The sequence below is a fragment of the Populus alba genome, chromosome 11, assembly GCF_005239225.2.
Source record: "Populus alba chromosome 11, ASM523922v2, whole genome shotgun sequence".
NCBI lineage: Eukaryota > Viridiplantae > Streptophyta > Magnoliopsida > Malpighiales > Salicaceae > Populus > Populus alba.
In genome coordinates this window covers 9261406-9321006 of record NC_133294.1, presented here as the reverse complement: position 1 = coordinate 9321006, position 59601 = coordinate 9261406, and the positions used below count along the sequence as shown (strand labels likewise).

At 31.2% G+C, this 59601-nt stretch overlaps 2 protein-coding genes across 8 annotated transcripts; both read right to left on the bottom strand.

The window, feature by feature from the left end:
• Positions 1–15562: 15562 nt before the first annotated feature.
• Positions 15563–29177, bottom strand: LOC118054842 (ornithine aminotransferase, mitochondrial). Its single transcript, XM_035066612.2, has 10 exons — positions 28925–29177; positions 28382–28490; positions 26738–26968; positions 25588–25747; positions 25359–25414; positions 21026–21178; positions 19886–19983; positions 17328–17408; positions 16596–16829; positions 15563–15912 (listed from the first exon to the last, which is right to left on the bottom strand). Exons 1-10 carry the CDS (start codon positions 29074–29076, stop codon positions 15762–15764), a joined length of 1425 nt encoding a protein of 474 aa, XP_034922503.1. The 5' UTR covers positions 29077–29177; the 3' UTR covers positions 15563–15761.
• A 5504-nt stretch (positions 29178–34681) lies between these two features.
• Positions 34682–50436, bottom strand: LOC118054840 (KH domain-containing protein At4g18375). Of its 7 annotated transcripts, XM_073412211.1 has the most exons (10): positions 50293–50434; positions 50164–50216; positions 49744–49857; positions 49244–49495; positions 47980–48474; positions 40540–40779; positions 40186–40452; positions 38885–38943; positions 38698–38794; positions 34682–37871 (listed from the first exon to the last, which is right to left on the bottom strand). In XM_073412211.1, the coding sequence occupies exons 3-10, from the start codon at positions 49786–49788 to the stop codon at positions 37740–37742; spliced, it is 1587 nt and encodes a 528-aa protein (XP_073268312.1). In that variant the 5' UTR covers positions 49789–49857; positions 50164–50216; positions 50293–50434; the 3' UTR covers positions 34682–37739. The 7 variants fall into 7 exon arrangements, 6 of the variants coding, with proteins under 6 accessions (XP_073268312.1, XP_073268310.1, XP_073268311.1 ...); XM_073412209.1 differs by having other exon boundaries at positions 34682–36247; positions 37711–37871; positions 49244–49857; positions 50164–50435; XM_073412210.1 differs by having other exon boundaries at positions 49244–49857; positions 50293–50435.
• Between the last annotated feature and the right edge of the window lie 9165 nt (positions 50437–59601).

Here is a 59601-nt window from a genome sequence, read left to right as displayed (position 1 = left end):
AATATAAATATGTTGTATTAAGGTTATGTTGTTGCTAACATGATAAGAATTTGGTCTCAATTATAACAATATAATGAGATTCTAATGGCAATGACAAGATGATATAACAATATAATGAGATTCTAATGGCAATGACAAGATGACGTACAACAATGACTACCAATTGTTATGCCTATATATAAGATCATGAAGGGCTTGGTTCAAACATTGAAGACACATGAAAACGTTGTGTTATAATATTTTAAATACAAAGAAAATGAATTACCAAGGTTAAGATTTTGTATACATTAAATACGTGGTTTTCAGCAACAAGTAAGTCAGTTACTATTTAGAGTAATGTGAAAAAGTAAATGGAGAATTTTATAATTAGTCAGCCATATGAGTGATGAATAATGAGATTTTGCCTTAATGATGGTGGCTAGATAACAATAGGTTTTTGAATTAAACAGATTAATTAATTGATATATGTATAGTATTTATACTATTTGAGATGGAACTTATATGAATATTAGGAAAGTGATGGTAAATTATGTGGAAAATGAAGTAGTCGTGTGGCTACTCACATGATCGAGTTGGAATATGAGTTCGGATTATAGGATCGAGTGTATGTGTGTGTGTGTATTGAGTTGCATGTTGTGAAAACTTAGGTAGGTTCCATGTTAAGGGGAGATTTTACTAAAAATCTAAAAGAAATATTGGAATGTGCCATAAATGGGCACAAGAAATATTTAAGTTGAATATATTTATAAGCCAAAATTGGGTCGGAAATATAATGAGTTTGACAATTTATATGGATGAGCCATAATGGGTATAATAGATGTTAGGATTATAATTGATATTGAATCAAAAATAGAGAGAAAGATGATATAACAGATATTATAACAAATTAAATACGTTTGTGAAGTGAAACGAAATGCATAATGAATATGAGGTTTAAAGGAACACAATATAAAAACTTTAAAATAAATCCGTTAAATTAATAAGATAAAAAAAATAAATCATATTGAGCACATCTAAGCTAGATTGTAATTGTTTAAGTCACTACAAGGTGACTAAGATAGTTTGATGCTTATAATGATGAAAAGAGAACATAACAGTAGTTATGGAGAATATATTAAGTTTGAGAACTAATACAACTTCGAGGAGTTCATAGAAAAACTAAAGAAATAAGTCTTGCTTGTATAGTTAGTAAACATTAGCAATTACGATGATGCAAATGTTTATTATGATTTTTGTAGTTGTGTGAGTGTTTCAAATATTTTTCCTATTGAAGGCCTTAATATCTCCTAACTATTATTGAGCTATCTAACATTCCATTGGAAAGAGATTTTTGTATTTCAAATAAATACTTCTAGATATATATATATATATATATATATATATATATATATATATATAGATATAGAAAAGTATGGAAACCTTATTAATGTGTAAAGATATATTATGTATTATTGTATTCATTCACGTAATTATTAGATGGTGAACAGAGATTGCCCTGATGTTATAAAGAAAACAAATTCACATGTTTTCTTAAGTATAAGGCTTAGAGTTCCTTTATGAATGTAGTAAATTACGAGATGTTACTGATTAGTACTTAAAAGTGTATATTTATCAAGGTTTTATATCATCATTTTGCACTTAAAGTATCAATAACTCCTTAACTAAAGCATGTTTTATAATAACAAGTCTAATACTATAAAATGCCTTAATATATGGTAAATTTTCATCTTAAATGCAGGCCTATCACATAAATCAAAAGATTGATTGATGAGTTCAAGTATGGAAATTGAAAGAACAAAGAGAGGGCCAAACTTAGAAAAGAGATGTTGGTGCACTCCAAACTGGAACACTGTTCGGTAATTGGGTCATATCTCGAATTATAGATGTCCATATGACTTCAATTTTTTACACAGATTCAGTAAGACATAGGCCTACAACTTTCATGTTTGGATCAAGATCTAAGAAGGCCGTTTTCAAGTCCAAATTATAGCAACAACGAAAAAGTCCAAATCTGTCCTGCAGCCCGAATACTGTTCAGTGTTTGACCCATATCTGGAGTTCTAGAAGTCCAAATGACCTCCATTTTTTTTCCTGGAAAGCTGAGTCAATTTCCTACAACTTTCATGTTTTCCATAGGACTCAGTTTGGATGGTAGAATTTTTGTTTTATTCAGACAAGAAGATAAAGATTTTCACCAAGTCAAAAGTTGGCCACCCACTCAACAATTAGTCATCAAATCAATAATTCTGAATTTTGGCCTATAAAAGAAGGCATTTGCCATGCATTAGGGGGCTTGGTTGTTCAAATCAAGTTCATGCTCTTTATTTCTCTCTTTATATATTTTTTTTTATTTTTAAGTTTTGCTTTCATTAATATCTTGTTTATGCTTTTCATTTCCTTAGTTAACTTGTATTTTCTTTATGTTCTTGTTTTGTTTATTTATGTTTCTCTTCTTCATTATGTTTAGCTAAGTTTATTATGTCAAGGTGAAAAGGTTACACTAATGATGTAAGAATAAATTTAGTGTAAACTCAACATGGACCTTAATGTTTAATATTAACATGTCTTATCTTTTTATCTTACTAATTCTTAATACCTTGCTTGTTAAATGGTTAATCTAGATTTGTGTTCTATAACACTTAATATAATAAATGCTTAGCACTCTCATAGGCCAACCGTATGGTATTACCTACACCTGGGCTATGAAAGAAACTTGATTTGTTGTTAACATCAGTTAACATCATGAATTCCTGACAATATTTAAAAGTTTGGTGTTATGTAAATAAGATAATTAATATGATCATGTTAATAATTTATAATGAGCTATTAATGACAAATCATCCGATTGGAACCTCCTCCGTGTGTGGTTTCCAAATTGAGTAATAAGAGTTTATACTATACTTGTTTGAAATACCATTGGTGGATCCTCTAACCTTGACATTTATTTTTATCATTGTTTAATCATTACATTAATCTTGCATCTCAAAGTTCTCATTAATTTCTTCATCTTCTTTTTTTTTTTTATTATTATTATTACTACTACTACTACTGCTGCTGCTGCTATTATTATTATTATTATTACTATTACTATTATTACTATTACTATTACTATTATTATTATTATTATTATTATTATTATTTATATTCTTTTTATATTATATAATATATCTCTTTGATCTTTTCATAAACTTAGTATATAGGCTGGAAACCTGTGACCCGATCTTTTAGATCATTCTCAGGTATAACAACGCCATGTACTAAGTATTATTACTATTACTATTACTATTACTATTACTATTGTTGTTATTGTTGTTGTTGTTGTTGTTGTTGTTGTTGTCTTGTTATTTATAATTTATACAATTAACCTCTCTATGGTTCGATCTCAGTCTTGCCGGGTTATTTATTACTTTGACACTCCTGCACTTGGAAGAAGACATCAATCTTTTGGTCGTGTCAAGTTTTTGGCGCCGTTGCCGGGGAGGTAAATTCTTGTACAAATTATAGTATTTATTTTGTTTTCTCTTTTCACTTTTCTTGTATCTAACTTTGTTTCTTTTGTTTTCTTCTTCCTTATATTCTCTTTCTACACGTGCATGAGTGTTTGGTCACGTACATTAAGTGGTAGACTTTGTAGGGTATCCTCATCATTTTCAAAAAATATGGCTGAAGAAAATAACCAGTCACTTCATAATGAGAATAACCATATTAGGACACTTAGAAACCATATTAATCCTACAAGAACAAGTGCACCCTCATGCATAGTTTTCCCTCCTGATGCATCCCATTTTAATTTTAAGCCAAACATCATTCAACTTTTACCTTCTTTTCATGGCTTAGATCTAGAAAATCCATACTTGCATTTGAGAGAATTTAAAGAAGTTTGTAACACCTATAATGACTTAAATTATAGCATGAATACCATTAGATTAAAGCTTTTTCCTTTTTCATTAAAAGATAAAGCTAAAACATGGCTACAAAATCTTAGGTCAGGATCCATTCGTGCTTGGGATGAAATGCAACAACAATTTTTAAAGAAGTTTTTTCCATCTCATAGAACCAACTCTTTCAAAAGACAAATCACCACTTTCACTCAAAAACCAGGTGAAACATTTTACCAATGTTAGGATAGGTATCAAGACTTGCTTAATACTTGCCCTCATCATGGTTTTGAAACATGGAGATTGGTTTCACAATTATATGAAGGGTTAACACCTAAAGATAGGCAAATGGTTGAATTGATGTGCAATGGAACTTTTGAAGATAAAGACCCTAATGAAGCAATGGAGTACCTAGACTTGCTCGCTGAAAATGCATAAAATTGGGACACTACGGGCACTTATGAGGCACCAAGTAAAACCCAACCTCATACATCTAGTGGAGGTATGTATAATCTTAGGGAAGATCATGACCTCCAAGCCAAGTTTGCATCTTTAGCTAGAAAAATCGAGGCACTATAATTGAAAAAGAGTGGTCAATTAAAATCTGTTCAAGACATTATGTGTCAAATCTGTGAAACAAATGAACATGCAACCAATGATTGTCCAACTTTGCCTTCTTTCAAGGAATGCCTCCATGAACAAGCCCATGGTTTAAACAATTTTCAAAGGCCTAATCATAACTCATACTCGCAAACATACAAACCTGGTTGGAGAAATCACCCAAATTTCAATTGGAAGAGTGATAACAATAATGCACAAACTTCACAACCACCGTTTCAAGCACACCATAATTTTCAAAATTTTTATGGATATGCACCTCCTTATGCTTCACCTCCTAGAAGAAATCTTGAGGAAACATTGCATACATTCATTGAAAAGCAAGAGACAATCAACACTCAATTTGCTCAAAGCATGATAAATTTTAAAGATGCTCTTGCAAAATTAACATCTGCTCTCAGTTTTCAAGAGAAAGGTAAGTTTCCATCTCAACCACAACAAAATTCAAAGGGGCAATACAATGCAAATGCAAATAGTTCCGGAAGCCAACACATGGATCAAGTCAAATCAGTCATCACTCTTCGTAGTGGTAAGGTTATTGAAAAACCCACTCTTGAACCATGTAAGAAAATGATGAGTCAATCTCTGAGGGTAAGGAAGGGGTTGAATCTGAACATTGTGAAGAAAAGACTGATTCTCCGCCAGCACTTCCATTTCCTCATGTCATGACCAAACAAAGGAAAGTCAATCACAACTCTGAAATCTTTGAAACTTTCAAACAGGTAAGGATCAATATACCTTTGTTGGATGCTATTAAACAGGTACCTTCCTATGCTAAATTTTTGAAAGACCTATGTACTGTGAAGAGAAAACTGAATGTGAAAAAGAAAGCCTTTTTAGCCGAACAAGTAAGTGTTATTCTTCAGAACAATAATGCTTTGAAATATAAAGACCCTGGTTGTCCTACCATTTCTTGCTTTTATTGGAGAACATAAAATTAAAAGAGCCTTACTTGATCTTGGAGCTCGTGTGAATTTACTTCCATATTCAGTTTTTTAGAGTCTCAATCTAGGTGAGTTAAAACCAACTTCTGTAACTCTTTTACTTGCTGATAGATCTATAAAAGTGCCTAGAGGAATAATTGAATATGTGTTAGTACAAGTCGATAAATTCATTTATCATGTGGATTTTATTGTCTTGGACACGCAACCTGTTGAAGCATGTAATTCATTTCCTGTTATTTTAGGACGTTCGTTTCTTTCAATTTCTAATGCATTGATTAATTGTAGGAATGGACTCATGAAGTTATCTTTTAGAAACATGACATTGGAGATGAATATTTTCAACATTTGCAAGCAGCCTGGAGATGATAATAATTTACAAGAAGTAGATCATATTGAAGAATTAGTTCATGATCAACTTGAATCTACTTTGAGTAAAATTGAGTTGGATGAATCTGAAGATTTACAAATGATTTATTCTCAGGAAGAAATCACGGATGAAAAAGACACCAAAAATGTTGATGTCGATCTTTTATCAAGAGTGACAACAGATTTGACATCTGACATCTCACCAATCAATGATTACTCTCTTGATGAATCCTTACTTTCTCTTAGTTCAATGCCTTGGTTTGCTAAAAACATCAACTTTCTTGCTTTAGGAGATTTGCCAACTCACTGGAGTACTGAAGACAAAGGAAAGTTTTTGAACAAAATGAAGAATTTTTATTGCGATGACCCTAACTTATTCAAATATTATCCCGATCAAAAATTTCAAAGATGCATTCCTGACAATGAGGTAAGTAGTGTCATTAAACTTTATCATTCTGAAGTATGTGAGAGTCATTTCTCGTTGAAAAAGACGACTGCAAAAATCTTATAATGTGGATTTTATTGGCCCACCATGTTCAAAGACGCATATGTGTTTTGCAAAACTTGTGAAAATTGTCAAAAGTCAGGATTCATTTCAAAACATAAGGAATCTTTAGATAATCTTCTATTGACTTTTGAGGCATATCCTGGTGGAGATGTGCATTTCATGACTTATGACTCCATTTTCATAAAAAACATGCTCGACTTAGTCTTGGGAATCTGACTAAAAAAGACCATGTTTTCCAGTTTTTAAAAAAACTGGATGGGAAGCCTATCCCCAGCCCATAAAGGGCGTTTAAGCCATTCTTGGACGTAAAACCAAGGAAAGATATGAGCCACAATCACAACTACCTATACATACATATGCTTTTTCAAAATAAATAAATAAATAAAAAAAGAGAGAGAGAGAGAGGGTGAGAGAGACTACGGTTGGCCTACATATAGGTGGTATGATTGCATTTTCAATTTCTCATCTATAAATTCTTCTCTTCCTTCCCTTCATTTCTACTCAACTCGTACATTCATCAAATATAGAAGTGTGTAGAAATGGCAGGTTCCTTAAGTCATCACATAAACAATATTTGTGTTTTCAGTGGATCTAGTCCTGGGAAAGAAAAAGAGTTTTTAGAATCAGCAAATCATCTTGGTCAGGTACTAGCTGAGCGAAAGATTCATTTAGTAAATGGAGGAAGCAGCCTTGGGTTAATGGGGGGAGTGTCAATATCTGCATCTTTAGGAGGTAGTCAAGTTTTGGGGGTTGTCCCCAAAGCTTTAGCACAAGGGGACATTATTGGAAAAACAATTGGAGAGGAATTACAGGTCCCCACAATGTCTGATAAACTGAATGCAATGTTTAACCATGCTGATGCCTTCATTGCCTTACCAGGAGGTCTGGGCACATTGGAAGAGATCTTTCATATTTCCTCTTGGGCCCCATTGCACATTCACCATAAACCCATAGGTTTGTTAAATGTTAATGGTTTTTATTATAAGTTGTTGTCTTTTCTTGATCATGTTGTGGAACAAGAATTTCTAACATCTTCAGCACGACAAATCATAATCTTTGCTGTTATTGCTGAACAATTGATTGACCAATTACAATCTTTCATCCTTGTAATTAATCCCTCCATGAGTCGTATAAATTGGTCAACTAAGGAAAGCCGTAAAAAGCTTAGATTGGATTTGAGCCTTTGTTTGTAAAAACTTTGTGTCTTTTGGTTTTATTATTGTGTTTTGTTGTTTCTTATATTTGTTTAAGTGTGTTTCAGGTTTGTCAGTGTTCATTATTTCAGGTGATATCTTTTACACTCTATCTTTCTACCTTAAGACATTAAGGACAATGTCTTATTTTGGTTGGGGGGAATGGGTAGTAGTTGATAAATTTAAAAAAATATATATATTTAAAAAAAAAATTGTGTGTTTTCTATTTCATAAACTATTTGCAAAATTGTTGTTATTAGGATGGCAAAGTAAAAAGAGTTCTTTTGTTAAAGTGACTCTTGAGACGCATCTTAGTAAACATTCTTAACAGGGTCTATCAAAATACTTCTTGAAATATTTAGGTTTACAAACTCTCGTATTGGTCGCACTTGATTCTGCTCATATGCTCATTTAACAAGTATTTTTAAATCTTCATTTTCACACACACACACTTTAACATATGATTGTGGGTTGCACATCAGATCATTACATTATTTATGTTCTTTTGTTAAAGGTAACAACTAAGGGAAAGAGATAGTATATAATTTGTAAAAAAAAAAAAAAAAACAATGATAATAAAAAGGTAGATAAGTTTGGTTTTGTAGCCTCCCTAACCTAAGCAATTAAGCCTGAAGGGGTGTTTTAACACTTAATACCCTAAAATCAACTGACTTGGGAGCTATTGGCCCAACGCTTGTTACATGGGTTTAGGAGAAAAGCTTAAGGGAATCAAACATTGCACTATCTACGTATCAGTATCTATAACCCGAGTTGCTAAGCTCGTAAGGGTGTCTCACCACCTAATGCCCTAAGACCAACTAGTCTGGGAGTCATTAGCCTAAAACTCGATACATGGGTTAAAGATGCATTGTGTTTCAAGTTGTATGTGTATATAAATAAATAAATAAAGAAAAAGAAAAAAAATAATAATCCCAACCTAAGGAAGTTAGTCATAAACATTAGAACAAAAAAAAAATTTTCTTCCAAGTAAAGCCCCATAACTATATGTTGATATTTTGAGCACAAAAAAAAGGTTTAGTAATATCTTGTTTAAGAGGTATTAAGCAGATATTTGAATTTAATGAGAGTTTGTTTATCTGGATAAATTAAAGTAAGTTGAATGATGAATGCCTTGCTTTATGGAATTTGCAAATTATTTTTCTATTTTAACGCTTTGATTACTAGGGACTAGTAATAAGCTAGTTGGGGTGTGTGATTAGTACTTAAAGGTGCATATTTATCAAGGTTTTATATCATCATTTTGCACTTAAAGTATCAATAACTCCTTAACTAAAGCATGTTTTATAATAACAAGTCTAATACTATAAAATGCCTTAATATATGGATTGATTGATGAGTTCAAGTATGAAAATTGAAAGGACAAAGAGAGGGCCAAACTTAGAAAAAGATGTTGGTGCAGTCCAAACTAGAACACTGTTCGGTAATTGAGTCATATATCGAGTTCTAGATGTCCAAATGACCTTAAATTTTTACACATATTCAGTAAGATATAGGCCTACAACTTTCATGTTTTCATCAAGATCTAAGAAGGCCGTTTTCAAGTCCAAATTATAGCAACAACGGAGAAGTCCGAATCGGTCCTGCAGCCCGAATACTATTCAGTGTTTGGCCCATATCTGGAGTTCTAGAAGTCCAAATGACCTCCATTTTTTTCCTGGAAAGCTGAGTCAATTTCCTACAACTTTCATGTTTTCTAGAGGACCTAGTTTGGATGGTAGCATTTTTGTTTTATTTAGACAAGAAGATAAGGATTTTCACCAAGTCAAAAGTTGGTCATCCACTCAACAATTAGTCATCAAATCAATAATTCTGAATTTTGGCCTATAAAAGAAGGCATTTGCCATGCATTAGGGGGCTTGGTTGTTCAGATCAAGTTCATGCTCTTTATTTCTCTCTTTATATATATATTTTTTAATTTTTAAGTTTTGCTTTCATTAATATCTTGTTTATGCTTTTCCTTTCCTTAGTTAACTTGTATTTTCTTTATGTTCTTGTTTTGTTTATTTATGTTTCTCTTCTTCATTATGTTTAGCTAAGTTTATTATGTCAAGGTGAAAAGGTTACACTAATGGTGTAAGAATAAATTTAGTGTAAACTCAACATGGACCTTAATGTTTAATATTAACATGTCTTATCTTTTTATCTTACTAATTCTTAATACCTTGCTTGTTAAATGGTTAATCTAGATTTGTGTTCTATAACACTTGGTATAATAAATGATTGGCACTCTCATAGCCCAACCGTATGGTATTACCTACACCTGGGCTATGAAAGAAACTTGATTTGTTGTTAACATCAGTTAACATCATGAATTCCTGACAATATTTAAAAGTTTGGTGTTATGTAAATAAGATAATTAATATGATCATGTTAATAATTTATAATGAGCTATTAATGACAAATCATCCGATTGGAACCTCCTCCGTGTGTGGTTTCCAAATTGAGTAATAAGAGTTTTATACTATACTTGTTGAAATACCATTGGTGGATCCTCTAACCTTGACATTTATTTTTATCATTGTTTAATCATTACATTAATCTTGCATCTCAAAGTTCTCATTAATTTCTTCATCTTCTTCTTTTACTACTACTACTACTACTACTACTACTACTATTACTATTATTATTATTATTATTATTATTATTATTTACATTATGTTTATATTATATAATATATCTCTTTGATCTTTTCATAAACTTAGTATATAGGCTGGAAACCTGTACCCGATCTTTTAGATCATTCTCAATATAACAACGCCACGTACTGAGTACTATTACTATTACTATTACTATTACTATTAGTGTTATTATTATTGTTGTTGTTGTTGTTGTTGTTATTGTCTTGTTATTTATAATTTATACAATTAACCTCTTTGTGGTTTGATCCCGGTCTTGCCGGGTTATTTATTACTTTGACACTCTTGCACTTGGGAGAAGATATCAATCTTTTGGTCGTGTCAGTTACAAAAAAACTAGTAACTAAAAGATTAATTCAAATTACTTATGACTTTTCTAATATTTAAAAATCATAACAAGTTGTTAAATAATGTATTTGATCTTCAAATATAAATCAATCAATTATTGAATTGATAATAAATTAAATTATTTAATTTATTTAATCTTATTATATTTAGAATTATGATTTATATTTATGTCAATTTATTACTTGATCTTTAAATATAAACCAATCAAGAAAGAATGCCTTCTTAAATATCAAAAACTTATATAAAACAATTGAAGTATATAGATAATAAATGAATCTTAAATTTATATTGATCACATAGAGAGCAAGATTAAGATAAGAATCACTCCTTTCATTTCACAAAAAAAAAAAAAAACCCTTCTTCTTATTTAGATATCTCAAAATGCATTTTTCTTATATATATAAAGAATCAAACACCTAATTAAAAATGGAATTCACATATTTAATGTTCAACCATATTTAATTTTAAAGGATAATTTAGTAAAGACAATAAAAAGTGTTTGCGTTGAATTAATATTCCATTTTTTAATTTATGTTAAAAATCCAATTGAACTCTCTTTGGACGAGAGAGTATATGATAACTTTTTATTTATTTTAATAAATTATGTATGATAGAATGAAGATTAAGAAGAATATTAGGATTTGAACTGAAAATAAAGACATAGGGCCATAATGTAAAAAATAAATAAAGATTATAAATGTTGGTGTTTTAAATCACAATGCCTAAGTAAATTCAAATGATTTTTATTTATAGAAATCCATCAAGGATGAAGAGATAGAAAATAACAATCACAGTATGATAAAAATAGAGAATTCTTTATTGATAATATATTCATTTAGAAAATAGACCTTTTTTTTTTATCTATAAATATAAATTTAAATAGAAACCTATTGGTGATGTTTATGACATCCACTATGAAGTAATTTGAACATATTAAACAGAAAGATAATTTTAAGTAAATGATAAAAAAATATTAACTAATGGATAGGTACTTCATCATATCGGAACTCATAGAACTTTATTAATATAATCTGTGGGAGTGAGATTTTATTTCTTTTCAATAATTGATAACATCTATAATATGATATATTTTTTTAATAAAATGAATGTCAAAAAATTGATTCAATTACATTATGAGAAAATGGACAAATAACAACAAAAACACTAACATATAATATTCCATTGCTAGTTTTTAATGAAAATAGCGACGGGGAATTTTTTTCAACAATTTCTAATGAAAATAATAATGGAATACATTTCATTGATAATTTTCAATGAACTAAAAAAAATAAACAATAAAATTTTTGTTGGCAATTCTGTCAAAAAATTGACATTTCAGTATTTACTGATAAAGTATACTCCATCAACAAATATATCTAAGTTTCTTCTTTCTCCTGTAAAAAAAATATTGGTGCTCCTTGTTTTTCTTATAAATTGAGCCACCACCCATCGCCATCTTTCAATATCTAAATGTAGTGTTAGCATCCATCATTGAAATTTTTTGCAAAGCATCGATACACAAAATATGCAAACCCACCCATTGTTTGTTTAATCCATTTATGTTTTAGGTTAATTTATTGAGGGTTTTTTATATATATATATAATACTTGTAGTTTAATTGTATATTTAAGTGTTTAACAACTTTTTCCTAAAGAAATTGTTGTATTAATGTATGATTTATATATTATGGTTTGTTTAAGTAAAATATTTATTAATGTTGATATTGATGAGTTAAATATAATATTGAGTATTGGTGAACATAGAAAAATAGATGAATAAGATGACATTGATCAACTTGAATTCAACAAAATAAGAACATTAAAATGAAGAGAAGGATTCTAATTAAAGGATTTTGAATTGGTTTAGATGTAAAACAATCAATATGTAATAAAACTAACATTGTAAAATAACCAATATTGCATTGATTTACATGTAAAAAAATAAATGTTAAAATAATCAATTTGTTAATTCATGAAATCTAATTAGATGACATTTTTTAGTAGAAATTAACTATAACTAAAAATCATCAGCTTTTCAATGTGCAAATCCATAATAAAATGCTGATTTTATCCTTGGTGGGAAATGTTAGTTTTAGGGGCATATGAGTCTTTTCCATAGGGCTATCAATAATTACGTTAAATAATAGTGTTAATTAACAATTTCATGATTTTTATATAGTATAATTACCAAATAACCCTTAAAAAATAAACTCTCTCTACCATGGATGCAAGGTCATTTTAGTTTTTTTGCTATGGTTTTTTTTTTTTTTTGGTAATTCTCATGTAGGGTTAGAGGTGATTTGGTATTTTAATATATATAAGTTAATTTAAAATTTAAAAAGTTGTTGGTGTTTATTATGCATCACACATGCTACCAAGTAGGCGTCGCCCAAGCGTTTCAGCTAGCACGTGCGACACCCACACAACATCGAATGTCACTGTCTAGGGTGGCATTCAATGCGCCTTACCATAAAGAGATGCATGTTTACCGGCGGCGTGAAGAGAGGTGTCGGCAAGAAGTTTTTCCCTTTATCCCTCTTTTCCCTCTCTCCACCTAGAAAAACATGCTGACCATTGCAAAGAAACAAAAAAGTCTAGTTATTTGGTCTTGAATCAATTATTAAGGTAATTTTTTTTCAATTTCATCCCTTGATGCTTTATTTTTATATCAAGTCTGGTCCTTATTCTTTTAATTGCAATCTATTTGGTTTTGGATCATTTATTAAGTTAATTATTTTTTTTAATTGCATCCATTTACACTTTGTTTTTATATTAGATTTGATTCTTATTCTTTTAATTATAATATTTCAATCCTTTATTGTATTAATTTGTCTTTGAATTTCACACATTGATATTATTTTTATATCAAATATGATCCTTATTTTTTTTAGTTGTTCTTATTATTTTCTTAATTGATTTTTTTTTTTAATTTCATCCCTTATGATTTATTTATTTTTTCTTTTTGAGTCAAATTTGGTTTTTTTTTTCCTTTTCAAATCATTTTATTTAAATTTTTTTTCATGTTTATCCTAATTATTTTGGTTAGTATAGAATTTTACATTGTTATTTTTTTTGTTTTCCTTTTATGTTGTGATCTGGTCTTAAGATATGTTATAAATTGAAAGGTTGGACTTGGTTCATTTTAGTAATTTTAATTATTTTTAAAAATTCCATCTATTATCATTGAGTTCGTTGAAAATTGATTTTCTTTGTTTTTTTTTATGTTTTGATTCTTTTATGAATTTGATTTAACACTTGAATTCAATGTTTTTTAATATTTAAGGTTTGATATAATACTATTTGTGGGTTTTGATATCCTCATTTGGGTTTGTTTGCACTTTTTTTTTTAGTATTTTTTTTATAGATTTTTTTTTTTGATTTCATAATTCTATAATTCTACAGTTTAATTAATGAAATTTGACAAAGATTATTTTTTAGTTCTCTTTTTATTATGTTTATGATTGAGCCATTATTTTTTCTCCGCTTTTTAGAATACAATAATAACGCTTTAACATCGTTTTTATCAACTATAAAGAAATTAACCCAGCCTGTGGTGAATCACGGCTAATCAATTTAGTCTATATACTAAAAAGGAGGTCATCCTTCTCCCTTTACCCTGCTCTTCTCAAATTTTTTCTCTCTCCATCTCCATCATCCACGCCAACTATCAAAACATAACAAAATCTGAACTACTAAGACGGATTATATATATATATATATATATATTCAAATCTTGAAATGCCCGGTAGAACCAAAATAAAATTACCAACACCTGGTTTAGAAACAAAAAGACTTATTGTATCAAATTGATAAAGCTTTAGTTTCATGTCAAGTTTTCTTTGGTTTTATGACTTAATTTATCCTTTGAACAAGTCTATAATTGTATCCTTGTACAATATCTAATCATGCAATATGTTATTCTATAAAAAAATTACATTCTTTTTAATAAAATCATTTTTGTATTTCAAAAATTCTCGTGAACTATACAAGAATACAATTTTATTTTTTCAAGAAAAATGAGATTGTAATGGATGAACAATTTCAAGACTCTTATTTCATAAAATATCTTGAGAAATTAAATATGGAGTAGGTTCATGGGATCCACAGAAATACTATAATGTTAGCTAGCTTGCTCTAAGATACGAGAGAGAGATTCTCACTTGTCAACTATGAATGAGATGCCAAAAATCCTGCAAATGAGACTCTCTGCTAGATTGACCTTCTCTTCCTGAGAAGAGAGCAATAATGATATCCAGCTAGCTAAACTTTTCATGTAAACAATAATGATATCCAGCTTAGGCTCAAACCAACACACCAAAACAAACTCATATATATATATATATATATATATATAGTAAGGTGAGCTCCTGCGAAGAGATTCTCATGACTCGAATCTGTAATTAATACTTGATTAAGAAGCTGTCTCTTGCTAAACAATTACTTGGCCACCAAACTCTTTGCATTATTATTGTACGTCTCCCTAAACAATAATGATATATAATAAGATATGGAAAGCTTGATACACTTGATATATCCTAATTATCGTCATATCCTATTTATTTTCCCAAATAAAATAAAATTGGGAGAGAATAACTGGCACCTAGCTGCTTGATTAGGAACCCCACTGTCTAAACACACTTCACACACGTTCATGCGGACAGGGGAAGCCACCAAATAATGCAATCAGAATCAGCCAGAGCGCGAGCAATGGATTGCAGGAACACTAAAAAACATCCTCCGGTAGAAGGAAAAGAAAGGCTCACTACGCTATTCGTCCATCCTGGCGTGTTTGGCTTTTGAAGTGAAACCACAAACTTTATTTCACGTCATTTTCTCAACATTGTTCAAGGAAAAAAAAAAAACAAAGTGATCTATGCAATCCAAGAATGTGCAGGTTTAGTGCTTGTAGATGTGCATTATGGGTTTCATTCTAAGGAAGTACTATTATTCGCTGTTTTCTGGTAGGTAGAAGTGTACATGAATTTTGTGGAGTATAGAACGAACGGGAAAAATATAGAACTAACTCATAAAAACAAGAGACAAATAAAGTATTCTGTAGAACTTTCAACCATTCTTTCCTCATTGCATTAATTGTCATGTATCTTAACTTTAAACATTAATAACTTCCAGACTGAGATGAGAGATCTCAATCTCATAGTTCCCCATGCTTATTTCAGGGGATCTGTATGCCAGCATTTAAGAGATGAATCAATGAAACAGCCTCGTAAATGTGCACATAATTGAGACATTCTAACCAGAAGAATCATACTGGTTTCGCCCACAACGGTCACAAGTGGTGGAAGCAACTGGCATCTTTTCTGGTTTGGCCGCCTTCATCTTTGGTAGATCAAGTTCCAGAACTTCATGCAGAGTCTTTGATCCTTCTTGGAGCTCATCCGAACTGAAAAAGAAAAAATTATTCCAGGTTATACAATTTTCCCATAAGGAAATAAATTTTGTGACAACATTGTTTCCTGATTAAACGTGGATTCCAACTTTTACTGCCAGGTAAATAGCATCTCAGTATCTTGTTCACGAGTCAACAATAATGCAATAGCAGGATGATGATTTACAGCATACCACATAAATCTTGTTCAACAATGTAAGGTGGGTCTTTGAATACATAATTGCATGTGGTGCAGATTTTATTTGTTTCATTTTTGCCAAAAAAAAATGCCATCCTTAATTGGCATGACTAGTCTTGTGACAGAATCTTTTCAGATACATTTCTAAAAATGTTCCAGTATAACTAAAAGATTTTTGAGGCATCATTCACTACATTGAATCCGAAGAAAGAAACCAAGTGTCCACTACAAATTAAAGGGCCAAGCAAATATGAAAGGTTAATATCAGGTTTCAATAAGGTCCTAGTTCTTTGTGAAAAGCATAAAGGCTTAGTACAGGATAATAATCTTGGATAGTGACTGTTCATCCAGGCACCTTTCTCTCTTAACCCATATCAGATCAATCTTGTTTATTACTTGGATTGTATGGAAAGAGATACCATCAAACCAGATCATTCTCGAGATACTTATACTTTCGGTGACATTATAACATTTAGCACTCGTCAAACATCTTCCTTACCTAATGGAAAGTGGAGGAGTTAACCGGACAATAGTGTCATGTGTAGGCTTAGCAAGAACTCCTCTTTCCTTCAACTTCAGACAAATATCATATGCAGAAACAGGGGACAAAGTCTTGCTATTGAACTCCACAGCATTGAACAAACCTCTACCTCGAACTTCCTTAATGATGTCTGGAAACTGTTGCTGAACCTTAAGTAGCTGATGCCTGAGTTCTTTCCCCAAATGGTAGGATCTATTGAATAGGAAAACATCCGGTAATTCACAAATTAATCGGCTTTTTTAAAGGGAAAAAACAAAAGCAAAGAAGGAAGGTAAATGGGTTAGAGAGATTTCACAATATAAAATGTGGCAAAACAAGTTTAGCTGTAAATAAAACATGAATTTTTCATAGAATTTTGTTTCTAAATGAGGTTCTAAGAGATGTTTTTCAAAACACTGACAAATTGTTTGCATATATTTCCAAAATAACTCATGTTCAAAAAGTTCCAAAATAAGCTTCCTCATGTTTAAGCACACAATTTTGTCATAGAATGCTGTTTCGAGAACATGTTCTAATGGAATTCAGTTAAAAATAACCATCTATTGTTTGGAAATGTTTTCAAAGTAGTTCACTCAGATACCCCACACCTAAAAACTCTCCAACTTCTCAGACAATTGAGAATGCAAAAGCTAAGCATTTAATCAAAATTTAGTCACAGAAGTTTAATTTAATGTGGATAACACATGATACCTCTCAGCAAGCCTTTCTTCTTTGATCACATCTAATGAAACAATGGCAACTGCACTGGCTAAAGGATTTCCCCCAAATGTGCTGGGAATAATCACAAATAAAACAATGAAGAGTTCTCTTAAGATAAATGCCAAAGCAACATAACACTTGTAACAGAAAGAAATGAAGACTACTTAAAAAGAAATGATGATGCGGTAAGAGTATATAATTTAATATAATAAATTCAAAATGCAAAAACAAATGCTTAACCTATCTTAAAAGACAAGATAACAAGGAGAAAAGCTGTATTCTGGCATCAAATTCACAAAGAAATAATCTACAGTCATAACTCTCACTGGTTCATTATATTTGACACTTTTTAACACTTCAAGGTCACCAACTACATGCATTCTCAATGTTATTACGCTGATTCAAATTATTAGGCTCTCAACTAGAAGATTCAATTTGATTATTTTGTTAGGCCTCAAACCAGTTGCACAACCGATGTGAACTATCTATCCCCATCCGTGGAAGCAGAAAACTAGGACTAGGACTAACCAGTCAACATTCAACATAAAGAAGGCTTTTGGTTAGGTGAGGACATCATATCCGAAACATTGTTTACGTACACATATGATCATAGATAATAGAACGTAGCCCAAACCATTGAGAGACTGAGTTTTAACTTATGTTTTGGTTTAATCTATTTGAACTTTTAGTTGAGGTTTATTGATTAGACTTTATTTGTTGGCCTTGATTTAATTATTATTGGGTATTCCCCAATAATAGTTGAACTCTTAAACTATTTGATTCCTCACCCATCATGCTTGACGTCCAGAACGTTAAAGGTTTAGAGCAACATGCTCCTCACCCCTTCATGTTTGACATCTAGCACATCATAGGTTTAGAGCAATATGTTGAGCTTCCTGATCCTTTCCCCCTGACACGTGATGAGAAAGATGAAGATAATCCTAATTTACTAGGTTATGTCCAAACTATATCTACTAAAGTTTCAAATAGTATTTGTTCTACTCAAAACCCTTAGTCATATAGTGTTGTTCATGGCTATGAACCTAGAAAGGTTGTAAATCTTCTTTCTATGTCTTGCCACTCTAGAATATCTAAAATATTTGATTCATTCGAGTCTTTTGCATGTATAATTCATAATTTACATGTCGAGATTATAAAACATATTCAAGTAAGTAATGAACAATACAATTTTCGAACTGATTTACATTAATCTCACGATGCACTTAATCTTAAGATTATTTCATGATACATATTAGACCTTAACGGTATCCTTTGAAAACCAATCATAAATTGCAAGTGAGTAGTGTTAAACCATTCAAAGTGTTGCAAATGATTAAATCAAATAATTATATCATTAAATTGCTACTAAACTTTGATATTAGCTCTACTTTTGACATAAAAGATCTCATTATATATAAAAACACAACAACATATCCCTGATGATCCTTTTGAAATCTCTGCCCTATTATCCTTATCTTTGGCATTAAAAGGAACATATTAATGCTACTTTGAATATACAGGTTTTTACCAGGGAAGGTGAACTTCAGTGAATTCCAGTATATGAGCTAAACAATCAGATTCAGACTATACTTGAATTATTAGAGAGACATCACAACTTAATCACATTCTTTGAAAGTATTATTGGAGCTGCCTTGAACTACACTTGACAGGGTTTAGTTTCTCCAACCCCAAGAGAGTTGGTGGGGACACTGAACCCAAGACATTGTTTACATACTCGTATGATTATATATGATGGAGAGTTGTCCAAATCATTGCAAGATTGAGTTTTAACTTATGTTTTAGTTTAATTTATTTGAACTTTTAGTTAAGGTTTATTAATTATGTTTTATTTTTGGACTTGATTTAATTATTGTTGGGTATTTTATTTAGTGGGCTATAAGCCCAATTATTTATTCTAGTTAGGATTTTAGTATTTATATCCTATTTTTCTTTAGATAGTTTTTGAAAAATTAAATAAAAATTGCAGAGTTGCAGACTTTTCCAACGCTCATTCTTCTCTTCTTCAGTTTTTTCATTTCTTTTTTGGCTTCTTCTTCTTAGCTTATTCTTTTCTTTCTTATTGGATTTTAAATCTCTTTTAGTCCCGCATCAGATTTGGATCGACTTTGTGTAAGGTACTTTAGATCAGCTAATAATTGCTGGTTCATATCCATTCATATCAGGACTCAGCTCCAACTTGTTTGGCTATGTTATAGTTCGTGCATTATACAATATCAAATTGAACTAAGCTGACTTGCAAACACCATGCCAATCCTTTGCAAAAAGAAAAGTTCTGATTTTTCATCTTGTTCATTCTTTTATTCTTAAAATAATTTTCTTCAAAAAAATTAAAGTTACACATCTTTGCAACAGTATTTTGACCAAAATAAACTCAAGTTGAAACTAAATGTCTCAGTGAAATTTTCCCAATCAAGATGTATAATTGATGAATAATGCTGGCCCAGATATAGTATGCAGTATTTTCTATTGGCAAATTAGCACTGTCAGAAGACAAACAACCAAAAAAGTAAACAATTAAAGTAGCAAACCTTCCATGTTCTCCTGGTCGAATGCAAAGCATTACATCTTTATCTGCAAGTACGGCACTGACAGGTATCACTCCACCACCCAATGCCTTTCCTAGAATCTGAGCAGAACAACCACAGAAGCATGTATGGAGGTACATTAGAGAAGCAAATAATTTGGTTGAGTCACTACAACCAATAAGCATTCATTATCAGTCAACTATAGTCTGGAGAAATTTTTAGTCAAGATGCATGAAGAAAGGTTAGACAAGTAGGTCACCGATCAAGCAAGGTCTGATAGCTATATTGCTCCACTTATAAAATGTTATTATCAACATTCTAACTTTGGATATTAATTATCTCTTGCAGGTTGAAATTGGGAAGGTTTTGACCAACTTGCTTATTTGCAGCATTTAAATCTCTATTCATATCGGACATCAAAGAAATCATTTAAAACATGGGAAAGAAAATATGGAGACCCAACATGAATGGTATAAAGCTGACGTTAGTTCTAGTTCTAAGAAGTTAGTTCAACAGTATAGCTATAATTTGGGTGTCATGTTTCATTTTATAATCAGGTGAAAAAAATGAAAACATGGCCAGGTATTTAAAGGACAAGCAAGAATTTGAATGCCTTGTTTGAAGTATCAGCCACTTCTTTTAAACTGCACAATAAGAATTCATAGCACCTTTCTTGATCCTAAGCAGATAACATTTATTGATTCGAAAACCAAATTATCACAGTATTGCAACAATTGTCTTGCATGCAACTCCTATAGTTTTTTTTTTGATAAATGTAGATGATTTCATTACAGAGAAATTACTGAATTATAATGAGAAGATTTAGACATTCTCCCCAAACAAAGAACAGTATAGAAAACAAATATTAAAACAGGAACTCCTTACGGTTTACAAATTTTCATTGGAAGCAGAAAGATGAAATAAGCTCACACAATGAAGCGTGGCTATTTTAAGGCCAAACTACACCATCAAGAATTGTTAAAAGAACATACGGAGGGATTGTTCAAAAATCAGAAGTAATTTGGAAATTCATTACTCCTATTAACAAAGACAATTCATGCTTTTCAACACAGAAATGTGCCACTGACATATTCACATCAAATAGTTGGAAGATCCCGTCAAAAATAAGAAAAGGGGCCTTACTACGACATCAGGACGAACTTGTTCCCAATCACAAGCCAGCATTTTTCCTGTTCGTGCTAAGCCAGTTTGAATTTCATCAGCAATCATCAGAACATTGTATTTTGTGCAAAGATCTCTGACAGATTTTAAGTAACCATCTGGAGGAATTATAACCTGCCAACCATAGAGAATAGTAACCAAATATAACAGTCTCAATAAATGAGGAGACAGAAATAACAAAAGGAATTTAATTTAAGAGGTGAAGGACGAATCACTCACCCCAAATTGGGGAAGAATAACTTTCAGCCTTTGTCAAAAAACAAGTGGGCTTGAATACAAATAGGCATTTGTCAAAGACATTTTATGTAAAATGACCAGGTAAATTGGAGACATGATAGAAAATTAGCTATTTAAGGAAGACAATTTTCAAGAAAACAGATCGGGCATAGGTTAGCTACTTCTTCAAATTCAAAAAATCTAGTTCAGCAATAAGCTGAGTAGCTATCATTTTCTGTGTTAAATGACAAATCCAAATGTCTAAAATACCTGCATTAGACTCGACAGAACAGGAAGGTATTCAATATAAGTAGAGAAGGAGTAGATAAATTCAATCCTACTAAACATGATTTCACCAGCATCCTTTCTCGCTTAGTTCTAAGTTCATATATGAAATAAAAGGGACTATAATTGATACGAACCCCATAAATATATAGATCTAGAAACCCATAGTCAAATCACCCCTTCCCAGAAAGTTAAATTCAGGCTTCTGATTGAACTTGACACAACAATAACCTATACCAAGACACTAAGATTATAAGTAATCAACCCCTACCCAAAACCTATAATCAAGAAGCGAACGAAAAGTATAAAAGATGATGCGAACAAAGACGCCACAAAGCTTGGCTAATTCTTCGATAAGTTAGAGTTGTTCAATATGAAACCAAGAGTAAGAACAAACTGGCACACACAAGTTTTATTTCTAAATAATCAATCCATCTCTTATTAATTTTTTTAAAACCTAAATACAAGCTAACCCTATTTATATTAGGTAAAATGTCATTAACAATTATGGGAAAAAAAAATTCTAAAAAAAATAGAAAAAAAAAATCATAAATCAACAAGGAAGCTAATACAATTCTCACACAGTAGCTTCTAGACCCTATCACGAGGTCTTCCCAATATCCAATTGACCTGAAATTTTTAACTTTATATAAAACAAGACCTTTGAAACTTTTGGTAAAAGTTTAGTCTAATCCAACATTGAATCGAAAATTATCCTTATTAGTGTAAAAATATGCATAAGAAGAAATATGTCCAAAACCAAATCTAATTGTCACACTCTTGATTGGATCGTATCATTGGCTCTTCAAAAATATTTGACCTCTAATCATCACCTTGCTTGAATGTTAAAACACTTTCAAAAGACATATTTACTTGATTTTATGATTTTGATCTTCTTTTTCTTTCTTTTTTATAAAAAAATATTGTAAACTAGATCACAAATTATCAACTTTTTTTATATTATGCCAAAAGTCATAATAAAAGGATATAACTTGATTTTAGAGCTTTACTCTAATATCAACTAATGCAAACTTCGTGGATATAAAGTTCCAGAAACCCACAGTCAAATCAACTCTTTCCCAAGAAAGCTAAATTCAGATTTATAATTGAGCTTGACACAACAACTTGTGCCAAAATACCAAAACTATAAGCGATTGAATTCCCACCCAACGATTATAGAGAATCGCGAACAAGAAATATATAAGTTTTGTGGAGTCAAGACTAGTTCGATAATTAAATTAAGAGAGTTTTCGTTCATACAATAATAATTTTTGAAATCACACAATAGAGTATTAAGCTTGTATTTATTTTTATTTTCTTATACTTTGGTTTCAACAATTATTATTGCAAGTGAGGTTTTGTTCAATATTTTTTGGTTCTTCATTAAACTACTCCAACAAATGAAAAAATTGATCAAGCTTCGTGACGTCTTCTATACTTCTTGTTCATCTTTTTATAAGCATTGGGTGGAGATTCAGTTACTTGTAATTTTGGTGCCTTGATACAAGTTATCATTGTGTTAAACTCAATTTCAAACTTGACTTAGCTTTTTTGGAAAGAGTTGATTTGACTGTAGATTTCTAAATCTTTAAATCCATGAGGTTCGTATAAGTTGAAATCAGATAGGGTTTTAAATCAAGTTATATCTTTTTTATCTTTTTTAGTTTTTGCATTATTTTATCGTTGTCGTCATCTAAACACTTAGTTGCGTTAGAAGTAAAAAAAAAAAAGGTAGATTATTTGTGAGTTGATTGTTTACAATTTAAAAAAAAAAACAGGATCAAAATTAGGTTAATATATCTTTCAAAAGCGAGTGAACATCCAAGTAAGGTGATGATTCGAGGTTGAATCTTTTTTAGAAGAGTTGAGATGATGTGATCCAAACTAAATCAAAATATCCATTACATGTGTCAAGTGAACTTATTACAAGATCAAAAGTTAAGGTTAAAAAGGAATTCAATGGTTTAGTTCAAGATATTTGGGCTTTATTTCTTACAAGACTTGCGGATTCAACTTATTTTTCTACTTACACACAGATTAGGTTTATTTTATATAATACACAGTTTTACACTAATATGCATAATTTTCAATCTGACTGTTGGATCAGGTTGGAAATTTATCAGAATTTTTCAGAGATCTTGTTTTGTATTGGGTTAAAATTCCAGTTGAATCGGATATCAAAAAGGCCTTGAGGTAAGATCTAGTCCATAAGCTATTGTGCGAGAATTGCATTAGTTTCCTCATTGATTAAGGATTCTTTTACCTATTTTATTTAGAACTATTTTATTAATTTTTCAACATTATTTAGGATGTTAGTATAAATAGAGTTATTTAACATGTAAAAAAATTAACAAGAGATGGATTGATTATTCAAAAATAAAACTTATGTGTGAATTTGCTCTTATTCTTGGTTCCTCATGGAAGTACTTTAACTTGTTAAAGAATTAACTAAGTTTTGTAATGTCTTCAATACTTCTTGTTTGCGTCTTTTTATAGATGTTGAGTGGAAGTTCAGTTTCTATAGTTTCGGTGTCTCAGTATAAGTTACCAATGTGTCAAACTTAATCACAAGTGTGAATTTAGCTTTCTTAAAAGGATTCATTTGATTGCGGGTATTTGAATTTAGCTTGATATCAATTGAAAGTGCTTTTGTTATTTTGAGTTGTTTAAATCTTATTCCATTAGTTTCTTAATTTTTGGTGTCTTTTTATATGTTTTTTTATCGTCCATATTTCGCACGAATTCTTATTGGTATTCACATTTTCATATTCATTGTTTTGTATTGATAATTCATGATCTTTATTACTTAATAACTTATCAATGAATTAACCAAGTTTCATGGCGTCTTCTTTTTTTCTCATTCACATCTCGATAATAGACATTGGATGGGGATTGGTTACTTATAGTCTTGATACCTCGATACAAGTTATCGTTGTGTCAAGTTAAATCACAAGCCTGAATCTAGCTTTTTTGTGATTGATTGATTTGATTATGGGTTTTAGATTCTTATATCCATGAGGTTCGCATGTTGAAAAAATAATAAAATAGTTCTAAATAAAATAAAATAAAAAATCCTAAATCAACTAGGAAACTAATACAATTCTCACACAATAGCTTTTGGACCTTATCGCAAGACCTTCCTGATATCTGATTAACCTGAAATTTTAATCTTATATAAAATAAGACCTCTAAAAATTTCTAGTAAAATTTAAGTCTGGTCTAACGGTCGGATAAAAAATCATAGTGTAAAACCATGTATTAGAAGAAAAAAGCTCAAAACTGAATCTGATTGTCCAACCATTGCATGAATCATATCAGAAGTGCTATTCGACATAAACACTCTATGTTAGCTAATGAGAGTCATTGAAGAAATTGACTATTAAGCTTTGTTCTTGCATCTAAGGTTTGAAAACTAGAAAATAAATCTTTCTAAAGTCTAGACAATCCAAATTTATTTAGTTGAGTTGTCTGACAATAATTGGGGCAAGCCAAGCGATTGCCAAATAATTAACAAGAGAACCACCACAAGTTCAATGGGAAGGGAACCTAGTGGTACCAAACTTGGGCTTGCTATCTGGGATGGAAAACTTTACAAAGGTTTACAAGGTTGATCATCCCTAAGGTCGATGATCAAATGAGGCCTAGCATGTTCAGACATCACCAGGCCCGAGAAGTGAAGTACTAGTTGTGGTGGACAAAAGCCTTGCATAAACACCACATCTAGCCCCGAACAATACATATACATGTGTGTGTGTCACATCAATTAATTGAATGAATTTCTAAGGAAACATACCCCAGCCTCGCCTTGAATGGGTTCAAAAAGAAATCCAGCTATTCGATCTCCTTGTTCTGCAACACATACCAGAGATTAGTTATAAATTGGCTTTAAAATTCTCATCTCATATGGTAGAGCTAAAGCAACAATTACAGATTATAACTTGTGAACAATTTATGTAATAATGCATGCAATGATTATTTTTAACCAAATAAAACAAGGAAAACAACTTTTGGTCCATTCAAACCTCTAAAACTTTTCTCCAGTGAAACTACATCACCAAAATCAACTTTAAGATGGCCAGAAAGCAATGGCCCAAACCCTCGAGTAGCCTCATTGTCACAGCTCATTGAGATGGCAGCCAATGTACGACCATGAAAGCAGCCACAACAAGAGATGATTATGGCCTGCATGTTGCACACTTTCAGCAAAGGACACTTGTGAAAGGAAAATCTCAGTTGGTCCCTTTAAGGAAGACGAGATTAGAGATATATATTTCTACATTGGTGTTTAAAACAGGTAAAAAGATTTTATAATCAAATCTTCATCAGTGAAATGTCTATAATATCAAACCTCTTATAATATTTATGATTTACATGAAAGTATAACATGAAGAAATAAGCATGCCAAAAGTGAATTCCTATCTTATTGCAATTAAGATCTATCAGGTGATAATTTCTACTGCCAAAACAGTGGCCAACAAATGAGGTATTGGTAGAGCCTAAATGGATCATCAAACTTGTACAAATACTAATCAATTGGGTAGAAAAAACTCTCTTCATGAAGTTATTGAAAGGTAAATCAATTTGCTAACATTTATTTACAATAACCAGACTTGGTAGGAACAAGGATAACTTTACCACACAGAATAGAGTGAAAGAAAGATGACAAAAGTCTGATATGTTTTCATAATCCTTATTGAAGACCAATAAAACATCCATTTCCAGTTGGTAAAAGAGAAGCTACTTACAACCGCTTGAGAGAATCTCAAACACATAAAACAGGAAATTCAACTAGTCATGGCCTCAAAACAAGGAGGACTGCGATGCCTATAGTATAAATTGGAAATAGCAATATCACCCTTATATTGCACAGATTTGATTCTATTCAGAAAATATTATCTTCTTTTAATGTAAACTCTTGTAACTATATATAATTAAATAAAATATTTAACAGCCAGAGTTCTTCCTTGTCATAATTATAGCCTTCATTAATAGGTTATATATACTCATCATACATTGTGATATCCATTTTGTATATAAATAAAAGTCATGATCAACTCGCATAAATGAAAATCAACAACAGTCTCATTTGGAATGATGAGTAAAGGCGAAGAAAAACTCTTATGCAATCTCCATAGCAAGAATAATAGTTGAAAGCTGCTTAGAACTACTTGCCTCATCAATGGGGATTTTTTTCTTTTCATATCCCCATTTCCTTGCCAACTTCAAAGCTGTTTCCACACCCTCAGCACCAGTGTTCATTGGTAGCACCATATCATAGCCAAACATGTTTGTTAGGTGCTCTGCAAATACTGGAAATCTATCATTATAGAAAGCTCTAGAGCTGAGAGTGAGCTTTTCTGCTTGTTCCTGCAATGCTTTCATGATCCTTGGATGACAATGTCCCTATAGAAGGAAGCTATGAAATTGCATTTACAGTTCATCTCAAACATAATTCTCAAAAAGTGCAAGGACACTGCCCCCTGTCAGAATGAGTATGAGAACAATGGTTTGTAGAGGATAAGATCCTTAGGCAATCTGCATTTTGTGCTCATGTAAAATAAAGGTATCATATTGCATTGAAAAAATTTCTTCCTTCTACTTCATACCATTTCTTAAATAGGGATCTTATTGCTGCTAAAGATATAAAAACTGACTTCTTTTCTAATGACTACATAAAGAACTACTTAAGCCTTCACCTAACAGTTCACGCTATAAATAGTTAGTTAACATGATATCAGACTCATTGACCTAGCAATAAGGAGTGTGACTACAGGAAATCCTATCTATTTACAAATTCATTTTAGAACAAGATAGTGGCATACTTGTGATTTACTCACACCTTAAGTCCAATTCAGTTTCACTGAAGGGAAGGTATTAAAGATATAAAAATCAATCTTCAACCTTGTTTGAAAAACTTAGCTTTTGGTGTAGTGTTCAATTGATAATTTTCATAAATATCAATGAAAAAGATACAATTAACGGTCATAGATTTGATAAGTAATCAAAGCCAAAGATCTTGTACTCTGTATTTCTTTTTTTTCTTTGTGTATGTCTCTTGATATAAATATTCCTTTGTCTTCTGAATTAAGCCTATTAGTACACCCTTCAAGCAAATTCTAAAGTACAAGAGGATTTGATAGACTTCATATACCATCTCTCATATAATATATCATTATTATCTGTAGAACTTTGAAATGTTTGCCATCTAGATTACATAAATGAATTAGTACACAAGTTATTTGTAGTCATTTGAACTAGTAAAAGTATTATTCTTGTCAGAAAGTTCTATAGTTGTCCATCTTAAAATACATAATAGACTTTACTAGCATGATGCTACCTCAAACCCTTTCTCATTCCAAAACAATCTTCAATGTGTTTAAGATTTACACTCCAGCATGCACATTTTTTTGACAAGTCTAGATGAGCCTAGAAAATCCTAAGAAATAAGACTAACTTTCTGAAATTCTCCAATGCAAGAGCAGGATTTTTAAGGGTTAAGATGATATATATGATAGTTTTATCATCAAGTGAAATTCTTAACTAGATTAGGATGCACATTTCTAGAATATCAGTTAAAAAATGAGAAAATTAGAAAGACTAGGAGCTTGTATGGAAGTTCATAAAAGCCTATAATCAAGCGTGATAGTGAGTTCCCATGTTGCCAACTGGTCATCAATAGCCTTGCAAATTAGTTCACTACTACCCATGTTGCAATCACTTGCTTCCTCCGACCAGTAGCCATTTTCAACCAAACTAAAATCTAATAATTGAGAATGTAAGAAGGGGCACATGGGTTCTATTATCCATATCTATTACCTGATTAACTGCTGAATATGCAGAGAGAAAATCCAGGTATTTGTTGCCCTCAGGGTCCCATATACAGGATCCCTTCGCTTTAGAAAACACGATTGGAACTGGATGGTAACTACAAATTGATCCAGAAAAGCCAGTTAATGAACAAGAAAAGCTAAAAAAAATGTAATATCAACAGCGGAGGAAAAATAAAAGCATCCAAAAAGGAGTCCCATCCAACAGAATCAAATTATTTAATTTAATCAAGTAAAAGACAAATCTTCTTAGATCAGCAGATAAACAAGGTATTAAATTACAGCTAAAGCCCGAAACTTTAATTACACAGGAGGAGAACATGCAACAAGCAAGTGTGTGATGATGATATACCACATAAATAATGGGCAGAGTCCAAACATTTGTTTGCATAAAGCAATAGAAAAGGTAAGCAACTACTTTACTGAAACCCCAGAAGCCAAAAAGAGTGAATAGAAATGGATGATTAAGGAAAGAAAACACCAAATTGGACAGGTAGAAATATAAAGGATCAGAGAGAGAGAGAGGTGTTACTTGTGGGCACTGTATTCATACTCCAAGTTGATGAGATGTTGAGAAAAAGAAGGGTCGTGTCCATGTCCTTGAGGGAGAACCCCGTAAGTCCTCCGAGTCTCCCTGCAAACTCTGCTCAATAAACGCTGCAAAGGTCTCTTGCTTGTTGCCATTGAAGAGGAAGAAGGATGATCTAGGAATCCACAAAGTGCTTTGCACCTACGTACGTGTAAGTAAAAAAGAGTTTTTATAGGGTCGGATTGGTAGCTTTGGGCTGGGTTGGGTTCCTTCAATTGTCATTATTATGTCATGCCTTCCTTATTCACACGTCCCCGAGCGTTATCCTCCCAGCGTCAGCCTCCAACAGCAAACCTTTCAAAATACAAATCTCTCTCGCCCCGCTGTCTATTCTACAATTTCAATGTCATCCCTCTACTTTTTTATTCATGCAAACTTCCTTTCTCATATCTTTCAAATTTGTTTCGAGAGAGAATCGATTTTTTTTTCGTGTGGCTAAAAATGTTTTTTTTTCCTGTTGAAAATAATAAAAGGATTGATATTATAAAATTTCTACAAGATTTTTTCAAGGCTTTATTGATAAAAACAAACCAATCACACATTTTTCTCTTTTTTTTTGGTAGTCAAATATGACTAGATGTTATTATAAATTTCTTAAAATTTATAATGAGGTTCATAAATGAATTATATTTTTTTTTTCATTAGTAAGACTTTCAAAAATGATCACAGAAAAATATTTTTTCACAAAAATAACAAAAATATTCTCTTATAATTCCAATTTTTTTTATGAGATGGGTAACTACAAATTCTAAAATAGCTTTTTAACATCCTCAACTTTTGGATGAAATTTGTGCATGATTTATCTTGATAGCAACTTTTAGAAAATCATGGTTGAAATCATAATTGATCAAAATTAAAGGAATTAATTAATTTTAAGGATTTAATTAAACTTTTAAAGAGTTTAATTAAGGACTTTAATGAAGAAAAAATGAGTTTGAAAGTCAATTTGGTCAAAATTAAAATAATTAATTAAGTTTAAGAATTTAATTAAACTTCTAATGGGTTTTTTTGGATCCAATCAAGGACTTAATTAAAGATAAATCAAGTTTGAAGGTCTAATTCGAATTAATTTGCAAAAATTGAAAGATTAGAGACACAATTGATACTTTGAAATGCTAAATTAGTGCAATTAGCGGCTCAATTGAAAGACATTTGAAAGTTTGATGGTTGATAGGGGTAACATTGCATAATCTAAAAATCAATGACTAAATTGAAAAGGATGCTAAATTCAAGGGATCTAATTGAAACATTCACAAGGATGAAATTGAATAAATTCCCAAAGATTTGGTTAAATGAAGGGCTTAATTAGAAAAATTAAAAGAATAGGGACTAGATTGAAGAGTGTTATGTTGCTATTTATTTTCTTCTTCATTTCAACCTAAAAAAGCTACCCAAGTTACCATATTTCAAACTGATTATAACCATCAACCTCTCATCCAAATACCCCAAAAGTTTTCTAAAATGTAGTCATGATTCCGCTTAGCAAGAATTAAACCATCAGAATTATTATTTTATCTTCAAAAAATAAAAAATTAAATACCACAATCATGACTGAATTGTCCTCCTCTAGACTCCTCGTAACCTTCATATTTATATCAATTAAAATCATAGATGCTCATGTTAATGACCATGATATCCCTATACAATTCTAACTGCCAGATCCTCTTTCTTTGCCTTCCAGATTCAAAAAAAAATAAATCACAACAAACTCACACCCTAAACTGCTGAAATTTATAGAAGATGTGAGTACCCACCTTGCTAGCTACAGAACCAGAAAGATAACCACCTCGACCCTTACCTACAGCCCAGATCTCTTCCCAAAATCAAGGGAAGAGATTCACCCAGCGTGCACCCTCGAGAACCTTATCATTTCTCCCATAAAAAAGCTCAAGCATCTCGGCAAGGGGAAAAGGAATGAAGGAGAGCCTTAAAAAAAAAAAAGGAAAGCTAGAAAATCAGTTTTTCATCAGCAAGGCTAGCATGCAGTTGCTAATTCCATAGAGAATAGGTGCAGCAATTCTTCCACAGTCACGCCATTTCATAGTAGCAGCAATGATTTCTGCACCGTGAGTAGCGGTGGAAGATCTTTACCGCTAGCAGCTTCCTCCTTATCTCATGCAAATCCAACCATGCACTCCTCAGCACCACCGTGGACCTCTCCATCTGAACCGTGACTTCCTTTTCTGCATTAAAGCACCGTGAGCCTCCAGCTGATTGTCCAAGGTTTCTTCTCCATCCAGCAACAATGACTATCCTCCATAGATCCGCACAACCCCTGTAAGCAACTGTTCTCCTTAACAGTCTAGTACTTACTCTCCACCGGCAGTTCAGCACTAACTTTCCAGCAGCAGTACCGTCAGCGCCCTTTATCTCAGCTTCTCCTGATAGCAGTTATGGAAGCTTATCGTTCCAGCAGCGTCATCTTCTCTACACCGTGAGCAAGCAGTAGCAGGAGCATTGTGAACAACAACATGAGATTCAACCAAAAAAAAAACAGCAGAGGCTTTTCTTCTCAATCACAACAGCAGAAGTGAAGGAAATGCAGGAGAAGAAAAGGAAAAGGAGACTGGGTCAGTGTTTGTTCAAGTATGGACACACGAGCTACCTACCCCTGGTCATATAGGTATAACTCTTATATATGCTATTTAAAAACTCTAAATTTGTTGTGATTTGTTTGATAAATGTTCATGGCTTATGGGCAGTAGCTATGTATGGATTCATTAATTCAGTTATTTGGGTATATAAAGGGCATAACTGAGTTTATTGTCCTTCAATAAAGTTATATATTAATGTTTTAGTTTGCAAAAGAATTAATACACGTTCAAATCCAAAATCTGAAACTTTACTTTTAAGCAAAAATCTAAACAATGTTGTCAAATAAAAACATGAAATTAGAAAATATAATCATTTAACTCTTATTGAGAGAAGCAAGCGAAAAGCAACTCACGTATTAAAGCTATCTAGGATTTCTTAATTGGGTTTATTAGAAATTGAGTTATGGTTAATTGAGTGTCAGTTTGGATCATTAAGGGTTATAAACAAGTTTGGGTCATTTAGGGTTTTTTGTTTATAAGTGAGGTTGGGTCTGCTTATTATGGATTAAAATATGAAATTGGGGGGTTTTTCATTTAGGTTTTGAATGTTACTACTAGAAGAAAAGCAACTCACGTATTAAAGCTATCTAGGATTTCTTAATTGGGTTTATTAGAAATTGAGTTATGGTTAATTGAGTGTCAGTTTGGATCATTAAGGGTTATAAACAAGTTTGGGTCATTTAGGGTTTTTTGTTTATAAGTGAGGTTGGGTCTGCTTATTATGGATTAAAATATGAAATTGGGGGGTTTTTCATTTAGGTTTTGAATGTTACTACTAGAAGCATTTCATTTTACATATGTTGTGGATTAAATTTTGTATTAATATGTTTTTAACAATTTTTAATTCAAAAGGATCTTAGCTTGTTTCAGTATGCTAATAATTAGTTTATAAGATGCAGAAATATATTAGATTAGTTCTCTGACTAATTTTAAGTCTCTTTAATTTATCCTCTTTGAAATAGCTTGTAATATTAGAACTCTTTTTGTGTGATCCTTCAAGTATGGACACACCAAGCTACCTACCCCTAGTGATATAGGTATTACTCTTATATATGCTCTTTAAAAACTCTAAATTTGTTGTGATTTGTTTGATACATGTTCATGGTTTGAGGGCATGAGTTATGTATGGATTCATTAATTTAGTTGTTTAGGTATATTAAGGGCATAACTGAGTTTCTTGCCCTTCAATAAAGTTGTATATTAGTGTCTTAGTTTGCAAAAGAGTCAAGACATGTTCATAACCAAAATTTGAAACTTTACTTGTAAGCAAAACTCTAAACAATGTTCTCAAGTAACAAAATGGAGTTAGAAAATGTAATTATTTAACTCCTATTGAGAGAAGCAACCGAAAGGCAACTCACGTATTGAAAGTATCTAGGGTTTCTTAATTAGGTTTATTAGAAGTTGGGTTGTGGTTAATTGAGTGTCAATTTGGATCATTTAGGGTTTTTTGTTCATAAGTAAGGCTAGGTTTATTATTATGGATTAAAATATAAAATTGAAGGGAAGGTTGAATTTACTACTGGAAGCATTTCATTTTACATATGTTGTGGATTAAATTTTGTGTTGATATGTTTTTGACAAATTTTAATTTCAAAAGGATCTTAGCTTATTTCCAGTATGCTAACAATTAGGTTATAGGATACGGAAATACATTAGATTAGTTCTCTAACTAATTTTAAATCTTTTTAACTTATCCATCTTTGAAATAGTTTGTAATATTGAACTCTTTTCGTTTGATTCTTTCAGCTTAATCTTTCACTTGTGATTTCGTACGAGAAAATATCCTTTCAACTTAATTTTTCATTTATGATTTCATATGAGATAATAGTATGACATTACTAATGGAGGATTTTATTTTATAACATGTTGTGTATTGCATTATATATTTGGCAAATTTTAATTCAAAATAAAAATATATATAGATTACATCATATAATCATATAATGTTGTAATACTAACATTGCATAACTTGTTTTGTTTTTAATATGCAACACGCAACAGTTATTAGTGCTCTAAATATATCATGTAAATACTAATATTACAATAACTACTTTATAAAGTGCAAAAACACGTGCAATTGGAGCTCTGAATATATCATAATTTTAATCTTTATTTTAAATTTTTTTTATTTGAAACAGCTTATAAAATTCAACTTTATGTCTTTAGTACTTTTAATTTAATATTCTATTTTTCATTTGCGCAAACCCCATTTTCCCCCCCACCCAACCTTTCCAGCCAACTTTGTGCACAAGAAAGGCTTAAAGCAACTCATTTTCTCTCTTATTGTTGATTTTACGGGTTGCTATTGAAATCTTTGTTAACATGTAGTTGTGCTAACTTGGATAGATCTAGTTATTGTGATTCAATTAAAAAAACTTTTCAGATCTCAACCAAAAGACTTGGATTCAAAGTTTTCAACAAGAATTTTTTTGAATGTGATTCAACAAAGTTTTTCAGTGATTGTGATTTGGCCAAGTTTTCTTTTATTAATTGATTTTGACCGAACCGAACAAAACCAGTTCGGTTTGAAATTCTCAATTCGGTTCGGATTATATTTATTTTCTGGTTCGGTTGAGTTCTTATGTTACCGGATGAACACCTCTAATGTTTTCATGTATCATTTTTTTTTAAATTGAGAAAGGAAAAGACATTGTTTACTTTATAGAAAAAATTAAAAAATATATGAACTAATAAATAAAAAAAATAATTAATATTAATTAAACATTAAGATGCATGTTCATCAACTGTTCTTTTTATTTTAAACTTTTTCATTTATTTTATCTTAACAGCTAAATAATAGTTTTGCTAATAACAAATAATTTTTGGTAACCAAAATTACTTTCGCCTCTTCTACGAAAAATAATTTCTTATGCTGTTTAGAAAGCTGCAGGCGATTTGAACAGCAAGAAACTACCAGTATGAACATCACATGATTCACATTATCTCATCCAACTTCAATTTCAACTATAGGGTCAATCAAAAGAGCCAAATGTTTTTCTTTCAGGTCACAAAGCTACCTTTAAAAACTTCCACTGCATGGGCAGGCGCCCTTCAACTATAACCATACAAGATACTTGCCTGTTTTTCAAACACAAATAAGACATAATTCTGAAAGATTGCAGCTATTTACCATAGTCTTTATACAATAGTACACAGCAAATTATCTGTCCATCAAAGAATACAAAATTGTCTGATGCATTTGTCTTCAAGACAACTACCACAGAAATTATTACCATATTCAAATCCAAATCGCCTGACTCTGCTACCACAGAAACATAACCACAACATCGTTATCTACTACATACTCTCACCAGATTGAGCACCATAGGCCATCTTCGAAGGTATCAAATTTTAATGCATGAGAAACAGAACAGGGCAAGCAAAAGAAATCTTGGCATTTGAATTTTCAACAGTGAGAAGAGGCCATGACTATCAACCATATAAAAATACAGTCGAGCAAAAGGGAAACAGTACTTTTGAATTATATGTTCAACAGATCTTTGACAAGTACAAAAACCTAGAAGAACTAGAATGCATACCCCCCAGGAGATTTTCAATGTAAAAGAACTAGAATAAGATCACTTGATCATCAACAATACAATGTGACCTGGCCAATAATATGGGAACAGAAAGGAGCAGACAAAGGGTGGATTATTCAGATTAAAGAAGATAGCATATTCATATTTAACATTGTGTGAAAGAAACATTATTTTGGATTCACTATGAAAGAGTAAGTGCTACTGTATGAAGTCAAGTGATTGAGAACTCAAGCCTGAGCCCCTGCAATTAGAGTGACCAGGCGGGAAGCCCTCGTTCCAAAAACAAAATTGCTGTTGTGTGAAAGAAGTATTGATAAGTAGTAAATCCTCAATGTAAAGTCCACCACACAGAAATTGCACCCGACCTAGGATATTTTCAATTCAAAGAACTAGAATAAGATCAGCTGATTGTGAACTTTCTAACGTGACCAACAATATAGGGTAAAAAGGAAGAGGAGAAGGTTGGATTAATCAGATTAAACCAAGAGCATTTTAATATTTTAACATTGCGTAAACAGTCACAATAAATATGGCTCATGTTTGCTGTGGAAATCTACTGTGGACATGGGTAGCACACCTCTCCCAAGTTCCAACAATCTTAGTAGAATTGGTATAGCGTCAGGAGGACGTTTTAGGGACAAGGGAGGTATTTCCATTGGTGAAACAAGCATCGCCAACTTAGTGAAGCTTGAGTAGTGTTATGAACAAAAAAAGGGACCAACCCACATTCCCAGCGGGAAGAATCACCATAATAAGAAACCAGTGATTGCCTATAACCCGAGAAACCAGTTCAATACAAGATATAGAAAAACTAGATGCTGGAAAAAGCACAAACCCGGTTGTTCCAGAATAAATAGTTGATTGGTAAGCATGGAACCCTGTGATTGTTCAATCAAACACAACAGTTAAAGAAAGTACATTCATGTGATTGTATCCAATGGAGACCTAAAAGCTGGGAAAATGATATTTGAGGTAAATTTAACTTGGATTTTTTTACAAAAAAAAAAAAAAAATTACCCTGAAAGATTTTGATAGAGATTAGATTTCTAGAAATACAAATTATAATGTTAATAAAACCCAGAAACTAAGCAGTATGCAGCAATTCACAGACAGGAAGAAGACATGAGATTCTGAAATTTAGAAAAGAAGATAAAGTGTAAGCTCCATAAGCAAGAGTAATATGATGCTGTAATATCAATGCAAAACAGAGGAAAATCAAGTAGATATTCATGAAAAATGCATTGTTAGCCTTATGACTACGATGATGATGATTTAATGAAGTTTTTCATTATGTGTTGATGATAACATAAACATTGAATATTTATGTTATTAACTAAGTAATATGTTATATGTCAATTATAAAACATTGATTTGATATAATTTTGATGAATGCATGCCATGTTCTTGCATATATGTATAATTTTGATGAATGCATGCCATGTTTTTGAACATATGTATAATTTTGATGAATGCATGCCATGTTCTTGCATATATGTATGCCATATTGATAAATCATGATAGATGCCATGCTTTTAAATGTCAAGCTTAAATGATTTAATAAGTCTATACTAATATGCTACATGAAACATGCTTGTGTGCCACATGCATTAATCTTATTTTAATTGTTAAGTAAAACACAATCCATGTCATATAAATATGAATATGTATATTATATGTTACACACACATGTGTGATGATTTAGATAGGTTTACAACATTCAAGAAATTATTAAACAAACCAGGAAAGGATTCGCGAAGGTCAAGAACGAAGAACTTGTAAATATAATAGTTATCAACTTCACCAATCAAGATTTTGCAATAGAATTTTGCCAAATAGCACCCGACTTGTTTAGGACAGCTTGTAATATCCACACAGCTAAACAAATCCTAAAAAACCAAAGAAAACCAAGAAATGACCAAAACACAAAAATAGGATGAAATTGGATAGTAACCAAAACAGTCCAACTGTTCCGGCTATTTAATTATCGCATTTATATTGTAATTGCTTCTGCGTTTGCTTGAGCGCTTAGAAATGTATGTTATTAAGAAAAAAAAAAAATTAATTGTAGTTTTACCTTGCATACCTAATTCATCCCCCTCTTAGGTTCACCTAGGCTATCCCTCTGGGTTCTAACATGCACCACTTGCATCATCAGTAGAAAAGCTCCCTCCTAAAATAAGTAGAGAACAGATTGTACGGCCAGAAAACAACAAATGCATTCTGTGTTTGGCAATATGGTTTCCCGATACTAATTCTTGGGGTGGAAATAAAATTAGAGTATAAAAATTGCCAGAAATAAGATGGACTTCCCACAACTTAATGATAAGACCTGGTAAAACAAAAGGAAAGGAAAGAACCTACAATGTTCTAAGATCTGCAGATGGAAGAATAGATCAAGCAAACAACAACAGGAACCTATAACCATGGCCACTTGCAAATCTTCCCATTTGATCTTGATAGGCACAGTTATAAGAAACCGGAAGAGTCCAGCTGTAGAAGCCTAGAAAACGAAGTCAACTCCAGACGAAACCTACGAGGCTAAGGAAACATTTGAGGAAGATGGGAAGAGAATTCCAAGATTTTTACTATTCACCTTCAAATATCAGGAACTATTGTCAAGGCTTAAGTGGCCATAATAAATGCCTGGATCAAGTTTTCAGCAGCCCGTTTTTGCTCTAGCGTGCCAGATATACGAGCAATGCGATCACCTCTTGCAGAATTGGCATCAGAGATTTCTATCATTGCTCCTGATATCTGAAACACCGCAAAAGATAGAAAAGAAAACAATTGATGTCCATGAGAACTTCATCCAATCAAAGCAGCATGAGAGAAATAATAGGGGGGAAAGGCATTGATACAACCAGATTTCAGAATATTTTCTGGAACATTACCAATGTAAATACAAAATACAATTTTAGAAAAGAATCATTTATTAAGACAGACTCAAAACTTTTGCATCCCATATTTGTAATTTTTTAGATTAAAGAGCAGTAATACAAAGATCAGATGCTTGTATTATGATAAGCATGACAATAACAAAATATCCTTGCACAACACTAGTTGACTAGACAATTTCAGGTCCATTAAATGTGGATATATGACATCCACATACTGCATCCCTGCTTTTCTCAAGAAGAAGCTTTAATAATTTTTGTGGGATGCAAAACTGCTTCTCCAAAAAACACTGAATTGTTACTACATACTGATAAATCTGTTGTCTCCTAAAGATACCGTGGCCACCAGAAAACAAATTGACACAGGAAGCAAAGCAAGGTGGATGATTGCTAACAACCTAACATGGTGGAATAAAACTCAGCAGAGGTATTAGTGATACTGCCAGCAAGCATCTAGAGAGTTGGCAAACTGTATTCACAATATAAACACCATATCCAATAGTTCATTGTTGGCCCCAGATATTCTGCCACTAAACTAAATCGCCATGACCTGGAATGAAACTACCACACACTCACATTATTAATTTAAAGCAAGACACATAATGTACCATCCCTAAAAAAAGTTAACGCACCCTTTTCATCAAATACAAGTGTGCCTCACTGAAGAAAAGAAAAAAGGAACAAACCTTTCGGATGTTGGCTATATTTGCTCCTCCTTTACCTATCACTTTGCCAACTGCATTAGCAGGTACTAACATTTCAAGAGTTGAGGGTGGAGGCAAACTGCAAAAATGCAGAAAATCAGTTTGCATGGATGGTATAGAAGTCAAAAGAAAACAAAATTCTGGGATTTCAAGAGCACAATGTACTAACCCTGCATACAGCTTAGATGAAGAATACGAGGCCAGAGAGCCATAGCTATTTTCTACCATCTAATAAGGACAAAAAGCAGGAAAACATGAATGCCATAGAATGAAGAAAATAAATTGATAAAAGAAACCATTAAATGGTGCAGCAATCTTCAGTAAATGAATAACAAAGCCTCAAAAGGCGATACTCCTGATGCTTGTGAAGTATAAAGATTCGGGTAGCATTGATGTGGTAACCCCACTTTTACTGCTGTTCAGTGCACATAGCTTCGACGTTTTTATCCATCTTAAACCAGAGTTTTCCCCACCTTTCCCCATGATACAACCTTATCCCTTCTTATCCTATCCAGTCCTGCTTAATCTAGTCTCGCCAAATGCGCCCTTAGGAAATAATCTCTTCCCACATTTTTCAATACAGTACGATTTTTGGTAGGTTTGTTTGCTTTTGGAAATAAGTCATAGGTTATGTGCAATGCAGAGTACCAGGTCTGTTTTTATGATTTCTTATGTGAGGTTCAGTAGATGGAAGGACAGTAAGATCAGGTGATGATATGCTCTTACTTTAGTTTTTTTGTGTATCCAGATGAAGAGAAACGCTGGGGTTTTCAAGGATATATTTTTCTATCCAACAAAAGAGTTCAAATATTATATCAAAGCTAGAGAGGGAAAGGATGTCTTTCTCATATTCAGGGGCTGGGCAGGAGGGAGTATTCTGCAGCAGTTACATTGAGAATTGCCTTGCTGTTATTTTCCTGCTCGAGGATGACTGATGCAGTCAAGAAAATGAAATATTTAAGTTTTACATCTAATTTTATTAGTTTCATAATTTTCTTATCATTTTGGGATTTAGGATTTACAATTATTATGACTAATTTTGCATTTTATTTTAATAAAGATGTTTATCCTTCATTAATTTATAACAATTTAGGATTCATTGTTGCAATTCATTGTCTCTATATAAGAAAAAAGAATTTCATTTTCAACTTTTAGAGGTGGATTTCCTCTAGTGTTGTGAGGTCGACGCCTCATGGGTGGGATCCTCTTGTTGAAACTGAACAACAAACTTAATAAAATTAGAGATGGAACATTTAGTGTAAAGCAAAAAAATAAAAGTGATTGAGCATCTTAAAGAATCTATCTATCATTCCCTTAAGCTCATAGTAATGGACATACTCCATCAACTGCATAGTCCCAATCCCAAACTCCTAAACCATTGTCCAAAAACTCCATACTAACTTTGAAAAGAATACTAACAGCTATTTTGATGAAAGAAGTTGAAAAGAAATTTCACCACTAGCTACATACCGGTAAGGATCCGTATCCATAAAGGTTGCTTGATGAAAGCAGGCCCAATCCACTTCCACTTTCAGCCCTCTGATCATAACCCATTGGAGCAACTGGTGGAACAGAAGGCAGGATAGATGGTATAGAAAGACCAGCACCAACAGGGTATACAGAGTCAGTACCAACCAAAGAATTCAGACCACCATCCCTTTCTTTCAATACATCATCTCTGAGCCTTAGAACAATCTGGACAAGTGCATCTCTAACGCTACTAACTTGTCCAACCACCTATTATGGTACAAGGTCAACCCAAAAAAAATATTAACAAATGGAAAAAGGAAAAACAAGAAACTGAGCGAAGTTTACAAATCAAACCTCAACAAGTTCATCATTACTATCAGCACAATTAGGCTTAGCCCCTTTTGAGATGCGGACATCAGCATTAGTTCTCTTTCGAATTTCGTTTATAGTTGAACCACCTTTTCCTATGATACACCCAATAACTTTAGATAGAACAAGGAGTCGACTGCCAACAGTGTCATCATCTTCATCATTAATCTTTCCTTGAAGCAATAAAATGGCTTCAACTGCCATGGATTTCAAATCATCGGGAGACTGCCAATGGTGAACATGGATAATTAAAACCCAATTTATATCATGAGATAGATAAGTATATTGATATCACATTCCTAAAGCCCACACATCATGTGTTGTATTGGTAAAATTAAGCAAGTTTTGCAAAATTAAAGCACTTTTCACAGAATAAAAGAGCATACAAACTAGTGTTGGAGAGCACAAACAAATCATTCTATTTGATTAGCTCAGCCACATTTGACAAAAAATAATATCCACATTGAACTATTGTAACACCCCAAAATTTGCATTGACTATAATTGATGATTTCTTTAGAATAATGTAAGATTAGAGAAAATTAAGGGCCAAGAGCCAAAGAACTAAGGAACAGAACGTTCAAAATGCAATTACCAACTTAACTAGGTGAAGTAGGATAAATTTTGCATGATTAAGTAGGTGAAGTAAGACAATGACTAAGGTTGTGAAGTATGACAATTTTGGCATGGTCATGCTTGTGAGGTGTCAAAAGGACAGTAGAGATGTGCTCTCCTTCAAAATTTTCAATACTAACTACATCTTTTTCTTCCATTTCTTGAACCTAAAAGAGTGCTAAACACCACCCTACAAACTAACACTACCAAACCATATAATTCCAAGAACAAATTGTGAAGTATTAGAGCTTAAATTCAATAGAATTGTTAGAAAGAAAACCAAAGATAAATTGTGAGGTTATAAAAGAAAGGAAAGTAAAGGAAAAAGGGCTAAAACTTAAGGTGAGTGATTAAATTAATAAGTATGCATAAATCTATTGTTTTGGATATCTTTATGTATGAGAATTTGTTTTAAATGTTTGCCGAATTTTCAGAATATATATATATGGCCTAAGTTTTGAATGGAAACTTCATATGATAGTTGATAAATAAGAGTATGATTATGAAAGATTAAAGTATAATGTGTTCTTTTAAAGTAAAAGGATATGTTTTAGTCCAAATATTGTGTTGATATAATTGCACATGATATCTAAAAAGAGTATAGTTTGCTTTACTTGAGATTGTGGCCGCCTATATGCTACCATTATATGCTATCATTGAGTAGTATATGGATATGAGATATGGACATTCAATTGTCATTCATGTTTACTTGTGCAAATATCATATCAATATGATGTTAGGAATATATGTTGAAAACTTATCAAGTTTCTCATGCTTATTTTTTTAATTATTCACTAGGTGATCTCATTAGTAGTTGATAAACTATTTTCGGAGAATCAAAGTGAGATCGAAAGAGGGCTCGGGTAATAGGCTATCAAACAAAGTGTCTTTGGAGTCCTAGCTTGAAGTTTAATTTAAGTGGTGCAATTATATCTTTCATAGATTAGTTTTTGTGTATGGGTCATTACACATGTAAATGCATATGTAACATATAATGTATCGACACTTTTAATATGTAATTGCTAAATAAAACATTTACTGATACAATCCAAGTAAGGTCAGATTCATATTTTGACGTAAAATATTCTAATATACAGTTTTACATTATCGAGCATAACTTTCAACTTGACCATTGGATTGGGCTGAATTTTTAGACATTATTCTATGTTGGGGTAAAATTTCAAATCAATCAGAGTTCGGAAAGGCCTTGCGATATATCAGAATAGGTTGTATGAATTTTGTTATTTTTTCCTTTTGACTTGTAAACTTCATATTTAGCATGGATTCTTTTCCTATAAAGATGTGGTAACTTGTTTTGGTAATTTTCTACTTCTACAAGGATCTTTAATAGGCTGCAACATAACTTTCAAGTGTGACAAGGATTCATTAATGTTCAAAAATTATTTCTTAAAAGGAGATCTTATTCATCTTAGCTAGCTACACAAGGAAGAAGAGTAATGGTATTTAATGCTAGATTGATTAGCTTATTTTGGGTACTTTCCTAGTCCAACAAGGAAGGTCAAAGGAAGATAACAAAGTTTTCATGCTTTAAGAGAATTCTTTAAAGCTACAATTAATTATCCTAGACAAACATTGAAACAAAAAGGGAGACAACTTCAACAATCAATTTCCCACCTTATTTTAGATATCAAAAGGTGGCAACAAAAATCCTAGCATTTCCAGGGTAACATTTTCATTCATGACATTATTTACACTACAAAATTTATCTATCATGATATTTTGTTTAATTAGGTATGATAACTTTAGTTTATGTGTCAAATTTGTTGTTTTTATTATTTTCTTCAAATTTGGATCCATTAAGGTTATTACTTGAACTATTATATAAGGTTTTCTAAGCTGAAATTTTCAACAGCTATGGATTTATGAAATACACTTACGTTTTGCGAGATGCAACATGTTTTCTTTGCTAGGATAAAGAACCAATTTGACTTATCAAAGGTATAACTGACCTTGTAGCATCTTCTTTACACTTCTCGTTCGCAAATTGGTATTTGTTGGGTAGGGGTCTTATTCCAATAGTGTTGGTTTCTTGAAATAGGTTTTCATTATGTTACAGTCCTATCAGACTTGTATTAGCTTTCCGGGATTCATTGTCAATCTTGTTATGAGTTGCATAACCACGTGATCACAAGATTCGCATCAATTGGTATCATGATACGATCTAATCAAGATTAGATTCGAATTTTGGCGTAAAATTTTCTACCATCCAATTTTAAGCTATCGAGCATAACTTTCAACTTAACTGTTGGATCAAGCTGAAATTTTCACAGGTTATGCATATTGTTATATATTGGGGTAAAATTTCAAATCAATCAAAGTTCGGGAAGGCCTTGCAATATAGGCCAAAACAACTTGTATGAATTTTGTTATTAACTTCCTTTACTTGTGGACTTCGCATTTGGCAATGATTCTTTCCTATAAGGATGTGGTAGCTTGTTTTGGTAATTTTCTACTTCTGCAAGGATCTTTAATAGAGTGCAACATAATTTTCAAGTGTGGCAAAGATTCATTAATATTCCAAAATCATTTTTTTATAAGGATACCTTATTCATCCTAGCTAGTTACACAAGGAAAGAAGAGGTGTTGGTATCTAATGACATGTTGGTTAGTTTATTTTGGGGACTTTCCTAATCCTACAAGGAAGGTTAAAGAAAGACAACAAGGGTTTCCATACTTTGAAAGGATTCTTTAAAGCTACAATTAATTATCCTAGACAAACAAGGAAACAAAAAGGGAGACAACTTCGGCAATCAATTTCCTACCTTATTTTAGATATCTAAAGGTGGCAACAAAGATCTTAGTGTTTCTTGGATGAGAATTTCGTTCATGACATTATTTAAACTACGAAATTTATCTATCTTAGGATATTTTGTTTAATCAGGTGCAACAACTTTAGTTTACATGTCAGATTTGTTGTTTTTATTAATTTCTTCATGTTTTGGCTTAGTTAACATACTTTGAATTTATTGTAAATGCGTAAATATTAGCCCACAAGTTTTGGATCCATTAGGGTTATTACTTGAACTATTATATAAGGTTTTCTAAGCTGAAATTTTCAATAGCTATGGATTTATGAAATAAATTTATGTTTTGTGTGATGCAACACGTTTTATTTGCTAGGATAAAGAACCAATTTGACTTATCAAGGTATAATTAACCTTGTGACGTCTTTTTTATGCTTCTCGTTCGTGAATTGATATTCGTTGGGTAGGGGTCTTATTCCAATAGTGATGGTTTCTTGGAACAGGTTTTTATTGTGTCACGGTCCTATCAAAACTTGTTTTGGCTTTCTAGGATTCATTGTCAATCTTGTTGTGGGTTACGTGATCACGTGATCATGAGATTTACATTAGTTGGTATCACAACTAAGCTCAGAAATCAAGTCATATCTTTCTTAAAAATTTCATTGTCTTTGTGTTCCATATGTTTAGTTGTGTTTTTTCAGTTTTTTTTTTTTTTTTTCGTTTTGTTATTGTCCCTAAACATATCAATAACATAAAAAAAGTTTAAGAAAAAAAAGAAAAAAAAAGAAAGAAGAAGAATAGATGTTATTCAAGCTAGTTTCAATTATATCGTGAAAATGCAAACAAAAAAACCGAATCAAACCATCTTAAAATCACTTCAAAATTGATATGCTAGTTATTTAGGGTGAAACCGCACTATGTATTAAATTCGGGCTCATTTTGATATCGTTTGATTGGGGTTTTAATTATGAGTTAAATTATGTTGCAAATTGATCAACACGTGTTTTTGATACCTAGGCAAAAGATAATGACCTATAAATTGATACATGTTTATTGTGTATAAGGGTACCGCATATCAAATTTTACGTTGTTCTAATACTGTTTGGTCTGAGTTTCAATTCTAATGCTTAGAATTGCGTAACAAGTCAAATTTGCGTTGAGTTATAAAAACGTGTTTGTTATTGTTTGTTTTGAACAATTCATCTTATTTCTGTTTTATTTTGAGTTTTTGTATTGTCCATATTTTGTACAAATTCGCTTTACTACTCGTTAAATCATAATTGTAGTTTTGTTATGCTTGTTTTCAGTATTGTATTGATTCTTGAGTCACTTTATATATATTTGGATTGTATTACAATAGCCATTGACTTTGGTTCGTTGATTTTCAGTTCTGAAAGAATCGCAAGAAGGTGAGCCGAGAGGTAAAAGGCATAGTAAGAACAATTGAGTGAAAAGCCTTGAATTGTGTGAAACACAAATCGTGAGGATATATTTTCTTGCTACTAATCAATTTTTATAGATCCAAAATATCTAAAAATAACAAGTCTATGACACGAAAAGCAAATAATATCTTTAAGATGCAAGCTTTCGCCCAACAACTTGCATTTTTTACTAGGGTGACGAAGGATCGGAAACATGAGATGGCTTCGATGAGAAAACAAAATAGTGGGACAGATGGATTGAGAATGGGGGTTGATCAGCAAGGAACCCTTGTACAAAGTGCTGTACGGAATGTTAAAACTGACTTTGTTGATTTTGTGGATGAAAACGCAAATGTAAATGATGATGACTATGAGTTTGCATCCATGGAAAATAGAGATTGATTTGGGTAGATTCAAAGCTTAAAGAATGTTGGTTTTAACAAAAACAGATGTTTAGGTCAGAAGGGGAAAATCTTTCATACACGTTATTTTGTACAAAACAAGGTGTAGTTTGATTATAGATCGTGGAAGTTATGCTAATGTAGCTAGTACTATCCTTGTTAGTAAACTGAACTTATGTACAATTAAGCATAATAGACCTTATAGATTGTAATTTTTGAATGATTGTGGTGAGATGAAAATGACTAAACAGGTCTTAGTTTCGTTTTTTATTAGGAAGTATATTGACGAGGTTTTGTGTGATGTGGTTTCAATACATGGAAGTCACATCTTATTGGGGAGACTTTGACAATATGATAGGAAGGCCAAGCATGATAAATTTAAAAATATATATTATTTTTAGAAGGATGGAAGGACATAGAAACTTGCATCATTGTCACCAAGACAAGTTTGTAAAGACCATATAATTGAAAAAAAAAAAAAAAAAGTTAAGGCTGAAATGGTAATACAACAATGTGAGGCTATGGTTACCATGCAAAAATATATATGGAAATGGATGGCAAGACATGCTTATTTAAAATTATTATCGGCTACTACTTTCATATAATGTTGTTGGAGGCAAGTTCGAGTAAGAAAAGAACTTCAAAGGCTTCAACAAGAGGCTAAAGAATTGTTCATTATACCTATAGGTGATTCGAGGATGAATCATCTTGAAGAGAGGGAATAATACAATCCAAGCAAGGTCAGATTTGGATTTTGATGTAAAAGTTTTTACTATCCAGTTTTATGCTATCAAGCATAACTTTCAACTCGATCATTGGATTGAGCTGAAATTTTCATAGGATTTTTTAGGCATGGTTATATGTTGGGGTAAAATTTTAGATCAATCGATATTTGGGAAGGCCTTGCAAAATAGATCAAAACAAATTGTACAACTTTTGTTATTTAATTTCTTTTGATTTATGGACTTTGTACTTGACAAGGATTCTTTTCCTACAAGGATGTGACAACTTTCTTTTGGGAATTTCGTAGTTCTACAAGGATCTTTAATGAGATGCAACATAATTTCCAAATGTGGCAAGGATTCATTAATGTTTCAAAATCCTTTTCTTACAAGGATTCTTTATTCATCCTAGTTACATAAGGAAAAGGCTGGTGATATTTAATGACAGATTGATTAGCTTAGTTTGGGGAGTTTTCTAATTCTACAAGGAATGTTAAAGGAAGGCAACAAAGGTTTTCATATTTTGAGAGAATTCTTTAAAGCTACAATTAATTATTCTAGACAAACAAGAAAACTAAAGATGAGGCAACTTCAGCAATCAATTTTCTATCTTATTATAGATATCTAAAGGTGGCAACAAAGATCCTAGTATTTCTAGGATGAAAATTTTGTTCATGACATTATTTAAACTACGAAATTTATCTATCTTGGGCTATTTTGTTGAATTAAGTGCAACAACTTTAGTTTATGTGTCAGATTTGTTGTTTTTATTAATTTCTTCATGTTTGGGCTTAGTTAACATACATTGGGTTTATTGTAAGTGGATAAATATTAGCCCACAAGTTTTGGTCCATTAGGATTACCAGTTAAACTATTATATAAGGTTTTGTAAGCTGAAATTTTACCCTAACATAAAACAATGTCTAAAAACTCTTATGAAAATTTCAGCCCGATCCAACAATCAAGTTGAAAATTATGCTAGATATCGTAAAACTAAACAACATAAAATTTTATGCTAAAATCCGAATCTAACCTTGTTTGGATTGTATCATCTATGTACAAAGATATAAAACATACGTGAATGAACTAGAAAAGATCAGATGTCTTGCAAGTTTGTGTAATGGACAGCAGGTTATGTAACCTATAAATGCATGTTTGGCTGGTAAATTTAATTGATTCGGTAACAACAAGAGGCAATTAGAGGGGTGGGTTTACTTAGCTAACTAAAAGCATAACTAAGATGAAATATCATAGTAATTAGAAAGGGGTGTGACAGCTATAGAGACTGCAATCTAATTTAACTAAGTTGCTCATATAAAAAGTGCAGGTTGGTGATCCCATTGAAGTAATTTTCATAGATTATTCTACTCTATAATGCAGTACATCAAATATGCACTTGATACTCTCTTTAACAGCATCTCTATGTAAATCAATGCAGAAAAACGCAGGACTCCTGCATTACCACAAAAGAAACAAATCATAAACAACGAGAAATGCCATACCTCAGTTGCAGTAACTGTAATGATACACTCATCCCGATCAGCCTTAGTATCATCAACCTCAATACGAGCACCACTTGCCTGTCTTATGCTTTTAATGGTACTCCCACCCTTGCCAATGACACGCCCAATCTTGTCAAAAGGGCATAATACTCGTATAATTAACTCCTCATATCGAGAGATATTGCCAAAACTAGGAACTACAGGGAGTGTAGATGAATAAACGGGCCAAGAACTCCCCATATCCCCATAACCCTGAAGCTCTGGTATATGTGTAGCACCTAAGATTGGTGGGATAGATCTAGAAGAAACAATTGGATCTGCATTTGGATAAAATCCACCCGGTTGATAAATAGGGACATCTGATGGTATAATGATGCTTGGAGGAGGTTCTGGTACAGTTGCCTCAAGGGGAATTTCTTCTTTTGGATTGAACTTATACATGATTGCAGAAACTGCAAACAAAGCTTTCTTCACAGCTTCTGATTCACCGGTTATCTGATCATAACACAAAAATTAACTCTTGAACCCCTCAAAAATCAACCTTTAGAGAAAAGCATGGAAATGCAGTGATCATTCTTAAGAAAAAAACAACAAAAAATCAAATGTCAATTAATTTCATCACAGATGAAAAAAAAAAAAAAAGATAAAGAAGCTGCACAGTTCCAAAAACACTATGGTTCTCCATCTATGTTAATGAAAAGTGCAACAAAATGTAAAGAGCTCATACGTAACAAACTGACAAACTTGAACGCATCAACAGGAACTTGGCTAAAAAATTGAAACCAAAATACAACTTTACTGAAGCAACCATCCTTACCAATAGACAGACATCAGTCTCAAGATAAAGAATCCCAGTTGAAACCTCTATCTGTCATCTTAAGATTTAGTGCACCATTAATACAGCCTAGAGATCATGTAATAGTTCGGGAGTTTGGATTCCATCAGGATCAATGACAACTCACACAAACAAAACAGTATTAGAATTTCACAATGAAAGTCAAGGGGAACTCAGAATTTTTAAGCTCTCAATGAGACTTATAGTTAACAGCATTTAAATGCCAGTTTGTTTGTGATTTCTGCTAGGCTTTTTCTCCAAGGAAAAACAAGTTCAATTGCAAAAAGATCCACATATATTTTTAGAAAACCATGCTTGCAGAAAAATTAGAACCTAATAATTAGAATTTGATTAGGTTTTAACAGATAAATTCTATATAAACAACCTCAACAAATAAATCGAAAGGACATTAAAGTTCCATATACTAACCAGAAGAAAGTTGTCAAAGTCCATAGCACATGAGTGAGTTGGGTCAGTGGCATCTTTGGCAATGATTTTAATGCTGGTCCTGGTCTTGCTTCTCAATCTCTTTATAGTTGCCCCAGCCTTGCCAATAATATTTGCAGACTGGCTAGCTGGGACAAGAATCTGGCATTCCTCCTTATCTCTCAGTCTCTTGTCAGAATCCCCAAGAGATGCAACAGCATTAGAAATCGCAGCATGAACTTTAAGAAGAGCATCCTGTGCGGGACACAAAGGGTTGGTGTGATTGAAATCATCATCAACATCAACATCTTCCTTTTCCTTGATATGGCAATAAATCGTTATGATCCTATCCTTGGCACCTGGAAACGGGTCCACCACCTTAACTCTTGCCCTTGACTCATGCCTTATGGAGTTTATGACTTTACCACTCTTACCAATGACACTTCCAATAACCCCGTCAGGGCATAATATTCTATAAACAATCAGTCCATCATTATTAGTACCTTTATCATCTTTGTGCCTCTTCTGATTATTAGTATCCCCGTCATAATCTCTTTGGGGACGCGACCGCTTTCCACTCTCCACCATTTCTTTCTTATTAATAATTATTGAAATACCTGAAACAATTTTAGAAACATCTCATTCATCACATAGTATCCTAGTTTTATACTGATTATCACAAAAATTTACTCTGGAAGCTCTTATCAATGCCTCCACTATACATTATATCAGCATGCATCTAATACACATAAAAAAGTAGCCATTTTTAATTTTAAAAATAGCAAAAAAGAAACTAATCTATAACAGTTACAGTAGCCAAAGATGCTGAATTTCAATTTTAAGTTTGGAATGGATAATTGCCAAAAACATATAAACCCAATTGAAATTTAGAGCTAAAAATAAAGAATAAAGTGCGAACGAACCTGTTAGTTAGTTAGTTGAATTGCGGGGAGGGAAAGATATGTTATGATAAACCCTAATGATAACACACAGAGAGAAAGAGATAAGAGAGAAGATAAGAACAAGGAAAAATATGGATATGCGATGCCTGCCTTCTGCCTGTCTACGTTTGATTTTTCGAGTAATAAGCCAAAGCCTCTTTCGGATTCGTATACTTTCCTCTACTCACAAAGTCAAAAACGAGCCACCTTGCTTTTCTTTCCTTCTTTTTTCTTTTTTAACATTGGTTTTCTTCTTGTTTCTTAACCGCTTTTTCAAGCAATTTATTATGACTTTGTTATCGAATAATTTTATTTTTCAGTTCAAAAAATAACTATATATACACATAATTAAATAAATTCAAAATTATTCACATCAATAAATATATAAAAATTATTAAAAATAAATATAAATTAAAATATTTGATCTCATAACACGAGTTATATATCTAATTGTGTTTAGTATTTTTATTTATTTCAATAAAAAAAATTTAATTAAATGATATTTGTGACAATAAAATATTAAAAAAATAAATATCGATAAATAAAGATCAAACTTGAAAAATAGAGAAATAAAATATAAATAAAGATATTTGATCTCATGATATAGGACTATATACCTAGTTTTTGTCTGATAACTTTTTTTAGAATAAATTTTGTATTTAATTAAACGATAATAGAATTGGCATGTGCTATGCCAAGAATTACTAAAAAAATAAATTTAGGCATTACTAACATGTATCCTAAAAAATAAATATATTTTAAACAATGAATTCAAAATCAGTTGCATATTGTATGATATATTTTTTTTAATATTAAGACATAAATATATTAGATTTAACTCGGTTAACTCTAGTTGACTTGTAAATCTATAAGATTAATCTTGTAAAAACATATCGGTTTAGCTTAATCTTTATTTAACTCAATGTTGAAAGATAAAACTATTAAAAGGTAGCACTTTATTAAAAAAAACTAAAATAAACTTAAGTCAACATACCAAATTCGTGACACAAGTCATCAAGTTTAATAAAAAAAATTATCCCAAATATTATTTTTTATTTAATTATATGACAATAAAATGCATGATAATTTTTTATATATGAAATATTTTTTTCTTCAAAAAAAAAAAAAAGGAAAGGTGCATAGGACTAAGATAATAAAAGTAGATTATTTATAACAAAGGGTGAAATTATATTATTTTAGTTTTAAGTTAAATAAAAACAATAAATCATTGATAACAAATAGTAAAATTATATTTTTAAAAATTGAAAGACAAAAAAATGCATTAAACAACAAAAAAAAAAAATTTCTTCTTAAATTTAAATTTGACTTGTTAAACCTGCGATCTGAGTCATGAACTCAAATGGGTTCAATAAATTTTCTTTCTTAAGTTTATATTTAACCTAAATATAAAATAAATAAATATTTAAAAAAAAACAAAAAAAGAGTGCACAGGCCTATGGCCTCATACATTTAAGCCTTCAAAAGGAAGAGTCCATGCGTGTAGACCTTTAGACCTAGGCCAATGTGCCTGGGCTTGGTATATTTTTTCTTTTAAAAGAATAGACGATGTCCGACCTTATTTTTTTATATAAAAAAAAATAGACAACACTTCATCTGCTAGCTCATATTTTGACCACCATTATGATAGATAAAAAAATCAAGTAGTGAGTTTTCACTCTGAAAACCTAATTTTTTAGTCATTTCAGTCCAAAAACATCTTACCAAGATCCTTGGAACTTCTAGAAACTAATTCATTAACTCAAAAAACTAAAAAAAATAAAATTAAAATCCAAAGTCAAACTGAGTTAGATTTGTCTACCTCAATTTAGATCTATTTTTTTAGGTAATATTAAAGCTCTAAAACAACCATTATTAAACTTCTCTTACTACATGGAACTCATGTACACTAAGAACAACCATTTATGTGGTAAAAAATGGCGTGAACGACGACTTTTCTCTTAATATCAAAATCTAACGATCTCTCTTATCTTTCACATCAATATCTGAAAAATAATAAAAATAAATTCTTATATCAAAATTGAATTGCAAAAAAAATTAAGGGGCCGAATGGGCATAATTTGAAAAGTTAAAGGACAAATTGAACTTTTCATGAGAATATTAAACCCGCCACTCATTTTCAATATCTTTTGTCAACAAACTTGAATTAATTGTCTTTTCATCTAGCCCCAAAAGAATGCAATCACCTAAACAATAACACTTAAAGACCAAAATAGAAAAAAAAAAAAAAAAAGTACATGGTGAAAAGTAAAAGGCCCTATAGTGCAAATTCCTATAGTAATTTAATTACATGTTTTAGTGTTTTCTATAACAATTACAAGTTTTTTTAATTCTAGATTGACACATATTTATTCAATTCCAATTAGTTTTTCCTTAACTCCAATTTGCAAAGACCCTTAAATTCCAAAAAATAAAATAAAATAAAAATTGTTTTGATGGAAGAGTTTTAAACATAGGTTATATTTGATCTAAAGGAGATGAAAATTTACTATTTCCTTCATTTCACATACAAAAATTTGATGGGGGAAAGTGTTTTTACTTCTTTCTCCCTCGTTTTGCGCACAAAATTTGGACGGGGAAAATTCATGAAAAGTAACGCTTAACTTAAAAAATGAGTAAAACATTTGTTTAGAGAGAAAAATCTTTGGTTTTGTGTTTTCCCTCTTGTTTTTTTTTTTTTTTAATATAATATGTATCTTTCAATATTTATCTTACACCTTGCATTTAAGATCCATTGATTTATATTTATTTTTATATAAAAAAAACTTAATTCATCATACAATTTAAAACTCACTTTTACTTATTATCTCTTAAACTTATACTAGACACCTTTAACATTTCATCCTTTAACAAGTGTTTGAACTTTTAACACTAAAATATTACTTCCTTCACATTTTCCTTTTTAACTCTTAAACCTCATGCCTAAAACAATCATAGTTGTTAAAAATATTTCAATTTCTCTTTAAGATCTAGGTTTTCCTCTTATTATTCTATTAGATTTTTCTTGAATATTTTATTATGAGAGTGTTTTTGTACTAGTTTTCCACAAGTTTTTACACATTTTGTTAATAAGATAGTGACCTTTATATACAAATGGTTCTATTTCCATCATCTGAATTGTTTATCTTTCCATAAGTTCATTATCGAGAAATAAAAAGAGTTATAGCAAGAGAAGTATTTGTAAAAGAATTCAAGGATATTGTTATTAAATTTTTTTGATCAAAAGGTAAATACGAATAAAACATGGTCATGTCTTATAGAAAAAGTTTGGGTATTCAAATATATGGATTATTCTTAATACGAAGCTTTAGTGTCATTAGTAATCACCTCATATTTACCCACAAGAAGAAAAAAAATCAAAACAAAAGAGAGAAGGATATGGACTTGGCATACTAGGTTATGTGTCTACCCTAGGCATAACAAGCTAAAGGCTTGGCAATCCAAGCTCGTTCTTTTATTAAAATATAAAAAGAAAAAAAAAATCTAAAATCAAGCAAGGTGCATACCCCTATATATACTACCCTCACCTTGTACTCATACTCACACACATGAACACAATAACCTTTTAAAACTAAATAAGAAAAAGGAATAACAGAGAGAGAGAGAGGATGTTTCTAGCATAGCCACCCTCCAATCATACAAAAAAAAACATGAACCAAACCACGTTAATCATCATCTAGGATAGTCTAAGCGGTGTCAAATTGAGTTCTATCAAATCTCTAACAGGCTCCACATTTTGTTGGAAGATTCTTCATGATCTAACACACTCGTCCCTTACACCCTTACTATTCCTCTATTCTTGTACGCCATAGTTCTCAAAATTAATTTATTTAATATGGTTTTTAATTTTCATAATTTAGCCCTTAATTTGTTCTTCTTTTTAGTTGGATTTTCACTTAGTTCTTCATGTTGAATGGATCTTTATTATGGTTTATTATATCATTATTTTTATAAGAATTGTATAAAAATTTAGGTAATTTACCATATTAAAATTGAATTTACAATTCTTAATTTGTTTGACATCTTAAAAGAACTTTAAATTAAATTTTATGCATGATATATGATATATGATCCATGAGGTATTTAATATGTAAGATTATATTTTTTATGTTATATTTTTTTTATCATTAAAATTATCATCATCATCATCTCCATATTATTATTTTTTATTTTTTAAATAATTAGAGGTGTCATATATTAATTTTATTTTTAATATGAAAGCCCTTAAGAAACTTTTTAGTAATATGTTAGCCTTTTTTTATATGTTAAAATTAAAATAATCATAGTTAATTAATACATCAATCACTAAGTGAAGGCTAATTGGTTAATCTTAATGTATACATAGTCGTGCCTATCTGATTAGTCATCTTTACTTGATTGATTTCCTTATTGTTTGTAACTTTATGCAATTATTTAATACTACATTATTCTAGGTATGTTTAGAAATATGATTTTAGATCATTTTCGTTTCAATGATATGGTTTTTCATGCTCATTATTTATTTTATTTTATTTTCATTTAATTATTTTTTTGAGATCATGTTTATGTATTGTATTTTATAATTTTTATTTTATTTTTTTTCATTTTTCATTTTTACATGCCTAACTATAAACTTGATATTGGCCTTGAAACTAGTCATTTTTTTTTTATTTAATTTAAAAAAATCAAGAATTGAAATATAAAAGTAAACACAAAGAATGAACTTTCATAAAACAATCTTTTAGGTTAGAAATAAACAGTTACCTTGGTATTTTTAATTATATAAATAACCCATAGTCTTATCTTATTAGGACTAGTGTTAGTTTTGTGTTTTTCATACAATTTTAAGAAAAAACTAAATGGTGACTATTTTCAACATATCTTCATGATCACTAAAAAGTTGAGTATTATGGTATAAAAACTCTATTGGGGAATCTAGGTGGGTTAAGTCACATTCCAAAAGTTTTTCTTTTTGAAATGTGCCTAGTGTTTTTATTTTGTGGTTACACAAAAGTGTCCTCTAATGATTCTCTCAATATTAGGCCAAACACACCTAAAATACCTTTAATCAAGACTTATCTCCAAAAAATAGCTAGAAATTTATTTTATTTAATTTAAAGCAAATGGCTAAATTCTATATTCGTAAATCAAGATTTGAGACAAATGCTAAAAATTTCTTTTCTTGTGGTTTTTCTTTGTTCCTTTTTTAAGAATTTATTTAATGAAGCTAATATATTTTTAGAGAAGATAAATAACTCAGCAATAAGGAAGAATATAAAAATTTACAGATAAAAGGTATATAACATGGTTTAGAGCCTTGTTATAATACCAATTGATATGAATTCTGTGGATATATAGATCTAGCAACCCATAATCAAACCAATCATTCTCAAGAAAGTTAAATTAAAGCTTGTAGTTGAGCTTAACATAATGATAACTTAAACTGAAATACCAATACTATAAGCAATCAACCTGCACCCACCACCTATAATCAAGACATGAACAATAAGTATAGAAGACATCATGAAACTTGGTTAATTTTATGATAAGTTAAAGTAGTTCCATGAGGTAGAGTAGTTCCATGAGAAACTAAGATTAAGAGCAAACTCTCACATATAAGTTTTATTTTTGAATAATCAATCTATCTTGTATTGTTTTTTTTTCTTAAACCTAAATACAAGCTAAATAATCATATTTATGCTAAGTAAAATGTTCTAAACAATGCTAGAAAAACAATAAAAGAGTTCTAAGTAAAATAGAAAAAAAAAATCTTAAATCAACTATAAAACTAATATAATTCTCATATAGTAGCTTTTGGAACTTATTGTAAGGCCTTCTTAATGCCTAATTGCCCTAGAGTTTTAACCTATTATAGAACAAGACATCTGGAAATATTTGGTAAAATTTCAGTCAAATCTAATAATTGGATCGAAAATAATTCTTATTAGAGTAAAATTATGCATTAAAAAAAAAAAGTCGCTAACTGTCGAAATTAACCTATGATGTAAATGGATCAGACCCTTCTTATATATCGATTAAATTAATTAAGGTATGATAATCACTTGTTGAAAATGCAACCTCTTTGAAATTTACCTTGGTTCAAATACTCTGAATAAGCTTATTGAATGCATATTTTCCCTTAATCTTGTAATTGACCAAATCAGAACTTGCAATGGATCTTTTGGAGTAGTTTGGATAGCATCACATTCACATATTTCCAATGATTTCTTGTTACTTTCATCAAATACTCACGTGTTCATTTCTCATTGGATTTACATACAAATAAAGAAATAAAAATACTTCTTTAAATAAAAAAGGAATGTGGCGAACACCTACTTCTCCTTTATATAATCAAGTTCCCTCTACTAAAGATCTAGCTCCCAATGCCTCTCCTAATTCAAAAGAAGGTGCCTTTATTAGTATATCATTAACCACATCATATGAATCCATATTAATGTTAACAAGATTCTTTTCATATTTAACATTATATAATTATAATCACCCTCTTTTAATCTTAATATATCAAAATTCTCACATTTTGGATCTAGTTATCTTGATTACAATTTACATATTAACAATAGATTTCTTATATATCTATTTATAGGATACAACACATCTATGTTTTTCTTTAGACCAACAATTTATAACAATTTCAATTTCCAAACTTCTATATTAACAAATAAAAAACAACTATACTAACCTGATCTTTTATCTTTTAATTCAAGCATTGATAATCCAAATTTAAACCCTCAGTGGCTTATAATTTAGTCCTACCCAATCAATTCAATTCATATGTTAGTTCTTCCTAAATCATGCATTCAAATCTCATTACACACACAATTTCACATGGTCTCATTCGCTAACCTTGTTAATATACAAAACAAGGAAACAACATGTAACAACCAAACATTTAAATTCATTTCCAAAATTTTCTAAAAACTTACAAACTGACCATTCAACCAATTTAAACTTTATTCCCAATTTGTCCTAACTTTCTCAACACATTTTCAAACATATCTTTTCTAATAGTAAAACCCAATACACAATCCCATTTCACAATTTCTCATATAAATAGAATATTTTCCTTTAATATCGATCACATACACTCATAATCATATTTAACAACATTTCATATACACATAACACTTTGTCCATAATTCTATTGGTTCAATTACTTATTTACACATCCAAGTTTCTAAAATGTATATTTATACATTTTAAACACATCTCATAATATACCAAACATCCATTAAATCAAGTATTCTACTTCAATTACCAATTCTAAAACTTTCACATTAACCCATAAATATTCAATATCACAAAAACACATAAACTTTAAATCCATAACTTTCTCTCTAACACACATACCACATGCAATCTCACATATTCAACTAAAAATTCTTTCTTAAACATAATACTCATACTTGTACATTTAATAACATACAGTTCCACAATATTTAAACCAATTTTGCGATTTCCTAAAGATTTCTCCCATAACCGACCTTAGTGTACAACTTTCCACTAAAATTATTTTGAAAATTTCTCTATATTTCCACTCTTATACAACTTTCATCAATTTAACACAAAACACCCAATTCCCATGCAATTTTATAAACCCTATAATTTAAGAAATTAGGGTTTTCCATCCTTCCACAATAAACCCATTAGAACAAGATAACATATGGTAAATAATATCTTACCAACCAAATTTTGAACTCAATTTGGCTTGACAATTGTCATAACCCAATTTTTGACCCTTTTATTTTAATTATAATTATTATTATTTACTGAAAAATTATAAAAAAAAAATTAATAAATGAAAAATGATGAAAAAACAAATAAAAATGAAATAAAGAATGAATTTGGGTTAAGAGCAACATGATTGGAGGTTTAAAGATTTAATTAAACTTTTTACTAGTTTAATTAATCAAATCAAGAGCTTAATTGGAGAATTGATAAGTTTTGAGAGTTAATTGAGCTTGGAATTATTTTAATTAATCAAATCAAGGGTTTAATTAGAGAATTGAGAAGTTTTGGGACCTAATTGAGCTTGAAATTAATTGAATTAATGAAATTAGGGACTTAATTGAAGAAATATCAAAGTTTGGGGTTAATTGGGGGCAAAATTGCAATAGATTATAGTCCAAGGACTTTTTTGTAAAATGCATTGAAATGTAAGGGTCTAATTAAAGTTTATCAGGGGCTTGCTTATGAAAATTTCAAAACTTCAAGGACCAAAACATAAATGGCCATTAACAATCGAACGACGTCATTTTAAAGAGAACCCTTTGTCTTCTTCCGCTCACCAAACCAGAGAAACGGACGCCCCTGCCATCACTACTCCTGCAATAACGGTCATGAGTCTTCATTACTAAGAGAAACGCATGCCATTCTCTGACTATAAAAGCCAGAGAAGGGATGCGCACGGAGGAGGAGAAGAAAAGGCCACGAACAGCAGGAAAAGAAGACAGAGGTCGAAACCCAAGAGAGAGAGATGAAAGAAACCAGAAAGAAAAGAAACACAAGCAAACCATATGAACTTTCAGGTTTATCTCTAGAACTCCCATACTAGAAATAGGCTTCCCCTCACCAATACTAACCAAAGAAAAAACAAAAAAGAGACAGACCGAGAGAGAGTAGAGAGGGTCTGAAAAACATAACACAAGAAAAATTTTCAAACAAGAGCAGAAGAAATAGAGGGTAAGAAAGCAGAGGTAGAAGGAGGAATTCCAGTTTCCTATCAATGGATGCCATCACTGATCTTCGCCCAAGACACTAACACTTCGACGAAGCAACCTGCAACAAGGTAGGCTTTCTCTTTCTCTTTGTTTTTTTTTTTCAAAACTTCAGTGCATTTAGCACTGTGTGAAGGTAATTCATTACCTTCGCACAGTGTCATGCACGCATAAAGCTAGTTCATGCGTGCTTTGGCCTAACCACGTCACTTGCTTAGGCTAGTGACTGGGCCGGACCGGTTGGGTTTAGCCAAGCCGATGTGGGCTGCGCTGGGCCCATCCATAAAAATATAAATAATAGATAAAAAATAAAAAAAATAAAAAATGGAAAATAGAAAAAATATGTGTATGTATGAATAAAAATAATATAAATTTATTGGTTGGGAATAAATACTAGTTTAAATTTATATTATTTTTATTCATTTTATTTTATTTTATTTAGCAAGAAAAATTAAAAAAATATGTGCATGCATGAAAAATAAATTTATTTTATTGGTTTATTCACTAACACTAGAGTCGAGAATAAAAATACTGATTTAATTGTTTTTTTTTGTTTAGCTACACAAATAAATAAATAAATATGTGAATGCATAATAAAATGAATTTATTTTATTTCTTTATTCATTAGCATTAGAGTCTGGAATAAAAAAAATATTGATCTAATTTATTTTATAGCTACGTAATATTT

What these genes read in the sequence shown, in the direction of transcription:
- LOC118054842 (XM_035066612.2), bottom strand. Translation starts at nt 29,076, where the DNA reads ATGGCAACAAGCAAGAGACCTTTGCAGCGTTTATTGAGCAGAGTTTGC. An exon ending in AAAAAATCCCCATTGATGAG is followed by an intron (nt 25,748 to 26,737) that starts GCAAGTAGTTCT and finishes TGCAACATGCAG; the next exon opens with GCCATAATCATCTCTTGTTG. An exon ending in GAAGAAAGGCTTGCTGAGAG is followed by an intron (nt 16,830 to 17,327) that starts GTATCATGTGTT and finishes CCTATTCAATAG; the next exon opens with ATCCTACCATTTGGGGAAAG.
- LOC118054840 (XM_035066610.2), bottom strand. Translation starts at nt 49,828, where the DNA reads ATGGTGGAGAGTGGAAAGCGGTCGCGTCCCCAAAGAGATTATGACGGG. An exon ending in TTACAGTTACTGCAACTGAG is followed by an intron (nt 40,780 to 47,979) that starts GTATGGCATTTC and finishes CACCATTGGCAG; the next exon opens with TCTCCCGATGATTTGAAATC. An exon ending in ATATAGCCAACATCCGAAAG is followed by an intron (nt 37,872 to 38,697) that starts GTTTGTTCCTTT and finishes GCGGTGTTTCAG; the next exon opens with ATATCAGGAGCAATGATAGA.